Raw genomic sequence first — 70,440 nt, forward strand, 5'->3', positions numbered from 1 at the left:
CATTTGGGGACGCAGTGTCAGTCATGATGAACAAAACGTCAAACGTCTAGGAATAACAGAAATGCACGAGATCCACATGGAGAGTGTTCGTTGCGCAGCCCTGCCGAGGACCCGACAGGACAGGACACTGCGAGACTGCTAACACTGGAGGGAAGCAGGTGTGGGGGCTCAAGACCATGCTCCTGCCTGGACTTCCTGAGGGAGGATGTGGAGAGGGGAGTCTCAAGAGGAGGACAAAACAAATGGACTTTATGTAAGTTTATTAATCTCCGTATAGTAATTAACGCAGTAATTGGTGGCAGTTTGCTAAGCTACAGGTTTTAGGAAACAGAGGGCAGGAAGACAAGATAGAACAGGGAGTCTTCCTATCAACTGTGCACGCAGCGTGGCTGGCAAAGCAGGAAGGGCGCAGCAAAGCCCGGGGGAACGCAAAGGGCCGGGGCCTGTGCTGCTCACACACAGAAGGAACATTCCAGGCAAGCGATCCCGGCTCTCAACCCAACATCCTGCTCCCACCCGTGCACCTTCCAGAGAGCATAGCAGCCCCGATCGATCGTGACGTGCTCGGCATTCCGAGTATTCCTGAGGAGATCCAGAATATTTATTGCTTTGTGTTTTCAAGCAGTTGAAAAAGGGTCATTCAATAACAAAATTTCTCTTCAAAAACATGGTGTGTCCAGGTAAAATGAAGCATAGCTGTATTGGACAAGTTTTCTGTGATTTCCGAAATCACAGGAGACTCTAAGGATCACTAACACCGAGAACATGGCTTCTACGTAAAACCTTGTGAGGAAGGGAGCTCCTGGGGTGCTCTAGATGCCCCCCGCCACCCACTGAGCAGCATCTGGGGGCCAGAGTGACCAGTCTGCTCCTTTGCCTGCTCCTGCGGTCCCCCCACTTTGCGGAGGTGGTGGCCACTCAGGCAGCACTGTCCCAGGGCAGGAGGGGACCTCCGCTGTGTGTCCATCAGAGCTTCATTGAGCGGCCAAGATTTAACAGCCTCCTGGATGGAGATTCCTTTTAAATATCTGGCAATACATGGTACATTGTTATTACTGCCATTCATCCCTGTGGACCTTTCAAGCACATCTAGAGTAAGGAATTGTTTCAAGATATTGTTTTTGCAATATTGAGGGTACTTTAAAAAAATGCCTTATGACATCCTAGTTCCACCTAGAAGGAAGAATAATCATCTTAAACCAGAGACTACTGATGTCCATGGCAATCAGCATAATGGGGCTCCCCACTGCACTGGGGACCTCTAAGAAATCTTTCAGTGGGGGACAGAGCAGCTTACCCCTTATGAGTGCACCGAGCACCCCACCCTGCAGTGGAGTCACCTGGGGAGCCAGGTGACTTTCAAAGTTCCAGATGCCTTTTCTCCAGGACTTGGCTGGGCCTCCTGGGTCTCTCCTTCCTCACTCCGAGTTCTCTGCCCCACAGTGAGAACCTGTGCACTTTCCTGGGGCTGTGACCACACTGTGGGTGCCCCTGGCCCAGCAGGGTCCTGGCTTTATCAGGGGAGGGAGCAACATCGCCTTTGGCCTTGAACTCGTGGCTAGAACAGGTTGTACGAGGGGCAGTGAGATGTTTCAGTCCGCAGAGGCCACCAGAGATGGCTTGTAATCCTGGTCTTGCACACTTAGCTGCATGCAGTCAAAAGAGGAGACTCCAAAATCAGAGAAATGGTCAGCTGGAATGCCCCAGAGTTCCAGATTCTCAACCTAGTATGCAGCCTGATATATCAACTTGCATTTGAGTCTGATTAGTGTATTATTCAGTAGCTTACAAGTTCACTAAGAAAAAAATTCCTATGGCAAATCTTGAAAAAGGTGAAGTAGCAGGAAAATGACAGAGACAGGATTCATTTCCATAATCCTTAGAGAAATAGCATGGAATGTTTCAAGTCCAACATCATTCCACTGACAATGAACTTAAAACAAAAATGGGATTATAATTTTTCTGAATTTTGGGTAATCTTCAAATTTCTCAAGGTACCACCTAAAAGAAGACAAAAGAAGAACACTAAGAAAAAAAATAATTTTGTTGCCTAAACATTTAACAGATACTGACAAAAGGGAAAACGCATTTCATTGTGCAGGAATACGGAGACTTCTTAAAAAGGAATACTAAAAACTTTGGCATTTCGGACACCTGTAGTTGGATTTTGTCTCTATCATGTATCATTAAATATGTCTGATTCTAAAGCATGATTCATAAAAAGCAACCCACGTAATTCACCTTGATGTTGGCAAGGAAAGTTAGGGACATGTGGTGAAGCTGATGAGCACAGCGGAGAGCCATCTCTCCAGTCCCCAGGGGGGAGCTCAGGAGGTGAGTCTTGAGCATCTTCTCCTTCTGGTGACTCTGACGGTTTTCCACAGCCTCCCAGAGAGAGCCGCGGCCCAGCCCCAGTCTGTGGAATAGGCACCCAGCTGTGTACAGGGTGTTCTCAGATCTGGGAAGACACAGTGGGGCCCTGCGCTCAGAATGACAGGTACTTTCGGTTTTGATATTGATGACATCAATGAGGCACCTCATTCATTTTGGGGTGGTGCCTGGTTGGGAGGGCGGCAGCTAGGTAGATGGAGTGAAAACTTAAAAAAGAACTTGATGAGATGGAGAAATAGGCAGAAAAAAAGGAGTTTCTGTTAGCACAAAGGATACCCAAGAGAAAAATCATGCTAGAACATGACTCTGTGCAAGAATGTGTGACAAAAGCAAAGTGACAGGGATTCAGCAAAATCTGATGGTTTCCACTAAGTCTCACACCATGGTGAGTTACCTGTGAACAGGTAACTAGGCCTATCAGACCACCAGGTGCGTGTGCACGCACGGTCCTGTACACCCGCAAAGGCATGCATTGAGAAGTTGCTCCGTGGACCTCTGCATCAAGCATCACTTGTTACATGAGGCCACCAGTGATAGCTCTTCTCTTCCAGACTGTGACAGGAGCGCCCATGTCAGAAGGTGGCTGCCAAAAGAGGAGCACGAGCTATGGGAGAGGATGTGATACACAATTCCTCTCTGGTTCCAGAAGGTTCTCGAAGGCCTGCATTACCCTCTGCCTGGGTACTCCCCCCCCCCCCCCCCGCAAATTCATGTGCTAAAAACCTAATGCCAGTGGTAGATTAGGAGGTCAGGGCTCTGGGAGGTGATTAGGTCATCAGGGCGGAGCCTTCAGGAATGGGATCAGTGTCCTGATGAGGGAGGTTCCCGAGAGCTCTGTGGCCCTTCATCATGTGCAGGCACCGCAGGAGGGTCCCATCCTCAGCCCAGAGGGGGCCTTCACCAGAGCTCGACCAGACTGGCACCCTGACCTTGGACTTCTGGCCTCTCCACCTGCCAGGAATAAATGTCTATTGGCTCTAAGCACCCCCGTCCCCCAATATATGGTGTTTTTCTTACAGCCGCCTGAACGGACTCAGCCGGCTAGGACGTAGGACCTGGACAGTGAGCAGGCTTCTCAGAGAACCAGGCACTGCACACGGAAGGAGATGACAGCTTCTAGTCAGTAAAAACAGGACAGCAATGCCCATGCTCGCCTATGAGACAGTCAGAGGGAGGGCTGGGCAGCACGGCTGGAAGAACTATGATGTCAGAACCATTATTAGGGTGCCTGGGTGGCTCAGATGGTTGAACATCTGCTGTTAGCTTGGGTCATGATCCCGGGGTCCTGGGAGTGAGCCCCATGTCAGGCTCCCCACTCACTTGGCAGGGGAGCCTGCTTTCCCCTCTCCCTCAGCTTGTGCTCTCTCAAATAAATAAAAATTGAAAAAAAAAAAAAAAGGAACCGTTCTTAGCTTGGACTCTGCTCACTCAATAAAGGGAGGTTTGTCAAATACGTTAAATTCATATCAAAGAAGCTATTCTATAGGAATAAAATTTGCTTTGTTAACATGATTCGACTTTTCACATTCTTTTACATCACTGAGATTTGTGAATCCAGCTCAAGAAATCACACCTTAAAATTTATAAATATGTGTGTATATATATGTTTGTAAATATTTTTAAAAGGCAAGCAGTGTATGATTTTTCTTACTATTCTATCCCTAGAACCAAAGCTGTCACTTCCGTGATACTGACCAGAGCGGGATACAAATTTTTTGTCCTGATTTTATTACTGTGGAGCCCGAGCAAAGCTTGAGAGTAAGATAACCCCTCACTGAGGGATGCCCACTTCGGGGCATCGGCTTACACTACATTGAAGAGAATTCTTCATATTCTTTAAGCATCAATCCTCTTTCTGGCTCGCCAGCAGCCTAAGTACCCCATGCTCCTGTCCTGGAAGCCTTCCTCTGGTGGACACAGAAAACCCATTCCGAGCGCTCCGGGACCGTGCTCTCCATGGCTAAGTCTGGGGATGGGGGCCGTGAGAACAAGGAAGTCCTTCACAAACATGTTCTGCTGCGACCTTATCTGTGCAGGTCATTACGCCATCTGTCATTGTGTCCTGAAGACGTACAGACTTCATTTTTCTAAGTGACATTACACTTACTAGGTAAATGCTGCAATAATTGATTTCCACAGAGCCCCCTGCCCCAGGCTCTCCTCAGTGGCTGGCCTTCCACCTGCAGGCTTTTGCTGTGAACAAGCAGGCACCTGCCCTCAGAGCACCACGTCACCAGGCACTGTGGGAGCGTGTCCCAGCCACGCAAGCGCGGCTGCTCAAGGCTGGCAGTGGGGGAGAGGAGTACGGAAACATTCTTCTTTCCCATTCCTTGACATTTTGCCCTCAAACCACAGAATCTGTTAGCAACTTGGTACAGTTGACCCAATGTCTCCAACCTAGTGCTTAATTATCAGTATAACTCTCTATGAATTTAAATATTTCACATCCAATTATAAACTCAGTGTAATCAGATATTGCTTTGAGAACCTCTTAATAAATACAGGGATTGGAACAGCCCCCTGGATTGTTTTCTTTTAGTTTAATTAGCTGGGCTCACTTGATTATTTAAAAAAAAAAAAAAAAAAAGGACAGCTTTTGTCCTCAGCTTGTAAATCCAACATTTCTGAGCATACTTCCACTAAACTGAATTCATTAGTTTTTCAGCAATTAAAATTGGTTTTGTACTGATATCAATATAAATAGCAAATGAATGCAAAAGAATCCTTCCACCTCATGAAGCTTTCTGCAAAGAATACCTTTGGGTTTTCATTAACAGAGATTTTTCATTTGAAAAATGAAATTATTTATTTCTATTTCTATATATTTCCTATTCAAATGTTGAGAGAGATTTTCCCGTTTTCATTTGAGAAAACATATTTACCACTGACATGGCAGGCTCTGGTTCAATCTTCCTCTGATATAACTTCTTAGAGTATCAGTAACATCTCATTTTTTCTATTATTAGAAACCAGCCAATGTTCCTTTTTACTATCTAATGTAACTAATGTAGAAGAATGGTATGTTCTCCAGGGGCAATGTCAGCCATGAGAAGGTGGTCTGGGGGTGGGGGGGCTGCCTGGAGAGGAGGAGGGGGGAGGGAGGAATGGAGGAGGGGGAGAGGAGGAGGGAGGGGGAGGAGGAAGGATGGGAAGATGGGGAGGAAGAAAGGAGGGAAGGGATGGGGAAGGAGAGGAGGATAGAAGGGAGGGGAGGAGGGGTGAGGAGAGGAGAGGAGGAAGGGGTGGAGGGGCGATGGAGGGAGAGGAGGAGAAAAAAGAGGAGGAGGCAGAGGGGAGAGGCTGGGAGGGAGGAGGACAAAGGGGAGGAGGGGTCCTCAGGGAACACAGCATATTAGACTGTGCCAAGATTCACTAAGTTGTCATCATCACTATTATTTTCCTACAAAGTGCTTTGTTCACACCCAAAAAGATGCATCCTAGAACAGCATGGGATGTGGGGACGTCCTGGTGTGGCACCACCTGGCCAAGGAGGAAAACGGAGGGCTTCAGGACTCACACACATGGCCTTTCTCGTGAATTAAGGCCCAGGCCATTCTGAAAGGCTAAAAGACTGGGGCTTCTGGAACACAGGACCACACGCCAGGGCACTTCCAACAGCAGGAGTTTATTCCCTCCCAGCTCTGAGGGCCAAAGGTCTGACGTTGAGGTGCCGGCAGGACCATGCTCCCTCCCAAGTTCTCAAGGAGGATCCTCATCTGCCTCTTGCAGCTTCTGGCAGCTGTGGCAGACCCTGGGTGTGTGGCACGTTGCTGCGGGCTCTGCCTATGTCCTCACATGGCCGTCTCGTGTGTGTGTGTTCACATGGCCTCTTCCCTGTGCATGTGGGCCATTTCCCTACTTATAAAGTCACCAGTCCTCCCGGCTCAGGGGCCTGCCCTCCTCCATCATGACCTGACCCTGCAAATGACATCTGTGATGACCCCTATGGCGAATAAGGTCACATTCTCGGGGTTAGGACTGCAGCATAGTCTCTGGGCAGGCATGGAGTGGGGGACACAAGTGAGCCCATCATATCAAATTGTCCCATATCCTGCCAGTGTTGGTGCCGTAACCCCTTTCCTGAGCCTTCCCTGGCATGTGCCTTTCCCTATGTCTTTCCTCAGCAGTAAGGTCCTGGCCCTAAGATCCCCTGCTGCCTGGCACCTCAAAATGTGGAGGGCTGGAGGGTGCTTCTCCTAGGATCTCAGTAACTCTCAGGCTTTTGGCATAACATCTACAAACATTAGCTAGACAGACATTCCAGCTCAGCCCATTCTCTTTGTTGTCTCTGGTTATAATCCTCTGCATCTTTAAATATGTGGTGAGCCTGGAAAGAAGGAACCTTCTTTGGTTCCTCTGAAGAGTCTGTATCTTCCCACTATGCCACGACATCAGTCAGTTCTTCTGTGGGCTTCTTCCCTCTGCTTGCCTCCCAAGAGACAGCAGACGTTGGAGAGTCTGACAATGTTCCACATCTGCACATGCCTCCTACCATGTCAGTGGCATCAGAGATCTTCATGAAATGTGTTTGGGGGAATGAAGCCAGGGAAGCAGGGCAGCGCCCTTCCCAGCGCAGGGACACAAGCAATCAATGTGGCCTCCAGCAAGAACTGCCTGTGCCATTTCCATCATCGTTGTGGCATCGGGGGACACCTGAGATTGCCCCCTCCTCAGAAGCCTTAGACTTGGTTCCCTGCACCTCAGTCCCTTCATGTGTTGGGCTGGGAAGGGCTCCCTGGGCTCTCTGCAGCTTTGACAGCTGGGATTGCTTTTAATGAGTGTATGTCGGTCAGGTGGATCACAGGCCCTTTTGGGGATCTGATAAAGGCTGAGGCCCTGCACTTTGGAAAACAATGTAATTTTGAGGGTGTACAGAGCCCAGAGCCTGACAGCAAGTGCAGGGTTGCAGGTTGCAGGGCACCTGCGTGCAGGGGCTGTGGCTGAGCCGGGCTCCTCCACGTGCAGTGCTCCTCCAGACCCAGTGGCTGGCGGTTGGCATTCTGTGCTGCAGACCATGTGTTCCTGCTCAGACCACGAGTCCCCTGCTGGACATTTCACTTGATTATCAGCTTCAGCAGCATGCTCAAAGGGGCTCAGTCATACTGAGCAAATGATGACGCAGACATGTACCTGACAATTCTTTTATTTTTTTTTTATTTTTATTTTTTTTGTACCTGACAATTCTTAAAAGCAGGTTATCCTTTGGGCATTCACAGGGTTTTGGACTTGGTTAGCTGAAGCAAGGTATACCCTGGGATTCAGCAGCTTGGACGAATGTGAACGTTTCAAATATCACACCTGAAAATTGTTATAATAAGACCAGAGGACATATTCAACTTGCTAGAAGTGTTTGAGAACTTACCGGTGATGCTGCTGTGCCCGGGTGAGTAAAATGCAGAAGGTGAAGAGAGCGAAGGCCCCACCTTGAATGGACCAGCTGGCCAGGCCGTAGCCACACCACTCAACCACCTCCCCAAAGTAGTTGGCTGCTGTTACATATTCAAATAAGCCTCCTGCAAGAAAACACAGGCAAGTGGTGCATTTCCTACAGAATGATGCCCTGCAAAACACTGACCCCCAAGATGGCCATGCGTGCTTACCTGGAAAACCGTTACAGAATTGTAAGCAAGGAGACACACCCACCATTACTAGTGTTACCATCTCTCATCACAATTTCTGGTAGTAACTACACCCATACCTCAATACCTAGACTGTTCATCTGAATATAAAATACTACAGTCTTCATGTACTTAAAGTAGGTCATTTTACTAGTCAGGGAATCACACTGATGGAACCTAAGTAAAGACAGAGAACACAGAGTAACAATTAAGGCACCGGCCTAATTGAATGGACCCATACTAGAGCCCTGGACCTAAAATGGAAGAAAATAATAGTTTTCGAGGACAGATTCATTCCTTCAGCCATCCATTTTCACAGATCTTTCCAAGTGTGCATTTCAGGCCAGGCCCTGCCCTACACACTGGGGGTGTGCCGTGGACAGACCACACTCCCTCCCGAGACACTAAACCCCAGTGTAACACAAGGGGAAGGCACAGAGCACGGCACATGGTGGGGAGTGCTGCGGGGCAGCGCGGTGAGAGGGGCCCAAGAGTCAGGCTAGGGGCGGAGGGAGGTCTGGTTGTGGCCCGTGGCTGGGAAGGGGCCTCCCTGACAGGTGAGGTTTGCGGTTGCAGTGGGGGCTGGGGCGCTCTAGGCAGCAAAGGTTTAGGCCAGAGAGCATAGTGGCAGGCTCCAAGCACCGCCTGATGTCCATAGTTTAAGTAACTTGAGATCTGTAGGGTTTTTTCATCATTTGTTTGTTGTGTTCTTTTCCACCTTGTATGGTTTCCAGGAAGATAGAGATTCCAAACCAGGCCAGGCCATGTGATTTCCAGTTCCACTGATGTTTTAGTTTTACCTACTGAGTTTACATTTTTGTTGTTGTTTTTTAGTTTCAGAAGCTGTCTTGCTTTCTATCTTATAGCTATTTAGTTCTTTTTTCTTTTCTTTTTTTTTTTTTAAAGATTTTATTTATTTATTCATGAGAGACACAGAGAAAGAGAGAGAGAGAGGCAGACTCACAGGCAGAGGGAGAAGCAGGCTCCATGCAGGGAGCCCAATGTGGGACTTGATCCCGGGACTCCAGGGTCACGCCCTGGGCCGAAGGCAGGTGCTAAACCGCTGAGCCACCCAGGGATCCCCTATTTAGTTCTTTCTATAGCATATTACTCCTTTTCTTATATTTTAAATCCCTTTTAATTATTTACACAATTAGCTATTCACTTCATGATCTGCTTCTATTAACTCTAAGATCTGGAATCTCTCCAGTGTAATTAGCTCTTACTTGAGGCACCTTATGTCCTCAAAGGTTTTGTGGCTCTACTTTCTGTTGGGCTCTCTGAGGCCTGAGTTGAAGGCAGGTCCTCTTGGGGATCTGGGCTTGTGTAAGCTGGATGTGTGAGGGCACCACCTCCCCAGGACCACATGGATCCTAACTTGTAGCTTGAGGTTTTTGGACCATCCACATTTGGTGCACATTCGGGCTAGAAACCTGCATGCAGGCAGCTAGTGGTTACAGACTCTCAAGAGTTGGGCCCTAGATTCAAGCACTCAACCAGGATGTTATGGCTTCCTTCCTTGAGACCACAAGGATGCATTTTTAAAGATTAAAAAAAAAATTACCCAACATTTTAAACTGTTTTCAGACAGAGGACCAGTTGTCTGTTCTTGCTACTGCTCAAAATGAGGTATTGGGCACCCCTCATAAACTGTAAATTCCTCCTCCTATTCTCTTTCCAAACACAGATATAACTAGTTTCTTTTTCACTTAATAAGCATTCCATTAGCCAGCATCGGCTCTTTTATCATTCTGTTAAAACAATAATCCTAGTGATTGCTATCAGTAACTGTGACTCACATGGAAAACTTGAGCCTAATACTACAAGCTAGTTACTGGATTCGGCAAAACATCCAGGCCTCATGCGAAGCAATTTGGAATCAAGTCTCCATTTTTCAGTACATACCCCTGGGAATCTTATATCCAGTCTCCCCCGGTTTTCGGAGATTCCTCAGAATATGGTCTGAATGGATGTTTATCAGCATACCGATTAACCACAAGCAGAAACCTAAAGGAAAGACAATCCATAGGAGTATTATGGTCACTAAACTATGAAATCCACAAACCCAAGCCTGAGTGAACAGGTATTACTGTAATCTGTCCTATTATCATTATTAGTAAGCCGTGTTGGCCACAGTTGACAGTAAAAATCATTATAATAAATATTATGCTTCATTTAGAAAGTTAAGTGCTACCCTCAGGTCTGCTAAATAGGGCTTTGTTTTTCTAATAAGACCAATAAATCATGCGGTCTGTTCAGAATACTCTGACCTGATGACTGGCATGCTTGCAAATACTACTTAGGACCGTGGCACGGGCTCCCTTTCAGGAAGAGGCAGCACCACTATCTGTGGGTCGGCCCACGGGAGGAGGTGAAGCCCCGGTGGTGCCGCACCACGTCGGGCTAGCAGTGCACAGGCCCCAGCAGTGGTAGCTCCTGGGGGCTCATCCTGGCACTTTTCCCTTCTTTCTTTTAAGCCCTTTTGGCACAAGTTCACCACACCCACAGCTTCACCCACCACTACTTTTCTGCTCTCTCCCCATTTGCATTCCTGGGTCTGCTCCTCTGCTTCGACTCTCAACAGAATTTCCTACTGCTGGCTATGTGACTTTCCCTAGATATCCTGTAACATCCCAGATGTTTCCTCTCCTGTACTTATAAGTCTTTGGAAATCTTTTTAACACTTAAAGGGAGATTTACCACAGGAATTAATTTCAACAAGAAAAGGTAAAATGCCCAAATAGAGTTTTATAAAAGGACTAACTTGATTTGATTAAATTGCCAACAATTTGATCATCCTGTGATATTAGAAAATCACAGAAAATATTAGAAAACTAGCAGTCTGATATTAGAAAATTAGCAGATGCTGCTTATTGGTGGCACTTGATTCACTATCAAAGAAACACATACGTGGAGTAATGCTGTCATCACTGATTCCTCAGTCACCCAGTGGCAGGGAATCATCTTCCGGCTACAACGGGGACATAGGATGCATTCTGGCCCATAGCAAGGGTTTCAAGACCTCTTCCTTCTTCCTTCACCACCATAGACAGTTTTCTTTCTAAATGGTTCCTACCAAAGCTGGTAATATGTGTTTTTAAGTCACTTACTAGATCCATAAATGTACAGTTGATTCGAGACCTGTTTTGTATTTCGTTAGGTCACCTCCAGCTAATTTGGCCCCTGATGTGAAGTTCCAGAAAGAATCATGTTCTTGAAATGCCATTGTTTTCCTTATTTCTCTTCTAGGATACAAGCACCAGATTGGTAAGAAAACTAGTATTTGTGCTCATCTAAGCTAAACATGTAATTCTGGTTTTGGGATCTTAAAGTCTTTGTATAAAATCTTTTAGATTAACCACTGTTACTGCTCTGGAAAACTTTTTGTTAGGATGTTATTATTACTACTTGCTTAGCTCTTCTCGGTAAGTAGCATAAATGTAATTAGTTATTCAAGTTACTTAGTGTTTGTCTCCTTACAAAAACTATAAATTCTATGAAATATAAGTACAACACCAAAAAAGTAACCTCGGTGTTTCCCTGTTGGGATTTTCTTCCACTTTTGATTCCATCTGCTTACTTGTAGAGAAGATTAGAGGTCTGTATACAATTTAGTGCTGCCTATAATTTTAGATCAGCTTCGAAGACATCTGCAGGGGATGGGGTCTACCTGCAGAGCTGCTTCAAATGACATTTAAATCCATATACCAAAAGGATTCTTTGTTTTGTTGTTGTTCATCAAAAGTATCCAAACAATTCACCATAGAAATGATTTGTGGGAGAGACTCAAACATGTAATGCCTATGTCCTTTAGTTAAAAATTGATTCCCCTTTCCCTCAGCTGCCTCCTCTTGGGGAGCCAGCATGGGTGCAATGGTTGCAGCCCTGGCTCTGCTATTTACTCAGGTCAGACCTGGGACTGGGTGTTTAGCCATCAGGCCTTCCTTGCTCATGTGTAGGGTTCCTAATTTCTGCCTTGTCAGGAACTTGGAGTGCCAGAAGGCATGTGTTCGGCTCCCAGCAGAGGACGTGGCCTTCTCCACAGGGCCAACACAGCCTGCTCTTTCTCCTTCTCCTGCTGGTTGGGGTGGAAGAAAATCAGGTAGCCAAAAAGCAGGTAAGGGGACACCTGGGTGGCTTAGTGGTTGAGCATCTGCCTTCGGCTCAGGGTGTCATCCCAGGGTCCTGGGATTGAGTCCCGCATCAGGCTCCCTGCCTGGAGCCTGCTTCTCCCTCTGCCTGTGTCTCTGCCTCTCTCCCTCTGTGTGTCTCTCATGAATAAATAAATAAAATCTTAAAAAAAAAAAAGTGGGTAAGTCAAGAAGGTATTTGGGGGCACGGCACCAACAAAATAACTTGGGTCTGGCATTTGGTGGGGAGGCACAGGCTTGGGGGAGCCAGCACGGCTCCTGGGACTCTCATCATCCCCCACCTGGTGGCTGAGGGGGCATGTGGCCCACTGCTACAATGCCCAGGTATGATGAGCAAGGATATTGCCCTGGGAACAGAATTTTAATTCGTGGACAAAAATAACGACCAAGAAATGTGAACATGCCTTGCCAACAACAAAATTCTCCTCCAGCGCTAGGCCCTCCATGATCACACCTTCGCGCACAGAGTGACATTGAATGACATGGGAGGCCATGTTACAGCGCTAAAGAGAAGAGCCACAGGACATTCAGAAACTTAGAAGAAACTTGCTCATCAACAAGAGCCTCAAGATGATGTATTTTTTAACACTCTCGCATATGTTTTTGACTGCTGATGTTTTATTTTCATTTTGCTCAGAACTTACAAGGCTATAATCAGAACTTGGTAAGAGTTGAAAAAATAAACACCTGACACACCTAAAAGTTTGTTCAAGTTAACATAATCAGAAAACTCTAACTGCCTTGTTGGAAGGTGACCCAGTTTGACTGTTTCTCACGTTCCAGAAGGCACTGTGGGAGGCTTAATGACGGTCTAGATTACACGGCCAATTAGCGCTGGAGCTCCTCAATCTTCATCTGCTGCTCACTCTGCTGGAGCCTGTGGCTATTTTTAGGTTTGCTTTAGGAACAGGTATTTGTGCTTTCCATGCCAAGCTGGCGTGAATGCCGGGCACCTGCATCCTCTGTGGCTGCTGGGGCCACACTCAGCCTCCCCACTGCTAGGTCAAGGATCACTGCAGATTCCTTTCTCTCAAGAAGTGTGTGCTTTTTACCAAGAAACCGCTGGAACACAAAAACCCAAGTTCTGATCAGAATGACAGAGTGCTTCCCTGGGGGGCCACTCACCTACTAGAAACCGGGGATCCGTGACCCAGTCGTCAGTGTACACGGCGTACTGGCTCAAGTATCTGCTCTGCAAGTAGCCATTGTAGACACAAAACATGAACGCCAATACACACGTGTACAGGGGCATCGGCTTTCCTCCTCGGATCAGAAATGGGAAAATCAAGGACCTTAGGAAACATGAAACAGAAACAGATTTCAATAAAACAGGCCAACGATAAGGAATGTCATTTTAGCAACAATTCTAAGTCCTGAGTTTTTTTGTCTTGTTTCCTGGTGCAAAAACCATTCTCAGCAATGCACATACTGATATACTCTGCTCAAAGTAGAATTTCTAGATAAGGAATTAACCATGTTTCAGTAACGTTCACCACGGGGCACAAATTCAGGATTGTAATTATATGGATCATGAGACAGACACACAGAGAGAAAGCCGAAGGCTTCAAGAGGCTCTCAACATTTGCGTTATCCTCCCTCACTCTCATCTGAGCTACACGACATGGGGGACACCATCCTTCATCGACAGCACAGTGGCTATATTTGCTGTGCACTCGCCACCCCACTGGTGGCACCTAGAGACACCTACCTGGGGGACACCATGACACATGCTGGACGCAACACAAGACGGATGCAGGGTGGGTAAGCAATCTGTTCATGGTCACAGAGCTAGTGAGTGGCTGAGCTTCGGTGTAAACCCGGGGAGGTCAAGGTCACATTCTTCTGTTCCAGCACACCAGTGAAAGTTTAGGGCAAGAACATATAAGGACAAGAAAGTGACTCCTTAGGAAGAAAGGAGGATGCAATACTGTAGTCTGAATTTCCTCTGTAAGGTCAGTGTGTAACACACCGCGAGAGGGCTATCACTACAAATCCCTGGACTTAAAGGGGATGGTAAGGAGCTACCCTCTACAGATTCTTGCCCATAAATGTGACTGTTTGGACATCACAGGCAAAAGCCTTAAAAGACACAGGTCACCAAAAACAGCCCAGGAAGAAACCGACAACTTGAATAGCCCTTTACTAATGAAAGAACTTGTGCGACTTGTGACGTTCTGAAGCAGCCACGAGAGTCAGGGGACTCTGTGCAGCTAGTCACCACAGGGCACAAACTCGGCTAGTGCCATAGAGGGCACTAGCTGCACAGAGGCACAGGGACATTTAAGGGGACGCCAGCGTTCTGCATCCTGATTATGGTGACGGGTACACCCTGTACATAATCATCAGAACTGACCAAAGCACAGAATTAAAACAAGTGACTTCTATCCTATGTGAATTATATCTTAAAACGGGGAAAACATAAGAGCTTATTGTTTGTTTCCATTCTGACAGTCTACTCCAGGGCAAAAACAGAGCTGATTCTTAGCAGTCATAGTAAGAGCCTGAGAGCATAAGGCGTCCTGGCTATGCATCCTCAAGGCATTCTCCTGCAACATGCCCACTCAGGTCCTGGACAGAACATTCTGGTGATCAAAGGCAGTCTTCGAGGTTCTCATCTTGTTCAGATTTCTCCCTGCATCGTGGAAGCACAGTTCACACCTGACAGAGTCGGGACAGTCAGCTGGCGTCGGGGATACATGGCAAATGCCTATGCCACAGGAGGCAGGTGTGGTTCTGACTAGGATAAGTGTGTGTGTGTGTGTGTGTGTGTTGGACCAGTGTGGCTGCTTTTAAAAACAGGTGGAGATTCTGATTCACTCTGATCCACCACTCTGGTTACAGTGCTTTTTTCCTCACCCTGTTCCTTGGCCAGGAGAGCCAGAAGGATGCAGAAGACAGAACAGTTCTCATTGTATCCCTGAAAGTCGAGGAAGCAGCCTTGTTGCTGAAGGTGGCTTAGCAGACTGATTCTCTGGCCAGGGGAAGGCAGAAAAGGGCCAGAGGATGAAGGATTTAGAGAAATATTTCCTGATGGTTTATGGTCTCAGGGGATTTTCTAGGGGGGCAAGGTATAGGACAAAGCCAACAGAGGGTTAGAATTCTGAGCGTGAAGAACTATGGAAAAAAGATCAGGAAGTAAGAACCGTGAGAGATGCCAAGGCTGGACACGATCAGGGGTGTCTGGGTGGCTCCATCGGTGAAGCATCTGCCTTCAGCTGAGGTCAGGATCCCAGGGTCCTGGGATTCAGTTCCACATCCGGCTTCCTGGGGGGTCTGCTTCTCCCTCTCCCTTTCCCCTCTGTGATCTCTCTCACTCTTGCTCTTTCTAAAATACGTAAAATCTTAAAAAAAAAAAAAAAGCTGGACTTGGTTAGAAAGATGCCTGTGAAAGCATAGAGTGCTCAGCTCCCGAGAGCCTGAAACTGGTGACCTGAACAAAACCCATGTAAAATTCAGCACCAGGTATTAGGGATGCAGGGTTACAAAGGGGAAAGAACAAAGTGTCGAAGCTTACATATAGAATCTATACTGAAAGATAAAGGTGTGGGAAGGCTTCTGGGTGATATGTCACAAATGTCTACATGATAGATGAATGAAGTGTCACAGAAGCAACTCTGAGCGAACAGTCTGCAAATGTGGTAGGCATTTCCCTTCAGCATATGCAAAAAAGCTGTAGGCTTTCCAAATGAGAATGATGCATGGCAAACTTCTGATTCATTTTTCCCAATTCTGTTTTGGGTTCAGGGTTGGATTGTGAACATCTGGCAAATGGTGGCTAGCACCTTACAGATGTGAAACCCAAACCTGTCTCGTGTTGTATTCACATCCCCCTCCTCATCTGTCACAAATGTTCCATGCCTATGATAGCAACAGGAGTCAGGATCAGATGTCAGCAAATACAGCCCCTGAGCCAAGTCCAGTTCACCACCTGTTTGCATACAGCCTGTGAATGGAGAACGGTGTTTACATTTTCAAATGGGAGGGGTAAGAATTTCATTTCAGGACACATGAAAATTACATGAAATGCAAATTTCAGTGTCCATTAACACAGTTTTGTAACACGGCCATGGTCATTTGTTTGTGTACGTTCTGTGGCTGCTCATGAGCTATGGCTCCAGACCAGGCAGGTGCGACACGACGCGTGGTGTGGTGGTGGTCTCATGGGTCTGTGTCCCTGCGCGGAGCGCTGCACATCACTGGGAAGCAGCATTCTGAGTGCATGTCACTCTACTATTCATCTTTATTCTCTTATCAGTGCACACCTGTTCCATGAAGACAAGGATAGTGGGCTCGTCATGCTCTGGAGAAACAGTGGAGTGTGGCTAATTGAGTTACCATGTCAGATGGCAAAGCTGTCCTGGCATGGAGTGACACCTTGGCTTGGCCGGAAGACTACACTAGAGGTTGACATTACCAGACTAAACGGTCACTGTGACATTGTCCTTGACCCACAGGAAAGCGATGGTCAGAAGAAATTGGGAATTTAAAACAGAATCTAGTTACAGAATTTTACAAACGAAGTGAGAACAAGGCTAGAGCTGCTGGAAGTTAACAAGTGGCGCCTTCTGTTACCAAGCGAGGAAAGCCACAGCCCAATGCTGACCTCACTGAAGCAAAGAAACACATCCAGATGATAGAACTTGTTTAACACAATTCACCTTTTGGTGAGGACAGGCTGCTTGAGGAGTCGGGATGCCAGAAGCGAGGTCAGTGAACAGTTAAAAAGCAAGGCCGAAGTTTAAGTGAGCAGTCTTTGTGGTTCCTGGGAAGTCTTGGATGTTGCTGACACTACTCAGTTGTGGGAGCCAAGGCCGAGTCTGAAGTGACCAAGGGATCTGGCTCTAAGTGGTCCCCATGCAACAACCAATGGTGACAGCATTTCCATGGACATTGAGGAAACACTAGTTCAAACAACCTGAAGTGGGATCTGCTAAGATGTTGTAACCACTGGCAGTAAAAACAAACACATGGCAGATTTACAAAGCTTGTGAAAATGTAAGGCGCTTAAAGTTATTCAGCAGATACTTTGCCAAAAATGCCAAACCAAATGAAACCAAAACCAATCTATAGCATGTGACTGAACCAGGTTTCAACAGTGAACTTGACGTTTCTTCCATAGACTTAATTAATCACGATTTTGAGTTCAGAGCCAAGACTGACATTTTTCTTTATGAGAAAAACTGCCCTCAACCACTATTATTGAATTTTGAAGGGCTCTGAAAATTAGCATTTGCTGAAGACTAGGTTTCTCAGTAAATTCAACCTAAAATTATAAGGCAAAGTATCACCTGTGTGCAAAATATACACTTGCATGAGTCACCAACTGATGTCGTCTGAACCACAAGTCATGGCAAACTGCTTCCCGGGCTTTCCATGCTGTTAAAATTAAAAGCAGCAGTGAGATCTCCATTCTCACATAAATCTGCAACAGATACGATGTCTGAGCTCCAAGTGGAGTTCCACCAGTGGTTTTTGAACATTTCAAAACCTATTTAACTGTCATTGAGGAGCTGCCACCTGGCAACTGGAAGACATTCATCTACATTGTCGTGACAGACTAAAGTATCAACAGAAAAATTGAATAGAATTCCATAAATGCCTTCCAAGCAATGAATATGTTAAATTACAATCAGAAACTTGTGGATTGAAATCAAAATTTGGCAGTACCAATGCAAGTGAAAAGACATTTTCAAGGAGAAAATCTCAGACCGCCTGGGTGGCTCAGTCAGTAAAGTGTCTGCCTTCGGCTCGGGTCCTGATGATCTCAGGTCTTGGGATCAAGCCCCATGTGGGGCTCCCTACTCAGCAAGGAGGCTGCTTCTCCCTTTCCCTCTTGCTCGTGCTCACTCTCTCCAAAATACAATCTTTAAAAATAATAATAATAAAACAGAACATCTGATTGCCCATCAAGCATTAAGGGGTGAACATTTACTGTGGATGTTGATCATGGAGAATGGTAATACTGAAGTCCAATTAAGGGAATGTTATCCCCACCAAAGAAAGAATTCTACTCTTCTTGTTAACACCTGTTACAGAAACTACTCTAAGGTTATTAGGCTTTGAATCTTCTCAATAGAAATCTTACAAAATATCTCTTTCACAACATCCCTTATTTTGTCCCTTGGCCCACAACACTTAGGAAAAGCACTATCTGGCCCTTTCCAAAAACAGTTTTGACCCTTGACCTAGATTAAGATAGGAGTCACACTCTGGAAACCTTGCTCTGACTTTCTTAGAAAATGCTTTTGCTCAAGGCCCCAGTACTTGGATTGCAGACAGCCTCTTTGGTCTGGGGTCACAGTCTGTGAGGTGGGGACTCAGCTGCCAAATGGATAGAGGGTCCTACTGTTCCACTCCAGTGTGTGCCCTGGGGGAGCCTGGAAAAGACATGTAGAGAGGACCCGGGAGAAGGATCACTTCTCTCTGGTCTCACATGAACGTCAGAAAGGGGGAAGGACTGGAAATAGGGCCTTATAAAAGCTGGTGCACACCTCTTCTGTTCCTCTCTTATCTCTGCCCTTGAAGGGACAGCAGTGACCTTGACGTCCACAGGCCTGGCCATAAAACCACTGAGGTCAGGAGAGTAAGCTGCCTCAGGCAATGCTGCCTATGCCTGCAGACCTTGAGGAGGGAGATAACATCTTCTTCCTCCAGCCTCTGCCAGGACTGGGACCAACAATCCTGGTTCTGGCATCTTCAAACCAAATGGCCAGATGTGACACACCTCCCAGAGGGGAGCACTCTGCTCCCTCTTGCTATTTTTTAGTTTGTCTTTCTCTTTTTAGGTTATCTCTTGTGTCTTTACTTCTTTTCCTTGGAAATCCATGCAGCATTTGTTAGAAGGGGTTTCCTTTGAATTGGGCCAATTAGGAACCAAAATGGGAGGGGAGACTAGGCATGACTTTTATCTGAGTCTTCATCTAGACTCTAGCAGGCTAAGGGCAACCCAAGGATTGTAGTGGACCACAGGCAGCTTATCAGAGTGAAGGATCCACTTCAGGATGTGGGGCCAGGCTCTGTGAGGAAGGTAGACACACCTGCTGAACCTACACAGTGCTTGCCCTGACCAAGCTCAGGGACCCAGGCCATCTCAGTTTGCACGAGTATTCAAAAGCCTTTTGCACATGGTGCCTCATCTACCCTGAGGAGCATCCTTCCCCATAGGAACTGTACTTTATTTAGGTAATACGTTATATAACTCTATGTTCTGTTCCTGTAATGAGCTAAAGGACATGAAAACAGTCAGGTCCCAGGGAGCTACAAAGAGATTCTGTTTTCTACCCCAACAGAATGTGGGATTGAATTTGACACTTTGTTCTTGACCATGTTACAATATCCCATTTATTTTCCTTCTGATCTGCATAAAGAAACAGTACTTACTTTTCACCAAATTGTTATTACCCATGGAAACTTGCACATCTCTGTGGCTGTGGGACACCTTTGATGAGGGGCTGACCTCAGAGCTTTCAGAACTGAATCTCTGTGGAGCTTCGATGGCTGGGCAGCGGCTGGCTGCCTCCTGCCTGGGTGTTTACAAGCTTGAGCAGAGCAAAATACAAGTGTTTCTCACAGTTCCTGATGAAATGTTTCTAGGAATTCCTAATCCTATACAACGTGTTTTTTTGTTTGTTTTTTTAAGCACTTCACAACTGTTACTATTAACCTATTTAACAGATTGGACCAGAGGCTCAGAGGAACAAGGTGACTTGGGCGACTGATGTAGATACTCAGAAGTGGCAGCTCTAAGACATTACCTTCCCAGCTGTTCCATTGACCACATCATGAGGACGCAGGTAGAACCAGGACTGCACCTGGGCTGACCTTGCCTGGTCACTCTGTGGCACATGAAATAGTCTCTAGATGACATTTTTGTTAAGTGTTTCTAGTGAGCCAGAATGATACTTTGGTTATTATACTGAGTAACAAAGTGGGATAACAAGATTTTATGTGTTTATATATGTGTGTATCCTCATTGCTTAGAAAAAATTATTCAAAACCTACTAAAAACAATGAAAGGCATGGGGAAAAGATATATCAAAATACTGTCAGTATTCTAAGTGATGCAATTATAAGTAGTTTTAATTTCTTCCTTGAATTCCTCTGCATTTTCAAAGTTTTCTACAAGGAGCATATACTTCAACTACAGGATCATTTGCATGCAATACCCTGCGTGTATGGTAAGCCCTGATGACCCCTGATACATTTGGAACAGACCAGATGAATGAAAGAGAGAAATTCAGTTTCCTAGGCTGAAGATGGGCAATCGTTGTTGGAAGGGCTCAGAGAGAATCAGGCAAAATTAATAAACAAGCGAACACACAGAGTATTCACAGGGAAGTTTGAGTTTTAAGGAAAAACAAAAGTATTTTCTTGCAGGATCCCAAGTATAATCACCTTGGGAGGGGCGTGGATTGCCAAAATGAACAAAGGTCGCCAACGCTAGCCCTATGTGACTGTCCTTGCTGCAAAGCGGTGGCCAGGGCTCCGAGCCTCTCACCTTCCTGAGCAGTGTATTGGGAGTGCTTTCTTGGACTATTCAAGCCAGAGAGGTTGATGTTGTATGAAACCCTACTAATTGTTCAATAACGTTCATGCCCATCTGCTGGATGTGGTCTGCTCCAACAGAGAAAGACCTGAGTCTCTCCCTAACAGAGACCCACACTTGGGCAACACCTTGGAATAATGATCTTTAAAACATTTAAAGTACGATTTTCAGGTTTTGGAATCCCCAGGCACAGATTCCACACCTGTATAATTAACAAACTCAACTACAAGAATAATCTCTTAAGATGTTTTCCCAACAAACTGGAATGATAACATCCAGTTATTTCGCAATGAGAAACCGCGTGTTCACTCAGCAAATGATTTGACTCCCAAAATGAAAGCAACTGGACATTGTGTCCCAGGTACAATGAAACATCCAATTTGGTGATTTGGCAGCAAATCTAACAGTAGGCTTAATTATTTTTAAATGCTTAAAACTGAAAGTGGTTGATATAATTTTAATACTTATAGGACTTTACAACATTTTGACATCTTTGAAATCTACAGTACTTCCAAGATGTGGATCAGTTCCTGTTTTGTTTCTTCCTTCTGTAACACACTTCTGCAACGAATGCCACAGATCCCTGTAGAGCCACACACTTATGTTGTGTGCGCTTTTAAGGTGAGGTTACGAATGCAATGAATATTTCACTGTCATTCTATACTTCTGCATAAACTTTTTTTCCCCCCAAATTATTTGAATACACAAGGCAAGGGCCAACGGTTTAGTGTATGCTTCACCTTCTCTAGCTCCCTGGTGTGTTTTAATATTACACATGCCATATGCCACATTTAAAAGTGAGGCTGGGCTAGGGTCAGGCTCTCCCCACGGGGCCACCAGAACAGAGCAGGAGTCGTCATGAATTGTGGGTGTGATCCTTTGAGGATCATAATCAGGAGCAACAGAATTGAGATCCTGCAGGCTCAAGGATCCGGCCAAGAATGAAGTTTGGGAGGAGGGTGTTAGGAAGAGGAGGCTTTGTGGGCATTTGAAAGTCTGCACTCTGGGGGCCATGCAGCACTCCCCCTCTGCCTCAGGGTAAAGTGGTCACTGGGGCTAGGGTGGTAATCCTCGTCCTGCACTCAAGTGGGACTTTGTAACATTGTTAAATGGATAAGCAAACGAATAAACCCCGCCACTCATTCCCTAATTTGCCACGTGGGAAGAGAAAAATTCATGAGCAAAGGCAGCCCAAGCTCAGAGAATACTGAAAAAACCTGCTTGGCAGGAGAAAAAGCAGACTCAGGTCTGAGTCTAGAGGCCCATTTGGAGGGACTCTGACAAATGCAGAGCCACTCTGCACTGATACTGGGGACCACAGGAAACCGCTGCCAACAGCTAGCATGCACTTGCCTGCGGGAGTTCAGATCTGCTCCACGCACTGTAATACAAAAGGTGGCGGGAGAAGACACCACCCGAGCCCTCAAGAAGCCCTGTAATCAGCATGAGATCAAAGTACAGAAAGGATTCAGGCAAACACTGTAACTAATAAAGGCTGTGGGAAGATTATGTTATTTGTCAGGGATTAAAAATGTTCCTATAAATGTCCTTTGCCACCCATGGGGCCCTGGGATGTTCTTCCCTATAGCTACTCCCTCTTCCCTTCCAGGAGGACGTATTTCTGACTCTTCTGCCCCCCCCCAAAAAAAAAAATTCCTGTAATTTTTTGTCCTGCATTCAGCACTCCTTAAAGGAGTATCTTTATTTTTTAAAGATTTTTATTTCTGAGAGAGAGAGAGAGAGAGAGAGAGAGAGAGAGAGAGAGAACGAGAGAGAACACACGTTGCACGCACGCAGCAGGGAGGGTCAAATGGAGAGGAAGACAGAAACTCAAGCTGACTCTGCGTTAAGCTTAGGATTCCCATACAGGGCTTGATCCCACGACCCTGAGATCATGACCTGAGCCGAAACCCAAAAGTTGGATGCTTAACTGACTGTGCTACCTAGGCATCCTGGGAGTGCTTGTCTCTACATCCCCAATAATGAGTACAGTGCCAGGTATGCAAATCAATATTCAGAAATGTGTGCCGAATGAGACATAAAATGCACAGATTGTCCCTCTTCTGTAAGCAAAAGCCCCTTCCCATTGACTGTGAAGCACCCCTACCTGGCTTTGGTCCTCACTACTTCAGACAGCTAGAACTCCCCTAGGGCACGGCCCTGCCTCACTCCTGGGTAACCTCGAAGCTTATCATAGGGCCCCTGCAGACAAGTCCTGGTTCTGTAAAGAACCATGCCTTTGGCCTTGTCAGCGTCTCCCTAGCACATCCCCTGGTGTGAGTCTGTCCTGCCACCAGCCCGACTGAGGCTTGCATTCACATAGTCTCCTGTGTCACCTGCAGGACCCTGGACAAACGGTAAGGCTGCACAAATGCTGACTGGGCTGGCTGGATGCTAACATGCTGTTTGAGCTTCTGTTCTCCCCAAAGGGCTCCAATGACGGTTTAATAAATTAGCTGCTTGGGTAGAATGGAAAATGTTTATCTTTTCTATTTGGAAAATGTAAATGTCCCAAACCACACAGGCTAAATGTGCTGTCACATGTACAACTTGAAACAGAATAGCCCAGCAAGTTGAAAAGCTACACCTGACCTAGCAAATCCTCTGGAGTAGTTTCTAAAGCCACTGCTCTCGGAATCAGAGGTTTCAGTCCCAACATCCTCTTGTCCGATAGCCTTGGGTAAAATACCTGAATTCTGTGTCTCAGTGGCCTGATACAGTCAAGTTCCAGTACTCGACAGGTGTCTGTGGCCTCACAGAATGCTGCATTCATCCAGCCTCACACTACAGTAAGTGGATAAACAATTAAACACAATGTTTTAAGTTAAAAAGCTCAACTCAAGCTTTCAAAGCTCTGTAAACCTTTCCCTTTACAAATTTCCAATGCCACATCTTCAGAAGTATCTTACTGGCACTTGAGACTGGCAGCAGTGTGCCTGAGCAATACATGGAGTACATATATGGCTATGCCCACCTGCGTGACAATATGGGACTGTCTTGTTAATTGTCTATGAAGCATTTGCATTTGTCAGCACGGTGCGCACATTATACGGAGTTGCCTTTATTTAAATGCATGCCAATAGCATGGGCTGGCACCATCACTGCACCTGTTCCATTGACGGGGAAACCTGCTTAATAATATATCCCACGCCCCTAGTGATATAGTTGTGGTAACACCCAGTAGTCTGACTCCAGAGCTTACTTGTGGCCATTAGAGAAACAGAGAGAAGCAGGTTCCAGCACATTTTTGGAGACATGAACACCAATATGAAAATTCTGACATTCAAATTGCAGTAACGCTAAACCACATTACAAAAAAACAAGCAGCCTGCCAACAATTTTGCTCACTGGAATAATCTTGAAGTCAGGAACATAGGACGTGGAAAACCTTTGTTGAACATCTGTTCCTGTTTAAAGTGTCTACAAACTGCTCCAGCTGATTCTGTATCTCTCTCTTTTTTTTTTAAAGATTTATTTTAGAGAGAGAGTGCAGGTAGACGCAGGAGTGGAGAGGGAAGAATCAACACTGAGCAGGGAGCCCGACTCAGGGCTCGATCCCACGACTCTGAGATCACGACCTGAGCCAGAACCAAGAAGACGCAGACACTGAAGCAACAGAGACACCTAGGCGCCCGACCCTATCTCCAGCATCCTCGGCACTTGAGCAGACCCTTGCCCTCCATGCTAACCCTCTCTCTACTTGTCCTTTGGGTTCTTTGCTTCTCGTGGCTCAGCTCCAGTTTCATTCCAGTCAATGCAGTTCCAGCTTCTAAAACACCTGGAGTCCTCACGCACCAACTATAGCGGCAACAAGCCCTGAGTTATTTTAGGAATCTTAAAGTCTTTAAAGTAGTTTCTACCCTTCCACATTTCAGGTGATCAACTTTGAGGCATTGAGAGTTCTCACAGACAAGGATTTTAAATGATCTCTGTAAAAAGGTGAATTTAACCAGCACTTCTGACAACTTCTGAGGTTTTGGTCATCCAAGTGTATGATGTTCTCTTTCCTTTTTGGATACCCTTCAGTGGTCCCAAAGCAAGATCACGTTTTTACCAAACGAGGGTTATAGATATGCTTTTCTTCCTTCCATTGGTCATTTGGATTTTCCGTGGCCATATCCCTGAAGTGCTTGGCATAGACATTTTGAGTAAATGCTGGAGGGCCAAAAGCTAAAAACCAGTATTCAGCTGAGCTCAAAAGCAAATGCCACCATTGTAAAGCAACATTCCAGGGATACAAGAATAAACCTACAATTTTAAGTCAAAAACACGTCATCATTTATTTTTTTTAAGTCAAACATTCTGGTCAGATTTGAACAGCTTGCAGGTTCTGATGCAGGAAAATGACTCTGGTGATCACTGCATGCCCACTGTCCTGAAGTCGTTAGGATAGGAAAATGTTTTTCTAGCTGCTGTAGTAGGCATGACATTCCTGAGCGAGCTAACCTGCACATCATCAAGCGTCTTCCTCCCTCCCAGTAGCCAGGTTCTACACTTACCTCCTTTATCAGCCCCGCGGACCCTGCCCGCCCTCTCTAACCACCTGTCTCTGTCCTCATCCCCACCCCCACGTTCCCGAACTAAGTGTATTAAGCTGCCCCGGGGGAGGATGAGGACGGTGCCCGTTATAGGGCAAGGGCGGCACAGGCGGAGACGTCATTAGGACCGGGCGCGAGGGAGGGCGCGCGGAGGCTGCCACTGGGAAAGGTCGGGAGGCAGGGTGCAGGGGCAGGGGCAGGCGCGGTTTGAGGAGGGAGGACGGTGGAGGCGGCGCCTCGGCGGGGCGCAGGGGGCGGGCAGGGTCCGCGGGGCGCAGGGGGCGCAGGGGGCGGGCAGGGTCCGCGGGGCGCAGGGGGCGGGCAGGGTCCGCGGGGCGCAGGGGGCGCAGGGGGCGGGCAGGGTCCGCGGGGCGCAGGGGGCGCAGGGGGCGGGCAGGGTCCGCGGGGCGCAGGGGGCGCAGGGGGCGGGCAGGGTCCGCGGGGCGCAGGGGGCGCAGCGGACGGGCAGGGGCCGCGAGGCGCAGGGGGCGGGCAGGGTCCGCGGTGTGCAGGGGGCGCAGGGGACGGGCAGGGTCCGCGGGGCGCAGGGGGCGGGCAGGGTCCGCGGGGCGCAGGGGACGGGCAGGGTCCGCGGGGCGCAGGGGGCGGGCAGGGTCCGCGGGGCGCAGGGGGCGCAGGGGGCGGGCAGGGTCCGCGGGGCGGGGCGGGGCGGCGCCAGGCGCCGGCCGTTACCGTTGCGCGTAGTGCAGGAGGAACATGGCCAGGAGGATGCGGTTGGGCGCGCGGCGGAGGCGCTCGGCCGCGGTGCGGGCGCACACCCACAGCGGCACGGCCAGCGAGGGCAGCTCCTGCAGCGCCCAGGCGGCCCGCGCCGGCACCCCGAAGGCGGCGCCCGGCGACACGTAGCGCCCGTAGGACGAGGCCGCCTGCCGGAGCAGCAGGGAGCCCAGGAAGCCCAGCGCGCACTGCAGGTAGGCGAGGGCGTCCAGCGGGAAGACCTCGGCCGGCTCCATGGCGGGGACGCGCTGGCACGCCCCATGGCCCCGCGGCCGCGGCGGGCCACTTATAGGGCGGCGGCGGCCGGGGGGCGGGGGGCGGGGGCCGCGGTTACCTGAGGCGGGCGCGGGCGCGGGCGTCCAGGCGCCGGTCGCACCCCGGCCCTCCCCGGACGCCCCGACGCGCGTGCGCTCCGCTCCCGCCGGTCGGATTGGACGCGGGCGGGCGCCGAGGGGGGCGGGGGCGGGCCCAGTTCCCGCGGCCGAAGCCCCGCCCCCTCGCCGGTCTGCGCACGCGCGGCCGCGGGCTGTCCGCGGAGCTGCCGGAGTCCGCGCGGGCGACCTCGGGGCTGCTCTCCGGGGGCCCCCGTCCCTCTCGGGCGCCGCCCGCGCTTCCCCTCGCTCGCTCGCTGCTCCCCGAGAGCACGGGCCGCGGCGCCTTGGGCGTCTTCCCCGCGGCGCCCGCGGGCCCCGGAACGGCGCAGGCGCGGAGCCGGGGTCCTCGCGCCAGCCCGGAAGTCCGCTGCGCGGGCCGTGGCGGGGAGCTGGGTGCGGGCGGCGTGCGCGGCCGCGTGGGCCATGGGGCGGCGGGCGCGGGGCCGGCGGCTCCAGCAGCAGCAGCAGCAGCAGCAGCAGCAGCAGCGGCCGCAGCGCGCGGAGGACGGCGCCGAGGGCGGCGGCAAGCGCCCGGAGGGGGTAGGAGCCGGGGCGCGCGGGCGGGCGGGGGCCCCGTCGGCGAGCCGGCCCCCGCGGCGCCGCTGCCCTGGGTGGACGCGCGTCTCGTTCCGCAGGCCTGGGAAGGCGGCTATCCCGAGATCGTCAAGGAGAACAAGCTCTTCGAGCACTACTACCAGGAGCTCAAGATCGTGCCCGAGGGCGAGTGGGAGCAGTTCATGGGAGCGCTCAGGGAGCCCCTCCCGGCCACTTTGCGAATCACTGGCTACAAAAGGTAGGGGGTCGTGCGCTGGCTTGGCTGCCTGTCGAGCCGCCCTCGGTTCGCGGCCAGGGCGCTCCCGCACCCGCCCTGCCCCCGACCACTGCTCCCCGGCGCCGCGCCGTGGATTCCAGGGTCTGGAAGCGGGAGGGCGGAGCGCAGGGGTCGCACGCAGTAAGCCGGGGTGTGCAGGGCGGGAGACCGCAACGCGGGAGGGTGCCATCTGGGCAAGGGTGGCCCCTGGGCATTGGAGAGCCGAGGGTGCCCCTCCCCCGGGGACACCTGAGAATTGATGTCATCACACAGTTTGTGCGAAACCCCAGTTCTCTGTCCCTTCAAATCTTTGTGGTACCATCTCTCCCAGGTGAGTTGCAAGTAAATATGAGCTGTGGGAATATTTGGGAGGGAAGGAATGCAGCACTCCCGTAACGGTGAAACAATGACGGTCGTTTAAACTTGGAAGGGGTAGAGGAAGAAAACAGGGATGAAAGAGGCGCGCTTTCAGTGCAAAGGGGGTTTTGTTTTAAGACACGTGTCACCTTGGGTTCACACAGGATAAAATGTATCGTATTAGCCATCCAGATGGGATCAAAACTTACTTATTTTTTAATAGCCACGCAAAGGAGATTCTTCACTGCCTGAAGAACAAGTATTTCAAGGAACTGGAGGACCTGGAGGTGGATGGTCAGAAAGTTGAAGTTCCACAGCCCCTGAGTTGGTAGGTCAGACAAGCCTTCATCCTGTGGGAGGATTTTAGTCTTTGTCAAATGACAACCTGTTTTCTTGGCAACGTGTTTGCTGCTACTGAGAGAGAATCTGAATCGACTTTACGGACATCCGTGCATTCTTTTACTCAGTGCTTTTCCCCTGTATTTTACATCAGTGTGCAGCATTTCATGCGTGATTTGTGGCTCCCTAAGGGTCAGTTGGTTCTGTTAGTTTTTCCAAGTCCATCAGCCTGTTGCCTTCTATGATAGTACCGCTTGTGTCCATTTCCATTTCAACCCCTTGTTTCCTCTCGTCCAAACTCTTGCCCTGTGGCTCTCCTACGTTCAGCAAAAAGAGGCTCAACCTCACAAAGGTTGCCACAGACAGGTTTCAGCTGATTCTCTATTGCCTTTTTTTTTTTTTTAATGTTTTATTTATTTTTGAGAGTAAGAGAGCACGTGTGTGCACAAGGAGTGGAGTGGGAAGAAGAGGGACAGGGAAAGAATCAACGCTGAGCAGGAAGCCTGACACGGGCCCGATCCCACGACTCTGAGATCACAACCTGAGCCAGAACCAAGACGCAGACACTGAAGCAACAGAGACACCTAGGCGCCCCTGACCCTATCTCCAGCATCCTCGGCACTTGAGCAGACTCTTGCCCTCCATGCTAACCCTCTCTCTACTTGTCCTTTGGGTTCTTTGCTTCTCGTGGCTCAGCTCCAGTTTCATTCCAGTCAATGCAGTTCCAGCTTCTAAAACACCTGGAGTCCTCACGCACCAACTATAGCGGCAACAAGCCCTGGGTTATTTTAGGAATATTAAAGTCTTTAAAGTAGTTTCTACCCTTCCACGTTTCAGGTGATCAACTTTGAGGCATTGAGAGTTCTCGCAGACAAGGATTTTAAATGATCTCTGTAAAAAGGTGAATTTAACCAGCACTTCTGACAACTTCTGAGGTTTTGCTCATCCAAGTGTATAAGGTCCCAAAGCAAGATCACGTTTTTACCAAATGAGGGTTATAGATACGCTTTTCTTCCTTCCATTGGTCATTTGGATTTTCCGTGGCCATATCCCTGAAGTGCTTGGCATAGACATTTTGAGTAAATGCTGGAGGGCCAAAAGCTAAAATCAGTATTCAGCTGAGCTCAAAAGCAAATGCCACCATTGTAAAGCAACATTCCAGGGATACAAGAATAAACCTACAATTTTAAGTCAATAACATGTCATCTTTTTTTTTTTTTAAGTCAAACATTCTGGTCAGATTTGAACAGCTTGCAGGTTCTGATACAGGAAAATGACTCTGGTGATCACTGCATGCCCACTGTCCTGAAGTCGTTAGGAAAGGAAAATGTTTTTCTAGCTGCTGTAGGTATGACATTGCTGATTGAGCTAACCTGCACATTACCAAGCGTCTTCCTCTCTCCCAGTAGCCAGGTTCTACACTTACCTCCTCTCTAGTGCCTTGGTTTGGAGATTTAACCGATGGTACTGGTGTTTGAAGCAGAGGCCACCTGACACTTTGAAAAGAAGTGGGTTTTAGGTTGCCTTTGTGCACATTTCTAATAGTCTTGCGTGTGTTGGCTGCTACATATAATTACTGAAAGCCTTTGGTCCTTCCTTAAACATGCATAGAAACATAGCTTTTCAGATGAGGAAGTCTGGTGGGCAGTAGGAGGAGCTGAAAAGCATGCATCCTATAGGCTTAAAGAGGTGCCTCTGGGTGGGTCATTGTGCAGGTTCCAACAGATCCATGACAATTAGGCTTGCCATTTTTCTCCCTCTCTGCAAACTGCAGTTAAACTCTAGCCTTGCAACATTTAATAGATGGTTTCCATCTTGATTATTGAACAGTAGCAATGGGTCCAGGAATAGGCAATTCTTCAACACCTGAGAAACATCCCAGGGGTTGTCTGGTTGAAGAACAAATGGGAATCACTCTCTGATAACCACCAGGAATCACTCTCTGATAACCACTGGTGATGCTTTTCATGTTTTGTTGGCTATAATCTGAGCACACAGCTGAAGGGTGTGAACAACATACTGTGTTATTTATGTTCCTGATATCCAGCTTTTCCGTTATCCGGGACCATTGCATGACAAATTTTACTGTACAAACATTCAGTCAGATTTGCTTGTCTGTGTGAGCTGCCCATGAGTCTCTTGGCAAGCAAGCAGAGAAGAAACTTACCAAGACTTCTGGTGGTTTTCTGTAAATAAATCAAATGATATTCTCTACATTTTGGTATGTAGTGGAATTAAATTTAGGAAAGTGTCTTTGAAAACCATGTTTTCTGGAAGGAATATTAAGTGCAGGACTCATAGCTTTGGCAGATTTTGTTTGTTCGTTTTTGTGGACTCAGACCTGTAAGGTATTATACCAGAGCGTTCTTATAAAAGTGTTATTTTGATGATCAGTTGTTGAGAATAACTTGTTATTCTGTTCATGTTCTTTTTATGTATGGGTTGAGAGATGACTTATAATGAATATTGTATATTTTTACAGATAATTTTTTCTCTGTTAAGAATTTTTGAGGTATAAAGATGACACTGGTTTTTTTAACTCATCCTGAGAAGACATGCTAAGTTTCCAAGTAGGACTTTAAAGACTCAGGAGCTAAATTTGAATTATACACCTAGAAATTCAAATTTAATTCTTTAAGGTATCTTATTTGATGTTAAAAGCTACAAAGATGTTTGTTGTTCCAAAACCATGGTTCCTAAAGCTGTACGAGATGTATACTTTTTTATTTTAATCATTAGTTTTTGTATTTAATTATTTGAAGGTTAAGTATTTTTTTTGAAAGATTAATAGCTTTGACAATTTAATTACGTGCAGTGGAATTTTCATCTTAATAAATTTACATTTTTTTAACGGAAATTTAATCTAAAAAGTACATGAGGAAATATTTGCGCAGGTTGTATTTAGACTGCTTATCTTTATTTGAAAATGAAAATTCAGCTATTAATGATTAATAACTGAATTGAACAAATTCATGGTTGAATGCATGTGGCATTCAGATGAGTGAATAAATGATGTTTTGGTGATCTGGTAAGGTGGTAACTTGCATAATTCACGGTCATTAATCTCATACAGTTCAGGGTTACAAGAAATTACGTGAAAGTCATTGATCACATACAGTTCAAGGTTGCAAGAAATTTCATAGAAGTAGGTGTTTGTCTCCCCAGTCTTGCAAAGTTTGCACTGAAATAGCAGATTTTCCACAAGACTATAGGAAAGGGCAAATCTGAGTGTATTCCTACAATTTTACCTCTGAGGAGGCCAAAGGGAATATTTGAAAACTAAACTTTTTTAATTGCTTGCTAAGTGTGATTGTGTTTTGGGTTTTAGATTTTTGAAGCAAGTTAAATATTGTAGAAGGAACCAGGCATAGGGAATAGAGCAAAGTGCTGGGATAGCTGGAGGGCGGTCAGGAACAGGTTTAGGCAGTTTCATCTTCATTATTTGGTAGAAAGTACTTCCCAGATTTCTCTCAATATCATTGATGGTCAAGTAGTGTCTTAAAATCTCAAGGCCTGAGTTTGTTTGTTTCAAATAGTTACTCTGTTTCAAAGCAGTCAAATGTATTGTTTTGCAACTGTTCTGATTGGATTTTCAAGGCTGTGGCCTTAGCTACAATTTGACGCTTGGAAATAGTGTGATCCTGCATTGTTAAGTTGAGCTGGTTATTCACCTGAGACTGAAGTAAGTATTAAAACTGCAGTGAGACTTAACCACAGTGAGTTGGAAGTAGTGCGTAGCTTGGTGCCAGGTTGGGTGAGCATGGCTCTGGCATAGCAGTGTGCTGACTGGAGCAGTTGGAGCTCAGGGATCATGTGTGAGCCAGGTTTCCTAATCAGTGGTGTCATCATTACAGAAAGTTTAAGTACAGAAATGGCAGGAGATGCTTCTTCATTCTTAGGTCCATTAAATAATGATATAGGAGTACAAGTCAGTGCGGCAGTGATCCTAGGGTTTGGTTTTGTTTTGTTTTTTTTTTTTTTTTTGATGTGTAAAATGTTTCAGTACGTCATTGGGCTATTTTTTTTTTTAGATGTAGTGAAAAATATTGTAAAAAAGATTGCAATTAAATGTCAAATGTTCTGGTAGTTCTTCAGCTGTAATTTTGATTGTGATCTGCAATTTTTAAATTTCTTAGGTCTTTTTTTTTTTTTAAGATTTATTTTTTTGAGACACACGCACAATGTGGGGAGAGGGGCAGAGGGAGAGAGAATCTCAAGTAGACTCCTCGCTGAGCACAGAGCCCAACATGGGGCTTGATCCCAGGACCCTGAGATCATAACCCGAGCTGAAATCAAGAGTCGGCTGCATAACTGACTTCTTTTCTGATGGCCTCTGTACCATCATTAGCATACATGGTGAAGACCAGAGGAGTCTGCACTTTCTCATCTGTTCTTGAACATCATCATTGCAATTTCATAGTAATAATCATACTAGATCTCTTGAGCTGCCTGGCTCTCGTGTTTTTCCCCGGGCCATGATGCAGTTAGAACCATGATGCTTATGTCCCAGTGACGTCATGCGGTGCTGGCCGTCTGTACATAAGAGGATCGTGCATGTGGGGAAGTAGAACAGACGCGAGTGTCTCATTGACGCTCATTGGTATACGATCTGTAAAAGCCAGAAATTGTCAAGAGTACTTTTATGTATATAATCCATTGATGCTTTACCTTCTTTTTGGTCAGGTATCCTGAAGAACTTGCCTGGCACACAAATTTGAGTCGAAAAATCTTGAGAAAGTCTCCACAACTGGAGAAGTTTCACCAGTTTCTGGTTAGCGAAACCGAGTCTGTGAGTAGATTTTTTTAGACTTGTTGGTTCTCCTAAAGCTCTCATTTAAACACATGGTGGTTAATTTAAGCTATTTAGTATTATGGTTTTATTTTATCCATAAGTGTCACCGGAAGCGATTTGGTAGATAGGGTGTACAGAAAAGTGTTTGTCACTCTTATTTCTGATGACTCCTACAGCTGTGCTCTTCTTTGGTGCATCCGTTATGGGATTTGGGGAGAATCTCAGACACTCTTGTGCCCTTGACGTCTTGTTTCCTTGCTCCTCCTGGGTTTGGTGACTGCAGTGCTAGGGTGTCGTTCAGGAGATGGCCACTTGATCTCTCTTCTCATCATTTCTGTTCTTCCCTTGCTCCTGTCTCTGCTTCACCTTTGTTGCGAAAAACCCATGAAGCCTGAATTTAACAACTTTGGTTTTCCATGGCACCGCATCCTCCCGGCTGTCTTTGCCATCCCAAATTCCTTGGTTTGGCTCAGGCACTGAACTTGCTACTTTAGGCTCAAACCTTCCCCTTAAAGTAGTGGTTCCCTCCTGCTCCCTGTGATTAAGTGGACACCCGTGCATTTCTTGGTCTTCTTTTTGGTCTTCTGGAATTGTCACTCGCATATTCAGAATCCGAGATCCTCTCTTTCTGTTCTTGAGTGTCCTTTTACCAGTCCTGGAAAGCTTTGTGTTTGCCCAAGTGATGCTTATTTTATTTCTTTTCATTCTGAGTTTCCAGGGGTGCTCTCAGGATCCCTGTGCTTCCCCCACAGCTACCCTGGAGGCCCTCTGCCCCAACCCCATCTGACCTCTGCTGCACCCACAGCTCTCTCCTACCAGGGCCGCAGTAGGGCTCTTGCCACTTTGGTGACTTGGTAAACAGGGCTTCTGCTCGCCAGGCTTTCCATCCCTCCCACCCCAGCCCACTCCACTCCCGGCCTGGAAGGAAAAACCCAGCTAGGTGCTGCTGCATTCCTGATTCTGTCCCTGGGTCAGTATAAGAGGGGATTCTCTGGCTCCAATTCCCGTCCAAATAAAAGGTCAGGTGAGAGGGACAAAGTAAGGGCAACTCAGGTTTGCTCTGGATGAGCAGAGGGTTTGTGGGTAGCCTCTGCAGAACTGGGGTCACGTGGAGGGAAGGGCTGGGAGGGTGGGGTTGCTAGCCTGGGCCACAGGGAGCCAGTGCAGGGTTTTGATGGAACGTCGGCAGGGTGAGATGCCCTCTGAGGGCTGCAGAGCCCCTTCAGTACTTGTGTATGAAGTGAGTGACTGCTAGCTTGTCTAGCCAGGTGCTCTGTCCTCATACCACTCGGATGCTTTGATTGAAAACTTGGGGTGGAGGATCATGAGTAACCTGCTTGGAATGCGTGTGCCTGGTGAGTTGATGGAAGTGAACAGACTTCTTGTGGGTCAGACAGCCCTGAGGTGCAACTCCACAGGTTCGTCTGGGAGTCTGTGTTCAGGTTTGGACAGCTGCGCAAGGGTGAGGTGCGCGGCGGCTGCCTGGCTGGCCTTCAGGCTCAGGGGAGCCATGCTGTCATGGGGCCGAAGTCTCCTGGCAGCCGACGTCCTGCTGCTTTTTAACTGATCATGATTTCGGAGGCATTCAGTCTGGGGGCTTGAACCAGAGGAGTGAATGAGGCCAGTGCTGGCTCCATCCACATGTGTGAGCAGTCACATGTGTCCACAGCGGCCCCCGGCCTGCTGGCAGGGACCTAGGGGGGCTGCTGGCCAAGTGGGAGTTGGGGGAGACAGAGCGGTGCTTGGGATTCTCACCCCTGTGCAGGGCAGCTCTTGTGAGTAGAAAGCAGACAGTGGCTTTTCCTGCAACAGACGAGGACTAAGAGCTTACTGTTCAAGCAGAGAGGGAGAGCCTTGCTGGCAGCGGCTTTCTGTTCTGTGCCTGCGGGGATTTTCTTCCTGCTGCCGAGGGGGTGTCACTGGCAGCGTCCACCTCCGAGACTGCTCATCCACCTTTCGTTCTTTCTCAAGAGGGCAAGTTGGGACTGCAGAAGCTTACACTCCCCTTTCTTTTGTAAAGTTCAGTATTATTAAACATGCATTTCTAGTGTTCTAGCAGTAAGTTTTGCCGTTAATGGTCATTCTTCCTTAGCCTTTAGATAGCAGCCGTTAACTCACTAGTATAAAAACCTGTCTCATTTCCATACCATTCTGTGTGATAGTATTAACTGATGGCATGTGTGATGATTATGTGGTCTTTTTCTGTTGCATATGAAATAATGCCTAGTATTGAAATTTTCAGCCTTTTTAAATATTCTTTTTTTTTTTTTGAATTTTATCTTCTAAGGGAAATATCAGTCGTCAAGAAGCCGTTAGCATGATTCCACCACTGTTACTCAATGCTCACCCTCACCATAAGGTATTGTGTATTAAAAGAAAGTGGCTTTGTTTGCTGACACCTTTTTTCTTAATATAATTCTTGTTTTTTTGCCCTTTTTTTCTTCTGTTTATTTTTGATAGAGAATGCTATGTATTTTATTTTAGGCTCGCTTATTTATTTATTTATTTATTTATTTATTTATTTATGTCTTAAATTTTACAACCCATAATTATTTTCTTCTTTAAAGTTCACTCACTAAATGTATTTAGTACACAGATGAACTGCAGTGGTCTTGCCACTCAGTCAGATTGAAAATCATGATGAACGCATCCTGAGAACTTGTTACATGCTGAGTATTGCTTTGTGCTCTTCCCCTGAATTCATTCATTGTGTTATCCACATGTCCCTGTGAGGGTAGATGCTGTCACTCACTGTCTCATTTTTCCAGATGGGGAAAAGGAGGCAAAGAAAAATTGGAACCATCAGCTTAGCATTCCAGGGCCAGCAAGTGGCTGGGCTGAGATTTGAGTCCTCATGGTGTTCTGTCCCTTAGCAGGCTGCTTACAGGGCTGCCTGCAGTGAGTGTCCTTGCCCGTCCATCCCCTGAGCGTAGGGCTCCCATTGGATCCCAGTGCCATTCTGTTCCTCTGCAGAGTATCTTCCTCCTGAGATCCCTGGCAGCTAAATAGATAACGTTGAGGATTCATTCCATAAAGCAATGTATTTAAGTCTTAGAAATCAAAATACTAGAATTACTCCTATAGTTGTTTTAAATTAAGTTAGAATGTTTGATTTCTCAAAAACATCAAACATTTCTTGCTTTTTAATAGATCTTAGATATGTGTGCAGCACCTGGATCAAAGACCACACAGTTAATTGAAATGTTACATGCCGACATGAATGTGCCTTTCCCAGGTAGGCATTGGACTGCCCTGTGGAGGGTCAGAATGCCACTTTGTGGAGTGTAGATGAGGGAGAGAGGGTAACCTTGCCTGTAGGTTGGGTCTCAGAGCCTTCTGTGACAAGCAGATTGGTCTCTGAGAGTAGGACTGGATATTTCACATACCACTGTGACTAGTTCCCAAACCCACGGGTTTGTACCTGAAGGTGGGGGTGGGGGAGGGTGGCTTCACTTTAGAATTAAGTGTGTGTTCTGTGAAAGCAAGTAGTGTTTCTTTTTTCTTGCTGTTTAGCCATAAGTAGGTAAGTTTCTGTTTGAATATTGAGTGGTAACATTGTCATAGTGGGTTTTTGTGTTGGTTCTTTTTTTCTGATTCCTCACTGCCCATGTGAGAGGCAGTAGAGTGTAATTATGAGCTGCTGTCAGGCTCATCAGCTTCAAATCCCAGCACGGTAGGTGATGGTATTGGATGTCTGTGTGAAATGGGTGTCAGCCCTGGACTTGGGGGTGTTCTGAGCTGATAAAGTGCTCAGACCATGGCAGCGATCACAGGGTTACTAGTGCTCCTTCAAAGAATCCTGTCTGCGGTGTTACTCTTTCAGCATTTTATCTGCTTCTCTCTCCTTCTTCCTTGTTAAGCCACCTGCCCTCTTCCTGTATGAGTTCAGCTTTGTTTGTTCAAAGTGTTCTTTCCTGTGACATAACTATTAGAAAGGCTTCTTTATTCTGTTTTTAATTATTTTCTACAAATTAGTAGTAAAGAGCCTCTTTCTATTATCAATGTTTTACACTTCCTATTTTTAGAACAATCTTGATTCTATAGTGTTATGAGGCACATGTGCCTTTTTGCTAGTGGTGGAACCAGAAATGAGAAAATGTGGCACCCGGGTCTCAGCCAGGGGTTCAGACCAGACTGCCAGGCAACCTTCAGGAACCCCACCCCAGAAACCGGATTCGCGGGGTTTAGAATAGGAGGCCCAGCACACACATGCAGTATTTTAAACACTTGTAAGTGGATTCTATTGTTTTCTATACCTTTTTTCCTCCCCTATTGCCATTTTTTTAAAAAGATTTTTTAAAAAATGTATTCATTTGAGACACAGCATGAGCAGGGGAGTGAGGTAGAAGGAGAGGGAGAAGCAGACTCCCCCCTGAGCCAGGAGCCCAATGTGGGGCTTGATCCCAGGACCCTGAGATCATGACCTGAGCCAAAGGGAGATGCTTAACCACCTGAGCCACCCAGGTGCCCCCCTCATTCTCTATTTTGTTATTAAAAATAATAGAAAAGATGTTTTTGGCTTAATTGTTACAAAGTGAATAATTCAATGATTGGAAAAAATCTTGCCATTTTGTTTTTTGTGATCATAAAAATCTATGCTGAGCCACCTTTTTGGACTACTTAGCTTCTTCTGGCAAATCTTATGCTTCGGTCTTGAGTTTGGTGGATTGCTGCTTCTCACCTGCCAACCAGGAGCTTATATATTTCAGGAAATTATTCTACTTATGCTACATTTCACCTGACGCTATAACCTTATGTTCTCAGAGGGGTTTGTCATCGCAAATGACGTGGACAACAAGCGTTGCTATCTGCTCGTTCATCAGGCCAAAAGGCTGAGCAGCCCCTGCATCATGGTGGTCAACCACGATGCATCCAGCATACCTAGACTCCAAATAGATGTGAATGGGAGGAAAGAGATTCTCTTCTATGATCGCATCTTATGTGACGTCCCTTGCAGGTATTTATGCTATTAAGAGGCCAGAGAACCTAAAATCCACCAAGGAAGTCAAATCAAATATAGACTAGAAGGACCTTGCACATGAACACACCCAGATACGTACACGTCCTTCTCCTGGCAGCTGGTATCAAGACAGAGACCTTGTGAACCTAAGTTAGCAGACAGACGCTCAGAGTGTCAGTGCCACCCAGTGCAGTAGAGCTAGGGAATGGAGCGAAGAGGCAAAGCTGGGCCGGCTTTGTAGTCTTCACAAAGGTAAAGAAAATCCCTGCGAGGTTAATAGCATTGTAAGCTCTGCTGTGGTCGGTCTCAGGAGCTGATCATGAGGATTGATCTGTTCATCCAGAGCGAGCCCACTCCTAAATTCACTCGTCATGGAGTGATACGTGATCCTATTTGGTTTTCCTGACTAGTCTTCTATTATTCAGCGCAGTGCAGTGTAGGAGTTCAGACCTTTGAGAGACTCATGCCTGTATTTATTGTTTTTGTACATACATTTCTTCAAATTTTATGTATTGTTAGATTTTTAGAGTTTGCCCATAAAAGAATTTTATGGCATAACTGAGTAACTGAGTTTTTCCAAAAAGAAAAGGATAAAACTGCAGACCTCTCCTCTCTTAAGTTCTCAGAGGCAGCAACGTAGGCTGTGGTCACCTTGTGAGCACATGAATTTGTCAATGCTGGAGCACGGAAACCATCACAAAACTCTATTGGCTCGGAATGTGATGGTTACATAAGATGGCTGCTAACATGCTCCACCTTGTTTAAACCATAGCAGATTGCCTGCCTGTGGCAGGATGCGTTATGAGAGCTGTAAGTCGGAAGAATGAATCGGATTTCACTTTAAAATTCCTGCAAGAAGGCCCTGTGAAATACTGAAAATGGGTCATGAGCCACAGTTATGTGACTTTTCCTTTGGATCAGATGTTTTCCCATTCCTGTGTTCTTTTGATCCAAAAGCCAGAACTCACTTCTCGTGTCATCCTGGAGAATGCAGGGACCTTCTGAGCACCGAGTTGTAAGCTGAGGAAATCCTAAACATTGTGGTAGAATTTCAAGCCACTGCTGTACTGGCAAGGAATGTCATTTGAAAACCATTACGTCTCTTAGAACATTTTCATCCTGCAAGCCCCTTCCCCTCAAGACAGATAACTAGACCACCAAGGGAGATTAAACACCGAGAAAGCCAGATCCAGAAATCACCCAGGAAAAAGTGGGTAGATAAAGTTAGGTGTGGAAGAAAGATGAATCGATCAAGTCTGTATTACAACATTTACATGAAAACAATTTGTATTAAAGGTAGAAAATCAAAAGTGTTTGATGCATAGAAAAGTCTTGATGAAATTAAATTGGCTTAATTGAATTTGCTGTGGAAAATCCCTTATGAGTGTGTTTGTCATTATTCACATAAATCTGATTAAAATGCGATTGTTGATTAACCAAGTTGTTATGTAAGAGAATCCAAGTGTCTTGATGGTTGTGTGTTCTGGGTCTGAAAATTAGTTTTGCTAGTATTTCTCTCAAATGAAAGCAATCTGATACTTCCTTAAGTCTTGAATGAGAATATCTGTTCAAATCCGTTTTTTCTTACCTAATTGAAACCTAAAGTATAATTTAAAAAATTTAGTGTCATTAATGTCTCTAAAGCAGAAATAGAAAGTTGACTGTGGTTTGTGAGAATTTAGATGGGGGTTCTTTTTTTTTTTAAATTTTATTTATAAGAGATGCAGAGAGACCTCAGCAGAGGGAGAAGCAGGCTCCATGTGGGGAGCCTGATGTGGGACTGAATCCCAGGACCCGGGGATCACGACCTGAGCGAAGGTGGACGCTCAACCACCGAGCCACCCAGGCATCCCTTTAGATGGGGTTCTAATTGGCGTTTATAATAATAAAAAATACCCATTTTGTAATTTAGCTTGGATATTACGTATTTGTTAAACTGTGATCGGTCTCCCTGAACAGAGTTTTAAGTTCTTAAATATCTTCCTTTCTAGCGGAGATGGCACTATGAGAAAAAACATCGATGTCTGGAAGAAGTGGACAACCTTGAATAGCTTGCAGCTGCATGGGTGAGTTTGGTTACACCTGGCAGGCAGTCCCACCACAGCAGGGCAGGGTTACCCTGAGTGTAGTGACAGTGTCCGGAGTGTGAGTTGACTGACCATAAGCACCAGTAAATGGTCGCTTTGAGAGAGTTTGCATATGAATCAGAGGTAGTAGTTTTCAGAACTTCTTCAAGAGTGGGTAAACTGAAGACTGTATGCATTTCAGGTACACATTTATTAAAACTGTCTTTAGGACAATTTCCTATAACATTTCAAGACCTCTGTTTTCCATGAAATGACCACTTACCTTTTACTGTCCTACTCAGCTTTCTTCTCTCTTCTCTGTTTTTCTGTGTTATTTTGCTTAACATTTTGATGTTAATCAAAACTGATTAATCAGTAAAGATACTGATTGTCTTTAAAGACAATTTGGAAAATTCTTTTTTTTTTTTTAAGATTTTATTTATTTATGAGAGATGCAGAGAGAGAGAGAGAGAGAGAGAGAGGCAGAGACACAGGCAGAGGAAGAAGCAGACTCTATGCAGGGAGCCTGACGTGTGACTTGATCCTGGGTCTCCAGGATCACACCCTGGGCTGAAGGCGGCACTAAACCACTGAGCCACCAGGGCTGCCCCAATTTGGAAAATTCTTAAAAGTAGAAGGAAAAGAAGGTCTCATAATTCAAAGATAACTTCTGTGATGTTTAGTACACTGTAGCATTTTTCTGTGCATATGGATGTTAACGTGCCAGTCTCTGTATGCTCTACAGAGCTGTGTATTGTTTTCTTCATTTAATGTTAGAATTACACACTCCCAATTGTAGAACTGTGAGTGGTGTATAGTGTACTAATGAATATTCACCATAAATAACTCCAGCAGATTTTGTTTCTCTGTTAAGTACGTTTTAGCTTTTTTTGTGTGTGTGTGAAATAGATGTTAGGATTAGAAGGTACTAAGGCACATAAGCTGTTCATACAAAAGTCAGATATTTGTGCAGGGATGGAGGGTTCTTGTTCTTACTGGTGTAACTCACATAATATACCGATTTGAGTCATCAGTCAGCTTTGTGCTCTGGTCATTGGCATGTTGGGAAGAGTAAACAGATTGTTTATGTAGATAGACACTGTTTTGGTTAACACAGAACACCTTATGTGGGTTTGTGCTAACTTCGTATGGAGCTTTAAAGAGTTCTTTTTATGGGAATAGCTTATTTTGTTTTTGATGTCTGTCATAAAAATGTGATGAATATGTGATGCGAGGAGTGCCTGTGCGGTGTGTGCTGCGTGGATAGGTTTGGTCTCAGGGTGACCTAGCGTCTGCCTCTCAGCTTACAGCTGCGGATCGCAACGCGGGGCGCCGAGCAGCTGGTGGAGGGCGGCAGGATGGTGTATTCTACTTGTTCACTAAACCCCATCGAAGATGAAGCAGTTATAGCATCTTTGCTGGAAAAGAGTGATGGTAAGCATGTGGAGTGCATTAAGTATGTGATTTTCAAAGACCTTGTTTATTGCTATAGCGTATATTCACGCAGACCACTTCCCGGGCCTTTGCTTGTGTGATAAGCCTATAAACCCTGAAGTGAGATACCCTGACTTAAAAACATGCCTTTATAACGGATTTATCACACTTAAGGAATTATGAGGATTGCCTCTTTTGTGTCTCTTAAGTTCGAAAGATTAGGTCAGTCCTCATAATGGTTTTTTGCAAAAATCTTAGTTGTGGTAAAACACTTGAAGTTGACCATTGTAACTGTTCCTAACTGTGCATCTTGGTCATGTTAAGAACACTCACACGGTTGTATAGCCAATCTGCAGAGCTCCTCGTCTTGCAAAACTGCAGTTACAGGCCTCTTACCCAACTCCGCGTTTCCCGACCCCATGGTCCTCTTCTGTGAGTGTGATCACTCTAGGGATCTCGTGGGTGGAATCAGGATTGTCTTCTTGTGACTGGCTGATGTCACTGCACACCGTCCTCAAGGTTCATTAGTGTCGTAGCCCATGTGGGCTTCTCATTCTTTCTGCCAGAAAGGCTAAGGACGTCCCCCTGTGTGCATACTGCATTCTGTCCAGGGCCCCTGGGCTTGTTTGCCGCTTCAGCTGTTGTGGAAAGTGCTGCTCTGATGTGGCTGTGCAGTTAGCTCCTCGACACCCTGCTGTCCAGTTTCTAGGCTGTGGATCTTGTCGATCTTGCTGGATGATAGAATTCTGTGGTTCGTTTTTGAGGTTGGACCACACTGTTTTTCACAGCAGACATTCCTGGCAGCAGTGCCTAAGGGTTCTGACTTCTCCACATCCTGGCTGGCTCAGCTCTTACTCCTTTCTGCTTTTCGATAGTAGCCATCCGAATGGGAGTGAGGTCTCAGTACACTCTTGTATACGAAAAACTGGGCAGGCAGATGATATGAAATGTTTTTGAACAACAGTTTCCATAATGGTTTGATGTAAAATACTTCTTCTGTAAGTTCTTACTGGTACTTTACCTTTTCCCCTCATATTTGTCTTAAAGCTAATAAAGAGGGATTTTAAACCGTGATTTCTAGAATAGACTGTTTCCAAATTGCCTCCACATGTGTGTATGAAGGAAGTTGGAGCATAAATACTGAGACAGGTATCCACAGCTGCCTCAGCTTCCAGTTCTCTCAGTGGCAGTGGCTGACTGGCCTGTGCTGTGTAGTCTACCCTGTAGTTCTCCCCTTCGGAGTCCTTGAGATCCGAATTCACTATGTTGTGTTTATTTTGTTTGGCTGTACTTACCTGTGAATTCTGAATGTCGTTCTTTGCAGGGACATAGTCTCCATGGCAGGTAGTAGTGATGTGATCGTGGGTGTCCCTCTGCTGGGACAGGTGGCCTTCCATTCTCAGTTTTGTGGGGCAGCCATCTCTTTGCATGTGGTGGTTTCAGACCGCAGGGTAGACTCCAGCTCCTTGGTCTGTCAGAGGCACCGTGTGTAGGTGGGGCTGCATGGAAGAATTGTCCTTCGCTGAGCCTTGCACTTGACAGTGACTGAGGATTTGGGAAGGGTGCGGCCCACCCTGAGGGAGCTGAGACTTGGCTGTAGACAGGGCGGCCGACAGGCATTGGGTCTGCACACACTAGACCAGCATCGGCATCTCCTGACCTGCATGCTGGTCGGGAGTCACTGCTGAGCCCTGCCTGGCCAGGGCATGGAGGACAGAGCCAGGTGCTGCCCACCTGCGCTGTTATCCCTGTTTGCTTTTAAAAATAAGAATGTTCAGGTAGACTAGTAGGAATCAGGACAGTGCTTTAATCAGAGGTTTCTTATGATAACACCTCTGCCATGAGGACTTTTGCTTTGTTTTATAATCGTCTACGTGTTTCATAGCTTCCGTGGAGCTTTGTTGGCTTTCCCTCTTCTTAGAGGCTGTCCAGTCTCTGTCCATGATCTGTGGCCACAAGGGGTCTCCGTGATGGCCCCATCTTACAGCTTCTTACGATGTTGTTACTGTAGACAGGATGTTATTAAAGCTGGACCGTTGCCCTTTTGGGCTTAGTTAGGAGACTAACTCAGGCCTGAAACAGAATGATTTAAAATTTTCACAGTTTGCTTTAAATGTTACTTTTAGGTTCTGGGGTGTTTGCTTACAGGCATGAAGACCCATGTTGTCTGACTGATGTGTGTGTCTTGAAGTCCGGCGCTGGCCGAATGCTCGGAGTCCTAGCTTTGGGGCACATTTCCGTAGGGGGATAAAGTGGTGTTTTAAGTCACGTTCTGCACTGTCACTCGCTCTGAGTAACTTACAGTGAGTTTATGAGCACAGCTGTTTTCCCAGCCAGGCTTAGGCCATTTCTGTCCTCCCCTCCCCGCCGCCCCTGCCCCAGAAACCACTCCTGTCCTTTCTCTCTGTATGGACTTGCCCTTCCTGGGCTTGCCATGTAAATAAAACCACATGCTGTGTGATCCTTTGCATCTGCTTTCATTCACTGGGCACAACATGGGGGGATTTTTTTGTTGTTGTTGTACGTAGGTGCTTTGGAACTTGCTGATGTGTCTTCTGAGTTGCCAGGGCTGAAGTGGATGCCCGGAATCACCCATTGGAAGGTAATCTTGCTATGAGGACTCTGACTCATAAGAGCAGGTACATCTTGTCAGGATGGTCTGAATCATGCATTTTAAAGTGTCTATATTGGAGTAACTTCAGTAAATACTACTTTTGGTTGTACTGTGAGTTTTGGGTGAGAGGTAATTTCAGAATAATACGGAATGGCAAATGGTATGATTATACAAATATTTTTCTCTGGCAACAGAAACGTTTCCCTACCTTTATTCTCTAATTAGAAATCAGCTTTGTGTATTCTCATCCCCATCAGTCTAGCTCTGTTGTGTTTTTATTACTGGCTGGGATTCAAGCTTCGTTTCCAGTATAAACAATTCACTACTCAGTTTTAAACCAGACACAATCTGAGGCTTGTTAAAAAACAAAAACAAACCTGCATGGAAAATACTTTTACAAAATGATTATTCTATCTAATGGAATACAAGAGCATCTACCTCATTTTTCTCTTCCCACATAGTCTCAGCTTTGAAGAACAATGAGAGTTGCCACTTATCATGTTTGAGAACATTTATGTTAGCACTCTGATCTTTTCATTAGATAGTGCGGTGATTTGGAGTTCTGCTGTCTCCTTTTGCAGGTAATGACGAAAGATGGACAGTGGTTTGCAGAATGGGAAGATGTTCCTCACAGCAGACACACCCAGATCCGGCCCACCATGTTCCCACCAAAGGACCCAGAAAAGTTACAGGCGATGCACCTTGAACGTTGGTGAGTTTGTGGGGCTTGCAGAGGTTTGGAAAGGTGGGGAGTTTGGGCCCTGTGGCATTCCTGCAAGGCCTGGGCCATACTTTAGATATGTGAATTTGCCAGCAAGAAAGAAGTTCTCGTTTCCTGTTAGCTGCTGGCATTAAGCATTTGTAAGCACGCAAGTGGTGAGGACCTAAATGCTTGTACTTAGGATGCTACCTTAAATGTCTACACAGCTGACGCTGGCTGTCTGCCAGTAAGGGTTGTGTGAACACTGACCAGAGACGTGACTTTTCTGTCACAGATCATCTTTGCAGTTTTTTTTCTGAAAAGAATATATTTTGAATCAGGTAAAAAGTATGCGTTGTGGTTTGTTTTTGTTTTTGTTGCAGTCTTAGGATATTACCACATCATCAGAATACTGGAGGGTTCTTTGTGGCAGTATTAGTGAAAAAGTCTTCAATGCCATGGAATAAACGTCCACCAAAGGTAAGTGTCTTCTGAAATAATGTGGCTTATCATGTGAGCTTTCTGTGCATTCTAGGCAGAAGTTGAAAGTGGTCAGTGGAGCATTTTTTGTACGTGGAAAGCTGCAGAGCATACGCGTGTGTGTGGCAGGGGCAGGGATTCATTTAAATTTTGAGTTTTCCAAAAAGCAGCAATGTCCTTAAAAGGATAGATCTATGGAAAAGGCAGGATTGGGGATTATGTTCTTTTTGCCTCTTAAGTCCAGTTGTTAAATAAACATTGAGAAGACATAATGACTCTTAAGCGGCTCAGGGTCATAGTCCCAAGCTGGCTGCTGTGCTCTGTTCCCTGGGGGTTGGTTCAGTTGAGCCCATTGCAGATTGACAGGACTCTGCCAGCCTCAAGCCAGCCTGTCTCCCAGCCGGCTGTGGGGGGCAGTGATAGAGACTGTCCAGGCCAGGCTGGTAAGGAGACCGAGAAGGCCTGAGCTGTCCTAAGGAATCAGCTGCCTCCTGCGTTGTTGTTGGAGGCCCTGAAACAGGTTGAGTAAGAGGGCAGCCTTTTGAGTCTTGCCCTGTAATGTCTGCTGTCCTCTTTATCAACATGACATTTATTTTGCTAGTTCATATCTCAGCCTTCTATAATGTTGGAACATGGCTGAAATCACACTCTGAAGGTCAGTGTTTCACATGAATGCTTACAAAGGAGGACAAATAATGCTTAGACTTTGGAGGGGCAGAAAGGAAAAGTTCCTGGGATATGCCTAGTGCATGTTAATGTTTGAGTGGCCAGCCTCACATCAGGGCTTCCGACAGGTGCTGTGCTGCTTGCTTGAGGCTAGAGAGTGTTTCACTCCTGATGTTCTCGAATCTCCTGGGTCCCAGACTCCAGAGTCAGGAGCTCTGAGCAGTGCTGTCCCAGACAGGGAGCACCAGCTACATGTGTAACTTCCATGGTCTAGCAGTCCCTTTAAAAAGTGCACACAAGGGTGCCTGGGGGGCTCAGTTGGTTAAGCATTGGCTTTCAGCTCAGGTCGTGATCTTGGGGTCCTGGGATTGAGTCCTGCATCAGGCCTTCTCCCTCTCCTCCCACTGCTCATGTTTGCTCACTTGTGTTAGTGCAAATAAATAAATAAAAGCTTTAAATAACAAAAATAGAAGTACAAAGAAAAAAGTAAAATTAATTTTAATGATGTTCTATTGAGTTAAGTGTACTTATAATTTTATTTTGTTGTAGTCACATAAGAAGCTATTAAGTTATTTGTGCTTTCATACTGAGGTTTTAGAATCGTGTGAATTCAGTCTGAGATTCCTCTTCCTTGTGCTGGTCTCTGTGGATGCAGTGAGAAAACACACACGGCTCTGGGTAGAGCGCGTTGTGCCCTCACCGCTCACTGTAGCAGCCTCAGGCCTTGTGGACGTTTCTGTCCTGGGACCATGTCCAGAGACAAGTGTCAGGCTTTCCCTTGAGTCCTGCCGCTCCATGCAGTGTGGGACTGTGTAGGACGGCGGGGCATCACTTGCTCCTATAGTGAGCCTCCTCCCCTTTTCTTTTATTATTCTGGGTCCTTATTCCTTCCACTGAGGGGTGGTGGGAAAGGGGCACTTGAGATGCCTGGGAAGGACAAGGAGGCATTTCCAGGAGCTGGAGGGGGGTGGGCAGGGCCTTTGGGTGGCTGTTTTCTCTTTTTTCTTTTTTCTCTTTTCGTTTTTTACTTTTGAATGAAATGTATTTTCTGGGAGGCAGTGTTGCCTAGCATGGATTGCTTTAGAGTCCCGCCAGCTCGTCTACTTCAGAGCTCCTTGGGGAGCGTGTTTCACTTTCCTGTGTTCGGGTGTCCTAATTTGTAAGCTTACTTCATAGGGACTGGAAATCACCACTGTCACCAGTGCTGCGACTTGTTAGGATACACTTTAAATAATTGTTTATAAATATTTTGTATAAAATGCACATTAAGCAGTTTTGATAAGTCAGCCATTTGGCTCGTTCTCAAAGCCAGGTTGATACGGGTTGTCCCAGTTCCGCATGCCGCAGTTGTTTCGATGTCCCTGGAGGCACACTGTATCCCGTGCCTGAGGGCCTGTATCCAGGTGCCCCAGGACGATTGCACCGGCCTTCCCGGTCTGCAGTTACTTACACACGTGTCCTGACCCTGCCTGCTGTTCCAGGGATGGTCTTTGGCCTGTTTATAGCCGTCAGCCTGCCTGACACAGAGCAGGTGCACGGTAGCATTTTTGAATGAAGATGAGCTGGCTGTGTTGTCGGCCTTTACTGGGAAATTACGTGTACGTGCTCTTTACGGGATTAAGATAGAATCCTTTTTAACTTCAGAAGAAAAGGCACCCATGACTTCTGCTTATAACGGCAAATGGATTAAGATACTTCCCAACAACTCTGTCTTCTGTATATGAAACACTAGAGAAGTAGGATGGTTTTTGTGTCGTGAGCCCTGGTTTTCTTGGGGTGGGGTAAAGAGGGTCGTGCTTGGAGTGAAAACGCGCTCATCTCCCGGTACAGCTGCAGGCGGAGTCGGCGGAGCCCAGAGAGCCTGTGCGGGCCAGCCCTGTGCACCCCACAGGAGGAACGGCTGCGGACCCCGCTGAGCCGGGAAGTAAAGCCGTCAGTGGGATGGAGGACACAGACACAACAGGAAGGCCTGAGAATATAGACGACAGCGGAAGTAAGAGAGACGGAGTGTGTGGGTAAGAGAAGGGGTTCCGTCTGCACCTCCGAGTCCTCGCGTTCACCCGCAGGGGCTGCCGGGGCCGTCCCCGCTGCATGGGGTGCCACTGTTTGTGGACGGGGGTTGGGTGCGTGCAGAGCACTGGCGGGAGGAGAGAGCTGCTGTGGGCGGGTAGCCTGAGGACTGATGACTGAGTGCTGCTTGTCTGAGTCCCTCCTCAGGCCGCCTCCATCTAAGAAAATGAAGTTGTTTGGATTTAAAGAAGATCCGTTTGTGTTTATTCCTGAAGATGACCCGTTATTTCCACCTATCCAGTAAGGACTAATTCAGCCTTGTAATTCTTGATACACATGTGCAATTGGTCACATTTGGCCACATATTTTTATTTAGTTCCCTATGGCATGTTTTTTCTCTTGTAACTGCTTGGAAGAGCCAGTGACACTTTAGAGAGCGTGTTCACCAAGCGCTTTGGTGTTCGGTGAGCAGCCAGAGTGGGGGTGGGGTCGGGGGCTGTGTTGTGGCCCTGAATGTCAGGTACCCAGAGGAGCTTCCAGATCAGTGGCTGGAGCCGCCCTGCCCAGATCCTGTGAGAAGTGGAGACCTGGTCTGGGTGGGAGGTACCCTAACTAGAACTCCGTGAAACAGAGGAGAGGTGCTTAGGATTATGGGCTCCAATGCAGCTCTTCCTGCTTAGTTAATCTCAGTTCACATTGACCACAATGGGCACCTGGCTGCCTTGTGGATGATGAATCCCCCACAGAGGTTTGTAAGATTCCGTTAGAACCTTTGTCACTTGGCTTAGGTGTCCTCAGGTCATTGGAGTTGCAGGTGAGAGCAAGAAGTTGTACTTATCAGTGAAGGTCCCAGATCTAGTTGTACTGCAAGAAAAACTGGCCCAGGGTTTTGGGCAAACTGTTGAGTGTGGGTGGTGGGTGAGCAGGGCCCCCTGAGCCACAGATGAGACACCAAACTCTGTTGGGGGAGGGGCCTATGCCAGAGGCCACTTTGTCATGCTTGAACCAGACTTGTAAGCAGCTTGGTCTTATCTGTAGGAAGTTTTATGCGTTGGATCCTTCATTCCCAAAGATGAATTTGTTAACTAGAACTACAGAAGGGAAGAAAAGGCAGCTGTACATGGTGTCTAAGGAGCTGAGGAACGTGCTGGTAAACAACAGCGAGCGGATGAAGGTGCGCACAGTGCAGCCCAGGTTGCTGGGGTGGGGGTCTGGCCTAGCTCCTGCATGGACTGGCTCTGGTGTTGGCTCTGCGTGCACACAGCAGGTAGTTGGGGTGGCGGGGCCCGGGTTCTCTTGGTTTATGTTGTGGTGATGATTGGTGGACATCAGCCACATGAAACCAGTGCCATCAGAGCATCAGTGAGGCCGCCAGCACCCCTACTTTAAGTCAGACAACTTCTAAAGTGTCTCCGGTTCTTCCCTTCAGCACCTGCTTACAGCTCTGCCTCCTGTGGTAGAAGGGGATTATTTTAGTTTTTTGGCCTTCGTTTATGTGTTCCACCTGTAGGTTATAAACACTGGGATAAAAGTGTGGTGTCGGAATAACAGCGGTGAAGAGTTCGATTGTGCTTTTCGTCTGGCACAGGAGGTAATTGGGAACATGGAGTTGGTAGCCCCAGCCTCGAGTTTACGTGTAGCAGCCAGTGGTGGTAACCCCACAGGTGCAGTTGCTGCGAGACTGGGCTGGTGCCTGCCAGCCTCCGGACTCTGAGCAGGAGTGTGTCTGCTTTCACACCCCTGCAGGGGTGCCCCCCTTTGTGGGCCTGCCGGGAGGGGAGGGTTGGAAGGGCACCAAAGGGCACCAGGGGCAGCGGGCCTTGTTCACACTCATCATGGTGGCCTCTCTTCCCTCAGGGAATATACACGCTGTATCCATTTATCAATTCAAGAATTATCACTGTGTCGATGGAAGATGTTAAAATTCTGTTAACCCAGGAAAATCCGTTTTTTAGAAAACTTAGCAGTGAGACATACAGCCAAGCCAAGGACTTGGGTAAGCAGTTGGACTCGCATAGAGGCCTGGCTTGTCCTCATAAAGACAAGGCGGAGCTGTTCAAGCTCGTTAGAGCTTTTTTTCTACTACTGTCAGCTTCCAGAGGGCTTTGTGGAGACAGCGTCCAATCTCAGCATACCTGGGGCTAGAGGCCCCCCTCAGGTTGTCCTGCTCCCGCAGGCCATGGTGAGGGCCCTTGCTGCACCAGCCGACAGGTGTGGGGCCCTGGCTGTCCCTCGAGCCTGAGCCCCGAGCGCCCGCCACCAGGGAAGGAGGGCATATCCTGGTGCTCCAGCTTGTCCTCATCCATCACAAGGGCAGGACGCTAACCAGCATGGGCTGTTTGGCATTTCAGCAGGTGGGTTGCAGCAGGATGCAGGCGTTGCCAGCTTCTCCCGTGGCTTGACCAGTCCACCAAAATAGATCCTTGGTCACATCGTTGTTTTGGTATTTTATGAACTTCCACTTCAGGGTGTTCTGGTGGTATTTTCACCTAAAAAAAAAAAAAAAAAATTCACCAAGGATTCTAATTTTGATTTTCTTTTTGTTCTTTGTTATTTTTTTAATGAGATTATATTCAGTTATTTGACACAGAGAGAGGGAGATGTAGGCTCCCCACTAAGCAGGGAGCCTGATGTGGGGCTCGATTCCCCAGGACCCCGGGGTCATGACCCGAATTGAAGGTAGATGCTTAACTGATGGGCCCCCCAGACACCTGTCTTCTTGGTTATTTATTATAACTTTGCCCACGGCTTCTGGCTCAGTTTGCACAGAAATTGAGCAAATCAAGTTACTGCAGTTATGTATTTTATGTTTGCAACTGAAGGATATAAATCATTTGCTGGGTGGAATCTGTCTCCTGGTGTCCCGAGCAGAAACCGCATTTAAAATGGAGATTATTTTAAAGGATAAAGGGACTGTTTGTACTTGTTTTCTTCTTCTCCTTAATCCCACATTTAGATGATCATGGTGTACTTTTTGATAATTTTTATGTGTGTTCTGTGCTGTTTCTGGAAGTTGGAGCAATTATTTGCCTAATCTTGAATGTGAGCATTAACCAGTAGTTAATCCCTGTCTCCCTGCTGCGGAGAGAGACTGTCTGAGTAGTTTCACCTAAATCCCTGAGTGGTCTGACTCCGTCATCTGCCAGATTGTCTGGATGGTCCCACTTGGTGCTCGGCTTGCTGGTGGTTCTGTGTTTCTAGAAAGAAAGTCCTCTTTTCCCCACTGGGATCCTTGAGACTGAGAGTGCAGATTATTTGCTGCTCTCTCTGCAACCTGGACACACAAACGGTGTGGACAACTGGCAGGCTTCGCCAACACATGTCTGTTTCTCTTCCAGCCAAGGGGAGCATCGTCCTTAAGTACGAGCCGGACCCTACGTAAGTGTGGGTGCTCCTGCCGGTGGGGGCGCTGTGGGTGGTTGTGGGAGCCTTCTATGAGCATTCTCCTAAAGGCAATGGAGAAGTGCTAGGACAAATGTTACTGTGTATTACCGTGAAAGTACTTTTATTACAGGAGCATTCAGCTCAGACCAAACAAATTTTCATTTAGAGAATAAAATGTCTAGTACCTGTACATTTAGAGAATTTAGTACATTTAGAGTACATTTAGAGAATAAAATGTCTCTGTGCCTGAGAAATCTGGTTCTGATTTCCATCCTGAACAGAAGGAATGTAAAGGGGAAATAGTCAAGACAGGTGGGGTCTTTCCGTCTCTGCCGAGGGTTCAGCCTAGGTCTGTGGGTTCCCTGTTAGGCATCGGGCAGTGTAATCTAGGGCAGGTGTGGGGGTGCACCACTGCCTGATCACTGTCCCGTGGTGTTCACAAGGATCACGCAGCCCTTGGGAGTCTGTTGAGAGTTAGCCCCGATGGTCCGCGCTGCCCAGAAGCAGGGTGAAGAGCTCAGGTGGCATGGGCTCCCACAGGGCTGCGTCTGGAGGTAGGGCAGATGGGGTGAGCTGTGGGTGGCAAAGGCGCAGGAGTGCTCGGGGACGGCTTCTGGGCTTGAGCTGTGCAGGTGTCATCCAGTCAAGGGGAAGGACGGGAGAACAGACATGCTGAATTTGGAAATGCTGGGATAGGCCGCAGGAGACCTGGGCAGGCTGCCGTGCAGAAGTTTCAGGAGTTGAAAGGCAGTTCCAGGTGTGGTTCTTTGGGCCGATGTTGATGCGTCGCCACGGGCTTAATGCTTGGAGCTCCGAAGGGCAGTGTAGAAGGGAACCAGGACTTGCAGGCTCTCCTGGCAGTATTGGGGGGTCCAGGTCCATGAGATGGGAGCAGCAAGGGAGGGGGCAGGAGTAGGAGAGACAGGTGGTGTCCCGCGTGCGAGCCGCGCTGTAAAGATGTAGACCGTGCTTGCCAGGTGTCTGTGGCACGCAACAGTGGACGGGGCATCGAGCACAAGTGGCCGGGTTGGAGAAGGTGTAAGTCAAGGAGGCTTCAGCCCACTTCTCTACTCGTGGAGGAAAACCCAAGAAAAGGAAAACGGGCTCTGGGTGTGCCGGGAACAAGGGGCAGTGTCAGAACCGTTAAGACCAGGACCCAGAAACGGGTTTGAGAGGTATGGAACCATGTGCTCTTCCACAAACTGACACACAAACTGACGCCGGCGCCTGGTGCAGAGGTGGCTGCAGAGCCCTTAGGTAGAGACTGAAGGTGGGAGTCGGGACTCTTATCATTTTTCCCCTTAGCGAGTTTTCTCCGCGTGCTGTCCAGGCTTTCCCCAGGGAAAGTGGAAGGGTGCTGAGGACTTTCCCTCTCCTTGTCATGGCTTATTTCTCTCCCTGGTTCAGCCCCTTCTCTTTCCTGTTGTGTGCGTTTTTAAGTATAATCGGAACCCTCCTACACATCACGGAGTGTGGGATGTAGGGTTCATTGAACAGGGCTCTTGGAGCCAAAACGATAGACCAGTGGCAGACCTGGAAGGAAACAATGATTTGCAAGGCCCTTGGTAAGGGGCACATGAGTCACATGGTAACTGCTGGCCGTCTCGGCCAAGAAAGGGGGCTTGCTGCCGCCTGGTGAGCAGGTGGGCACGTCTGTGGCAGGATGGAGCAGGCTCAGGGAGGCGGGGGTGCTTTGGGCCCTGAGAACACTGCACGCTGGAAACGGGAGGCATGGGGTCCTGGGGCCTGTCCTGTGATGTGTGATGTGGCGGGGGGTTAACTGAGAAGAGTTGGGGTCACCCAGCCGGCAGGAGGGAAAGCATTGAGTGGCAACAGTGTGGGCGGTCTGGCTCCCCGTCCAGCTCTGCAGACATGAGGCCTCACAGGTTGGTCTCCTGTGGAGATGGAAGTATTTGGAAATTCTGATGTTGAAAGTGTGTGTGAATTCTGGATTTGGGGGTTATTCCTTTAGAGCTTTGAGAAGGAAAAACTGGCCAACATGAACATGTTGAGAGTGTTTAGGACGTGAAGCAGGGGCTGATCTTCCTTTGAGAAAACCTTCCGCAGGATCGCAGGCTAGAACGGCTCCCAGGGCTCGGGGCATATTGTTTTTGGAAAGGTTGCCTGTTAATACCTGCTTTGGTGTGTCAGGAGGATGCTTGATACTCACGCTCGGCCACTTCATTTGTAGGAAACCAGACACCCTCCAGTGCCCCATCGTGCTGTGTGGATGGCGGGGAAAGGCCTCCATTCGGACTTTTGTGCCCAAGAATGAACGGCTTCATTATCTCAGGATGATGGGGCTGGAGGTGTTGGCAGAAAAGAAGAAGGAGGGGACTTCTCTGGCACAGGAGAGTACGGGCAGCTCTGGGCCGCCAGAGGACGAGGTGAGTGCTGAACCCGGAGCAGACCCAGCAGCCAATGTGGACGCCAGCGCAGATGCCACTGTGGACACCCCCTCGGACGCCCCTTTGGACACCAGCACGAGTTCCTCAGGCTCTGCCCCGACGGAGACCTCCCTGCCCCGGTGAGGCCATCCTGCACCGATAAGGATGCCCCGGCAGCACCTATGCACACAGGCTGCAGGGGCCTCCACCTCTGTGTCCAAAGCCAGACCCAGAACTTCTCATCTGTGTGAAGTACAGATTTTTGAAGACTGGAGAGGATAGAATGATCGCAGTACTGCTTTTATATATATTTTTTAGCTTGTTAGAAGTTGCTCATTTTCCTGTTTCTTTGGCAAAGCTGGGTCCCTTGTGCCTGTGGCTGGTGATAGACCATCACTGTTACAGTCTTATTCCTGTCAAGACACACAGCTGCCCTGGCGGGAAGTTTCAGGTCCCTTTTACTATGGCTATGTTGGTTTTATGGTCCCGTGTTTCTTTTAATTATTATTTATAGAAAGAATCTATAACTCATGGGTCTCGTAGACTGCCAGGACTATGGAGTTGCACATTCACAGTGCACAGTACTGTGGTCTCAGATGACTTCTGTGCCTTTGTAACAAAAGGTGAAATAAACTTTTTCTCAGAGTAAGAGCTGTCTTATGATACTAATTGTGGGGGTTTTATGTGCTTTTGCTGATGGAGTGCTTTGCAATTCTGGTTTTTAAATGAGGTTGGGGTCCCTGGAACAGATAAATAAATTATTAATGACAATGTGTAGGACTTGTTTTACTCTTTGTGAGGCGGAAGGAACAAACTTAGTTTTGGGTAAAGGGACGTGTTGGAGTTCCAGCATTCTCAGCTAGTAAAAAGAATCTTTGACGCAGAGGGTGGTCAAGTAGTGGTTTGGGGGCCACAGAACCTGAAGCAGTGGCGCGTGTGGTCAGCGGCCAGGCCCTCTGTGTCCGCTCGGACGGGTGACGAACGGTCCTCAGTCAGGCTTCTGAGATCATGTCGCTTCTGGGGGGTGCGGGTCAGTGACTTTGTGGACTGCTTTGTGTCCTCGTGATCGACACGGGTGTGATAAGAATACGTGAGAGGTGCCGCTCCGTTCCTGTCGCTAAGACGTAGGCCATGGCCCCATGCATGTGTTCTGCCTCCTCGGTGTGAGTTTCATGTCATCAGCACGGGGTCTGCCTGCCTTGTTTCTCTGCTGAAAAGGTCAGTGTTTCTTCAGGACTCCACTACACCTGTTCTTATCACACTTGACCAGCGTGAGCATCTCTTGGCGGTTCTTCCCTGAACTGGTTTCCACCACGGTAGTCGCACTCATGTCTCGCTGCCACTGCTGCCTTACTAAATGGTACCCTATGTTACTGCTCCTCCCTCTTATTTTCTGCATGCTCGTTCATGTCCTGTGGACTCCAGGACTCCCATTTCAGTCTGTTATCCATTTCAGTCTGTTATCCATGCTCTTGCCCACATTGTCCAGACACGGCTGATGGCAGCTGCTTCTGCTCAGACCTTGTGTCCTTCCATGTGCACCCATCGCCGACATTCTGGTGCAGTGAGACATGCCAGTCCTAGAGTCACTCCTGGAGCCCCAGCTCCCTTGAACGGAGCACGGGGGGTTAGAAAGTAGGATCTGGAATTAGGGGTCTGCATTGCTGTGGAGGAGTCGTGTCTCACCAGACAGAACTAGGAATCGAATGTGTCTCTGGATCCACACATTGTACATGCAAACACGTGCGTGTTACCTGTGAATGGTTTAAACCTGTCCCACCAATACATCTGATTCCAGCGCCGCCCTGGGTTCCTCTGTCACCTGTCCGTCTGTATCACCCTCCTTCTACTCACTTCCTGAGGACCGTCACTGATCAAGGCCAGTATGACTTTCACACCGGCTAAAGGGGAAGGGAAACCCTTAGTTCTCCTGGAGGATCTCCTCCAGAGCCGCCTCAGAGTAGGGATCTCTGGCCCTACGTTGCAGAGATTCGACTGCGTACGCTGGTGTGGACTCTCAGCCCCACACCGTTCTAATGTGTGGCCAGGTCAAGGGACCTGCTTTAAATAACTAGCCCAGGAAACAGTGTGATGCCCTATGGCAAGTGACCACCATTGGTGTTTTCTCTGCAGTGAACATGGCCAACATTTGTGTAGTCCAGGTGCTATACAAACATTTAGTGCCATACATGAGAAAATGCTCTGCATCACTTGCCATCAGGGAAATACAAATCAAAACCACAATGAGATACCACCTCACACCAGTGAGAATGGGGAAAATTAACAAGGCAGGAAACAACAAATGTTGGAGAGGATGCGGAGAAAGGGGAACCCTCTTGCACTGTTGGTGGGAATGTGCACTGGTGCAGCCACTCTGGAAAACTGTGTGGAGGTTCCTCAAAGAGTTAAAAATAGACCTGCCCTACGACCCAGCAATTGCACTGCTGGGGATTTACCCCAAAGATACAGATGCAGTGAAACGCCGGGACACCTGCACCCCGATGTTTCTAGCAGCAATGTCCACAATAGCCAAACTGTGGAAGGAGCCTCGGTGTCCATCGAAAGATGAATGGATAAAGAAGATGTGGTTTATGTATACAATGGAATATTACTCAGCCATTAGAAACGACAAATACCCACCATTTGCTTTGACATGGATGGAACTGGAGGGTATTATGCTGAGTGAAGTAAGTCCATCGGAGAAGGACAAACAGTGTATGTTCTCATTCATTTGGGGAATATGAATAATAGTGAAAGGGAATATAAGGGAAGGGAGAAGAAATGTGTGGGAGATATCAGAAAGGGACACAGAACATAAAGACTCCTAACTCTGGGAAACGAACTAGGGGTCGTGGAAGGGGAGGAGGGCGGGGGGTGGGGGTGAATGGGTGACGGGCACTGAGGGGGACACTTGACGGGATGAGCACTGGGTGTTATTCTGTATGTTGGTAAATTAAACACCAATAAAAATTAATTTATTAAAAAAAGAAAAACATTTAGTGCCATTGTAATCCGCGGGCGTGGTTAGGTGGCTGGGACCAGATGCCCAGGGCCGTCCACACTGTATCCTAATTACTCTGGCCTCATTGGGACAATAAACACCCTGTGTATTTGGGCAGATCTCTTCCCATTTCAACATGTAAGAAAACCGAGGCCTAAATAGCAGACGTCCGACAGGATGGTGCCTGGCCATCGCAGGTGCAACGTAAGTGATTTAGTTTTCAAGAGAAGCCACGCAGTAACTTCACAGGGAAAGTTTAATAGCATTGTTCTCGAATGGGGTTGGAGCGATGAGGGGCTGGCCAGTAAGAAGAGCTGCTAAGGAATATAGGAGTGACTGGAACAGCCCCAGGGAGACAGCACGTCCAGAGGCGCCTGCCCCCCCCCCCCCCCGCCCCGGGCTCTGTTGAGAGGGCTGTGACTGCCACTCACAGGATAGCACACAAGTTGCTGCTATTTGTATTAGCTGACCTTGCTAGAAAAGTGCCCTTCAAGGCTGCCAGGGGGAATCCCTTCCCACAGTGGCACTGTGCTACAAAGACAGGGGTGCTGGGGAAGGGTGCTGGCTGGGGTGTGCCGCTGGCCACTGTGCTGCGGAGTAGCCTGGGGCCCTGGGCACCACAGCCAAGCAACAAAGGCCTGCTTCCTACAGGGTATCTGGTGCCCCTACAGACAGGGCCACACAGCGCCAGCTGGCAGGAGTGCTTAGGGGCACAGAGCCCTGTGGATGGAGGGTAATGACTGGTGGTGCATGTGGAGGCCTGAGACCCTCTAGTGGTCAGGCTTAGACTCACCTGTGACTCGCTCCAGCAACCTGACCCGCAGAGGGGGTTGCTATTCCTCACCCTGCTTACAGATAAGAAAATTAAAGCAATGATGGTCACAGAGTGTGACAAAGCCAGGAGTCCCAGTTCTGAAAAAAGTCTTGGCCAACAGGAGCGGAGCCAGTTCAGTTGGATGTGAGGTCTCTGCCCCGGGATGCGCCCCCTTTCATGGGCGGGTACGTGACAGCAGCCACTTCCTCATCCTCTAGTCGAGATTTTAGCAGCTTCTCACAATGGCCAGACAGGAACGAAGCTACAGAGGAACAGAGGTCGTATTTGAGTATATGTCTTTTTAAGTTATTATTAAGGCTGTTTAAAGTCTCTTAAGCTTCTTTGTCAAATGTGAACTTGAACTTTTATCAAAGCAGGGAATAATTAGGGTCTGAGTTGAGGTATGAATTGAATCCACACATATAATTTCACTGCCTCCCAAACTTGAATAAAACTACAGTAAAGAGATTTTAACACCAACAGGGAAGGGGAGTGCAGACAGCGGGCAAGCAGGAGGAAAGGGGATCACGGAGAAGGAAGAGAACAAAACCCCATCTGCCATGAGAATATCTGAGAAGCTGTCCTGTGCCCCACAGAATTCTCACACTGGCGGGGCTCGCGAAGCAGTGCTCCAGGTGTCCCTCATCTGCATGGCTGTCTGCACACCCCCACCCCCTTCCCTCTGCTCCCAGAGTCTTCAGGGCAGCCAGACGGCGGTGTCCCAGCCGGGGATCATTGGAAGACGCTCTTCTGGAACCTGCCCAGCTCTAGAGAGGAGACTTCAAAACCGTGGCCTCCCTCTTGCAGCTCTCAAGGTAGGGCCTGTTGCATCCCTCTCCAAGAGAACAAGACGTTCAGCACGCTGCTTCCCATCCCGCATGCCGCGCAGCCCAGCACCTGACCAGGAGCAGACCACCACCAGGATCCGCGACATCTGACAATGGTTGCTGGTCTCGAGGACGGAGCAAAGCAAACAGGGAAAGGCAGATAGGAAGCCGCAGAGACTATAAAGGGAGTCGCAAAGTTTTTAAAAAGTCCCTGTTACTGAAAAATGAGCTAGGCAAAGCCTGATGGGACTGTTTAAAAACAAAAAAAAGAGTGCTGCTAACATGAACCAATTTTTTTTCCCTCCAATTTTAATTGACATTTTGGGAAGGGGCTCCCCCAGAAAGCAGGCACTGCCGATGGCAGATCTGGCTGCTGAAGGTTCTCATCCATAGAGCCACAAGCCCATATGTGCCTGGGCCACCTCTGGAGTGGACCCACTTGAGACCCTCTGTGCCCTTTGAACTTTGAAACGCCTATTGAGACGAATAAAATAAATTTCTTGAAAAGAATAGCAAATGTGCGTCACCTTGGCCCAGTACAACGGCAGAAAACCAGAAGGGCCCTGGTCCACGCCTGGAGGAGCTGTGGTGAGCCAAGTGAGCCGGAGCCCCCCGGTGGAGCCCCCCGTGTCCTGGGGTCTAGGGACCACCGGGAACAGTGACAGAGGCAGGGTGCAGGGAAGTGTGTTTATCCCGCTGCCATTTGTGTGAACAGAGAAACACGTACGTCCACATGTACTTCGGAAAAGCGTGTAGACTAACCGGGGAAGGGCACAGAAGAGGGTGACAGGATCTAGGTGGCCAAGGCCAAGGTTAACATGGAGCTTGTGAACGTTGGACCCATTCAGAAAATGAATGCAAGTGATACAGGAAGTGTGCGTGCACACCTGAGGCCAGAGGGCAGGATTCTTGATGGGCGTCCATCCCTTGATAGGCGTCCATGACCCACGGCTCATGCTTCACGTTAGTAAATGCAAGTCATCCTCTGTCTTCTCAGGAGACAGAGCTCCAGCTGCCCTCCTGCCCTTGCTCAGGGCATCTTGGCACATGGTGAGCAGCTGGGCATGGAGGGTAGGCTCCTGGCTCCTGGCCCCTGGAGGCAACGATCACATCGAATCCTGGCTCGGCCGTCCACCCCCTATGGTAGCAGCTTCCAGAACTGCCCCCCACTGATCCCTCCCCTGGTGCCTCTCTGTGGCTGCGGCTGGACCTACAGGGTGGCTCCCAAGGCAGAGAGTTGAAGATAAGTTTCTAGAGATGGTGACTTCTGTCTGTCTAGAACTCTCTCTCGCTGAGTCGGGAGTCCCAGGACCATCCCTAAGTCAATGGTTCCTGTGAGGATTGGGATTGTAATCACAGCCGTGATTATTACAGGGAGGGAGCTCAGACTCACAGAGGGAAGGGTGCACAGGGTGACGTCCAGAGGGAACCAGGCTCGAAGATGCAAAAGCCCTCTCCTGGGGGGTGTGGCGTAGCATGCCACCTGCTTCATCAGCAGGATGGGACAGTGTGAGTGACACGTCGTCTGCCAGGGAGGCTCCCAGGAGACTCTGTGCCCAGGCCACACAGGTTCATCCAAAGGTCTAGACCACAGGGGAAGCCGGTGTTCGGTGTATTGTTAGGGCACAGTGAACCCTCCTTATCAGTTGGGGGGGACACTCCCCAAATCCAAATTCCTAGATGCCAGCCAACAACCAGCCTCATTCGGGTGCCTCCCCGAGGACGGTGGTCTCAGCCCGGCTGCAGTAACCTTTCCCGGCATATTTCCCGGCGTATCTGTCACCCTGGCCCAGGCACTGGTGAAGCGAGCGCTGTGCTAGAGGGGCCCCTGGGTCCCACAACTCAGAACCCCACCAGCAGCTGCGTACGTGAGCTCAGAAGTGGGTCCTTCCCTAATGGAGTCTTTGTTTTTTGTAAGGTTGGGGTTTTTTTGGTTATTGTTGTAGAAGAGCTGACACAATTTTACACTAGTATCAGGTGTGCAACAGTGTGACTGGATGAGGTTAGAGGTTGTGCTGTGTTCACCACACGTTTAGCCACCATCTGTGCCCGTAGTTGAGTCTTAACAAGACGCCAGCCAAAGACCCACCTAAGTCACACCCAGATTCCTGTCCCCACAGAAGCTGAGACAAGAGATGTGTCAGCTGCTAAATTCTCCAGTGATTTGTGGTGCGGCCATAGAGGACAGGATATGGTCATACTGACTGTGTGACCCGGGGCACGTTTCTTAACATCACCGGGGCCTCCATTTCCTCATCTGTGAAATGGGCACAACAATGGGGGCTGCCAGGAACTGAATCCAGGGCTGTGTGGGGCACCCAGAACAGCACCTAGCAGCCCGGGTTTCAAAGCAGAGGTGGGGTTTTCAGGCTCAGGCGGAGAGAAGGCACTCGGTTCTTTCCGGAATTGGTAAAACCTTTTGATGAGGGGTGACAGATCATGTGGGTGAAGTGTGTATTGGCTTAAGCTGTGGGTTTTGCTCGCATGTCTGCTGCTGAGGTCCTCGCCTTGGCAGTGCAGCCAGTCGCCGAAGTGAGGCCCTTACAACCAAGCATCAGTGCGGGGTATTCGGGACGCTTTCCCTAAGCTGTCAGGGGCACACAGCCCAGCCCCTGGCCGCAGCAGCAAATAGGGCATCGCGCACCCCACCCAATTCCTGGCTTTCAACCATGCCTCCCATCCTCAACGCCAAATGTTAGCATCAACAATTATTTTCAATGAGTGGATGAAAACCTAATAAAAACTGCAACACACTGGCCCAGCATTCAAAGTATCCAAGTACCTGGGAAGTAGTGCAAATTTGTGTTCTGATGTGATTTTTTTTTTTTTATAAGATTCATTGTCGGTGTCTGGAGGAGGACTGTACTTCTTAAAAATAAAAATAAATACCCATGGTTTGATTTTCCAGGTGGACTTTAGTTGCGAAAAATAGCATTTCCCAATAATGGAATTTCTAAGTAGCTCAACCAGTTTTAAACAGTGACAACCAAGGCAGTACAAAGCGCCCAGAGCCCATACTGAAGGGACCTGTCCAGTACCGGCGTGTGGATATGCTTTATCTTTTTTCTCCTAAAGATTTTATTTATTTATCATAAGAGACACAGAGAGAAAGGCAGAGACACAGGCAGAGGGAGAAGCAGGCCGATGTGGGACTCGATCCCAGGACCCCAGGATCACGACCTGAGCTGAAGGCAGACGCTCAACCCCTGAGCCACCCAGGTGCCCCCAGATACACTTAATAACCCATCATCTCTCACTGATTGCACTGGACCCATTTAACGTTTTTGTGGGGCTCTTTGAACTTATTAAACAAACCAATCTTTGCAGAAGCAGAGACCTAAAGTGTAAGTCATAATAGTGCAGGGTCTTGTCCCATGGGGAGTGCAGGAATCAGGTCCGGGTGGGTGAGGGACTGGCCTGTGTGGGAGGGAGGCCACAGTTTTCCTGAGGCCCGTGAAGCAATGTTTCTTTTTGTAGGTTCCCCTGGAGACAGACTCTAGGCTGGAGATTTGCACGTGGGAAATTTGGCTCAGTCCTTTGGGGTTGGGTCCACACACGGAGGCAAGCGCTGGCATCTGCCTGCCGGTGAGATGCTTGTCAGCATGGCAGGAAGGCAGAGGCCCCACGCCTTCCTAACCGCTAGAGGGGAAGCATCCCCAAAATTATATCTGTCCAACTAAGGAAAAGGGAGGAAGGGGAAAAGACAGAAATGAGGAAACATAATAAACACAAAACACAAATAGCTCAAAAACATGGAAACGGGACTGACGATGCTCATGGGAGATGCAGGTGGGGTTTTTGCTTTTTGTTGTTTTAAATTTTAATTGTGTTTTGAAGAGTTCAATATGCAGAGAGTTCAGTATTTGAGGTTCCAGTCAGCGAGCCACCTCCAGGCCTCCTCCTCCTCCACCAGGCCGCCAGTGAGCGGTTTGTCCGTCCTTCCAGGTATCCCACGCAGGTACAGGGACTGTTAGCTCCCCTATCACACAAATGCTGACGTGTATGCTGAACGTTCAGCTTCCAGCGGTTGTTTTCATGTGATACAACAGCTTAGAGACCACTTCCCATCACTACATCCAGAGCTGCCTTCTTCCATGAGATGCAGAGGAGCCCTTAAGCCAGACCCCGGGAATGGGTGCTGGGCTCGATTCCAGGTTTTTGCTACTACCCAAAGCCTGTGGTGAATAAACTGTGCCTTTCATTTCAAGTATTGCCCAGGCACGTGGATGAGAATAAATTAGAGAGGGAGACAAACTATGAGAGACTCCTAACTCTGGGAAACGAACAAAGGGCTGTGGAAGGGGAGGTGGGCGGGGGGATGGGATGACTGGATGACGGGCACTGAGGGGAGCACTTGATGGGATGAGCACTGGGTGTTATACTATATGTTGGCAAATTGAATTTAAACAAAAAAAAGTAATGAATTCCTAGAAGTACTACTTTCTGGTCAAGGAGTATGTGCATCTTAAATTATGGTAAGTATTAGGTGTGCCCATATTAACAGCAAATAAAATGAAATTCATGATAAGACACATTAAGTGGGAAAAACAGATACTTTATAGATTTTATTGTTCTAACATGTAGAACATGTTTTGTAAGAATATACAACTTTTAACCTTAAAGCATTTTACAACAAAATATCGAAAAAGGAGAAAATATTATCAGTAGAAGAAATGAAAAGACCTACAATTATATCAAGAAATTTTAATAACAGCTTCCATCAGAAATAGACAAAATAGGATAAAAGGGTCTAAGTTGTCAATGAGCAAGTGCGTGTAAGCACAGAGTCAGAGAACAACACATCTTCAAGGTGATCAATAATTCAAAAGCTTCTGGAAAAACCAATGAAATAGATCTTTGGTACCCAATCAGGGAAGACAAAGACAGGGAGGGAGAAGGCCACTCCAACTACCGAAGGACCCATGCTTGCGAGAACGCCGCATTGCCGTTCATGCCGGTGACCTGAAAACCTAGCTGAAATGAAAATTCCCCGGGAAAGCATAAGTTATCAGCCTTCTTTTAAGGGCAGGAGAAAAACCTGGGTGGGAGGGAGACACAGTCCGTTGGAGGTGTCCCCACCTCCAGCCCCCTGTCCCCCCAAAGCAGGCCCAGGGCCCAGGAAGTCTTCAGGCCAGCTTTGCTGCATTTTTCAGGAAACACCCATGTCCTCTGTTAAATTCATTTGATAGAAACAGAACGTTTCTCCCATTATTCCAGGTGGGCACACCCAGGGCCCTGCACGGACACGGATGCCACGCAGGGAAGGCTGTCTGCCAACAGTCACCACCGCTCAGATGAGAATACCTGAGCATTCGTGAAACAGAACAGATGCGCAGAACAGGTTCAGCGTGATGTTTTCATAGAGTAAGAGGAATTAAACACTTTATAGAACTGCACAGTCTATTCCATGTGTTGTAGATAGTACTCATTACATACCTGCGTTACAAAATACATGATCTATGAATTTCTATATTGTGATATAATTATGTAGGAATCATAAAGAGTAGTAAGAGGTCAAGGAGAAAAATTGAAATCTCGATTTACTAAAATTCGTGACTCATTCCTTATTTTAAAAAATAGCAACAAGCTAAGAATGGATGGGAACTTATTTAACTTGATAAAGGATATTTATCAGAAATCCTACATCAAACAACCTATACTGGACAGTAAAATACTAGAAACAGGAACCAGCTCGTCCACACTGAAAATCCTCCTCAGTGTGAGGAGATCAAGAAAAGAAATCAGGTTTAGTAGGAAGAAGGCTGAGACTAATCCTGCCATTACTTGCAGGTCGGACAACTATCCATGCGTGAAAATCCAAAAGACTAAATAGGGAACATATAAAAACTCATAATAGTTCAGTAATTTGATAGAGATGAAAGATATAAAGATTTTGACAGAGCAGCACATTGGGAGAGAATATTCACCATATATTTATATCTATATAGTAGGTACCACATCGTGTCCATACCATATGTAAATAGCTCCCACAAATCAATAAGAAAACAGATGAGCAGTTTAGAAGTAGCCAAAGGATATAAACAGGTAATTTGCAGAAGAAGACATAGAGTAGATAGCCCCACTCCTACTAAAAAATGAATAATGGTATCAAAAAATTCCATTTTTCACTCATCCAATTGACAAAAGTTTGAGGTGTAATAATATCCTGTGATGATGATGATGGGGAGATGGGCACTTTCCGTTTAGTGCTATCTCTTTGGAAGGTGGGCCATCCCTGTGCTTCTGGTTTGATTTCAGGGGAGGCCGTGTCGCTGACACCACCAGTCGCGCCATCGGGTCAAGTGAATGTCAGCGCGTGGGTCACGGTTGCGCTGGGACTTGGGTCCCAGGAGCTGCAAATAGCCAGGGGTTAGATGGATGAGGACTTTCCTCTGAGCAGCCTCATCCTCTTGGGGTGCTGAACAGCAGCCGACTGTAGGGAGGCTCTAGTTTCCGTCCTGCTGGCTGTGACACCTCTAGAGGTGACAATCGCCGTGGAGCTCTTCACTAGCGTGAGATCCACAGAGAATCCACACAGAGGCCGTCATGATGTTCTCAGGTGTCACCCAAAAGTCTGAGAGCTGAGGGGTTCCCCGGCTCTTCCCCCGGCTCCAGTTCTGGGTAGGGCTCCCGTGCTCACGTCAGCTCACCCTAAACCCGTGAAGCGGCGTGGGGACCTGTCCTCTGGCACGCTCTGCATCGGCTGGCTTCATTTGCTTCCTGTCAGCCTCCTGCCCTCTGGATGGCAAGTTCCATGAGGCCTGGCAAGTGGCCCATGCCCTGTGCCCTGTGGGCACCTGCCAGCATCTGTTGAGTGGGTGTTGCTGAGCATATCCCCAGCAGCAGGTGTCCTGTGTGATGGCAGCCTCTCGAGGGGGCCCCTGGATTTTCCGTCCTGGCCTTGTGAGGTGTCTCAGCCTCAGGGCTACAGTTGGGAAGGAAGCAAGTGGGGGAGTCACTGCTTTGCCTGCAGCTGGTCGCAGGATGCAGGGAGGGGCCTCAGACAAGCCCCCCCAGGGCCACCAGTCCCTGCTCACCGGTAGGAGCTGGCCCTGCCTGAGCAGGGCTGGTGAAGCGCCTACCTGGTGGGTGGTCACCTGCATCCCCCACTCGTCTCCTGGGCCAGCAAGTGCTGAGCGCCCATCACCTCTTTTCAGCAGAGAAACCTGCTCTGAGGTGGGGCTTGCCATCTGGCCCATTTAGGCTAAGGAAGCAGGAGGATGCTCGGGGTTGGGGGGGAGGGGCTGTCCCCTGCGCTAGGAGCAGACACTCCTTTCGGAGCCTTGTGGGGATGTGGTTTAAAACACATTCAGCTTATGAACGTGGAAGATGACACTAAAAACATTTAAAAGAAACAATTGCAGGAAGTGAAGCTCATTAGAATCATCTCGGCCCGTGGAGCTGTGTTAGAAGACTCCCCTCCCCGGGGCGCAGCCCACCTGTGCACAGACTGGGACTAAAGCCTGGGGCCCGGGGTAGGGGACACAGGCTAGGGCTTCATCCGAAAGGGATGCTGAGGGTCCAGAGCCACCCGGAGCTGTGGAACAAGAAGGGGAGCAGGGCTGGTGAGCATGCAGGCCTGGTGGGCTCGGGTGGGCTCGGGTGCCCCATGCCCACACCCATCACACACTTCGGGCTCTGGAGGGGTATGGAAGGGCTCTGGAGTGGAGCTGTCTGGCCCGCTGCAGGAGCTGCCACCCTAACTGAGCTGCCCTGGGTAAGGGCACAGGTGCAGAGGGACCAGGGTCCCCAGTCTCCAGAACAAACCCACGACTACCAACAGCTGCAGGAGGAAGTGCAGACCTCAGACCATGGAGACCTGCCTGCCGGTGGCCCCTGTGCTCCCCAACCCTGTGCTGAAACCTGTGCTGAGGCCCTGCTGGTTAAGGCGGCCTTGCCCATCCCCAGAGGGTCAGTGAGAGGACGACGGGGCAGCTCGGATCTTCAGTCCAGGTGGGCTGCTCTGGAGGAGGGCCCCGTGTACTCAGCAGCCTCCAGCTGGCCCAGGAGAGGGGGTGGCAGGAGCTGGCTGGGTCCGTGCTGGGAAGGTGGGTATGGTGTATGCTGTGGCTTCTTCCCCATGACCAGGGAGGGTGAGCCCGGGGAGGTGAGCTCCTTCTGCTCGTGGGGGCGCCCTGAGGAAGGCCTGGGCACGGGGCATGGGTGGGGTGGTAGGAGGTCACACAGGTAAGGGCCTTTCCAATGTCTTCATGTGGGGCTAAGGCCTGCCAGGTGGGGACCAGCTGCAGGCCATGGGGCCCCTGATGTACATGAATGCAAAGGTCAGACCAACAGGAGGTTATGATGCACTCTGGAAAATCTCCCTTCCCCACGGACCCCCACTCACTCACCTCCAGCCTCCCAACCCGGTTTCAGCTCTGACCAGCACTAAACAGGCTTCCTTCCGAGGCCTGCAGTCCCCTGACCTGGCTCATAGCACCCAGCTCTGCATGTGGGGGTGGTTTTGCCCTGCCTTAACCACAGCGGGGCCCAGGCCCCACCGTTGGAGTCCTGGGCCCCCGTGAGTAAGGGGGAGCCAAAGGTCACATGGATCTATTTGAGATTATGTACCAGATGGTTAGACAGCAGTACTCTGACCTAGAGACACTGGGAAGTGAATCGTCTCTTAGGGTGGATAACAAAAGACTTTATTTTATAGACAAGGAAAGAGAAACATGCCAGAAAATCAGCCACAACCACCCCCCGGTCCGGGAGCCTCTCTTAGACCAAAGTAAAGTAGGTGGTGGGTGGCCAGATTCCACGGAGCTGCAAGCAAGCAATCATTCATCCTCAGGATCAAAAAACAGCTGCAGTGTCGCCATTCTGTGCAGCCACTGTCCCTTCGCACCGCATGCTGTGGCTGTCAGGCCCGCAGGTGTCCCCCTCTGTGTTCTCCCCAAGGGCGTCACGGGGTGGGCACAGTGCCCCGCTCCTTCCTGAGCTCTCAATCCCGTGTTGTCACGAGTGTCGTTCTTCTAGGCAGAGCCACAGCCAGGACAAGCCTCTTCCTATTCCCCTGAAAGGATCAGCGGGAAAAGCGTTTCTCCTCTTTCCTCCCTGCTGTTGTATTTGTGCCTCTGAACTCTGGCCAAAGCCCACAATCCAAGGCCTTGCAGTATTGTCAATTCCATTGAATTTTGCCTAGAAACTGATTGTGGGAGCCACTCTGCTGCACTTCCCCTGGGTTCCTCAGTGAGGCTGGGCATGGGCGGAATTGGGGGCCCTGAGATGGGTTTGCTGTGCTCATTGGGCCATGTGGCCAGCTGGCTGTGTGGCTGCAGGTGACAGTAGTGTCCCCTCGGTTCTGTTGCTGTGAACACAGGGGCCTGGACACACTGATCTCTGACCTCCCTCCCGGCTTGGAAGATGGGTAGTCCACGGATAGATGGTGAGCAGTGCAAGTGCACTAGACCTTACATCGAGTGTAGTTTGTATATGTGCAGACGGGAATTTCAGGTCAGCTGTGTTTTGCAATGTTGGACTGGGGGGAGGCTTTTCAAAATATTACCCTGAACCTAGAAACGTGAAAAAAACTTCATGAATTCAACCACATAAAAATCTCCTCTATGAAAAAAAAAAAAAACTCTATGGGTCACGGGTGGCTCAGCGGTCGAGCATCTGCCTTTGGCTCAGGGTGTGACCCCAGGGTCCTGGGATCGAGTCCTTCCTCAGGCTCCCCAGAGGGAGCCTGCTTCTCCCTCTGCCTGTGCCTCTGCATCTCTGTCTCTCATGAATAAACAAAATCTTAAAAGAAGACAACTCCTCTATGGAAAAAAAAAACAAAACAAAAAGCACACAACGCTGTGTAAGATAGTCAGGAAGACAAATGGAAAGGCGTGTTCCAAATCAGAGGACCCATTTCTTTAATAAATAGGGGGCCTCAAGTCAAAAAGAAAGATAAATAGGCAAAATATATACATAGTCATGGCCAATAAGCACGTGGAGTAGGCTCAGTCTCGTGGGGGACTGCAAACTGAGGCGATGGGGTGCGTTTTTGCCTTTTTGTCTGCAACGCGGTATTGGCCAGGCGCCCTCACACATGGCTCCCGCTGCCGACTGGAGCTCTGCATGGCAGCTGGACAGTCGCTGTTGAATTTAAAATGCCCATGCCCTTCGCCTTGGGAATTCTGCTTCTGGGAACTCATCCAGCAGCTGTGTCAGTAAGTGCAAGGGTGCCTATGTCGGGTTTCACCCCCTGGCGAAGGAGGAGGCAAGGATCGCCAACCAGCAGCCAGTCGGGCATTGGTTAGGTAGCCGATCGTGTGTCCCCTGTAGAGTAAGAGGTCCCAGTTGCTGACAGAGTAAGACGGCCCTGTATTCCCGATGCAGGCATGTGTTTGTTTTTATTTGGGGTTGTCCTTTCTTACCCTCCATGTAGGAGGGATCTGTGTGGGGGAGGCGGGGAGTTACCTGGGTGCCCCTGTCTCTTGGACATCATCCAGAGTAAAGGGGAAGTGACAATGTGTCGCATGTGAGGTCCCATACCCATTATTCATTCTGTAGGCTGCTGTCCAGTCCTGCATCCACATTCCTCGGGCAGTTGTAGGGGCTGCTCCCAGCCTCAGTTTCTCCTCTGTAACAGCAGGGCTGGCAAGAGGCTAGAGGGGCTGAGACCTGGAAGCTTCTCGTGCGTTCTTACCTGGTGCTCTCTCACTTTGGGTGGGAGGCTGGAGGACAGGGTTCTCGTCCCCACAATTCACAGGATGGCTGAGGGGCCGTTGTGTGTATCCTGTGGCCTGGGGGCAGCTCGCACACCAGCGCTCCTGATGACGGGCAGCTCATGAAGGCGGGACCAATGCCTGCTCTGCTGGGAAGGTTAACGTTATTGTGTTCACACGGTCAGTCCCATGCGATGCCCTGGCTTGAGCTGTCCCCCCCACATCTAGTATTCTGTGCCGCTGTTTGTAGTCAAGGGGGTTACCCGGCATGGTGTGGGTGGGCCTCGTCCAATCAGTTGAAGGCCTTACGAGCCAAACTGAGGATTCCCTGAGAAAGAAGAGCTTCTGCCTCAAGACGGCGGCCTCAGCCCCTGCCCCTCTAGCCTGCCCTCCCTGCTGGCCTGCCCTATGGGTTCTACACGTGTCAGCCCCACGACCGCAGAAGCTGTTGCTTAAGTCTCTCTCCTGCCCTCCTCCCCTCCCTCTGCACCTCTGTGGGTCTCCCGCTGGTTTTCTTCCCCGGCTTCTCTGCCGGAACCGGGTTGTAGAGCCCTCCCAGACCACGAGCTTGCAGACCGCGTTAGCAACCCACGGTCAGCGTGTGTATTTCTGCTGTGTGTTCCCCCTCCGGATGCTTTTTGGAATCACTTAGGAGGTGAGACGCCCAGGGAGGGGACCGTGCTCCTCCTCAGAGTTCTGTGAATCTGAAGCCCACCGAGGACAGAGACTGGAGAGAAAGGAGACAGGAGCCTCGAGAAAGGCCAACGGGGCGAAAGAGATTGGCTTGAGAAGACACTTTCCTAACGTCGGATGCCTGAGATCTGTGAAAACCCAGCGCTGTCTGGGAACACTGTCGGGCTCTTCACCTTGACCAGCGCGTTTGAGGGACAGCACAGCTTTGCTTCCAGGAGCTCTGAGACCGCCTCTGCCCACAGCCAGGGTGGGGCCCGTCCCCCTGCTTCGCTGTGCGGGCACGTGGGGTCCCCGGGCCCTGAGCCCAGGTCTCTGAGTCCCAGCCCACAGCCCCCTCTGCGATCCAGGTCATTTTAGACACTTGGCTGGCTCTCCCTCGCAGTGGGGTCTTGCTGGATGCAACCCCTGTGGGCTGTTGTCCCCTTCAAATTAGGTTACGCAGGAGGATCATCATAGTCACTGCTCCTCAGAATAGCCTGGCTCCTCTGTGCTCTCCAGACCCCGACACAGCATCGTAGTCTGTGTCCCAGCACGCCTTTTTTGTTCTTAAAAAAAAAAATCATGCTGGTATTTGAGGACAACATGAACATCAGCCTGTAGACTCATCGTAATGTCGGTACTTTACTGAGTGTGGGTTTTCTCTCGAATGCAGCTTGATTTGCAGCATCTCTGATGCCTGGTAAACACAAGTGTGTCATCATGAGGTTCAAGTATAATTTCAAAAATTGCAAAACATGACTCAGAGACAAGGATACGGTGAGCATGGATCCCAGGACCCATGGACGACTCACTCAGCTCAGCGATGGGATGCAGGAGCAGCAGGTGGCCAAGTGGGTTCCTGGGCAATTGAGGAGCGGAGGTGATAGAGTCAATGGGACGGGAGATGCTTGAAAAAACTGGATCTGGATATTCCAAACTGGGTAACAGGCCACAGGGTGGTCAAGGTAGGGCCTTTGACGTCATCTTTTCTACCAGACGAATGTCACTGCAACTTATTAAGCTACCAGCCAGCATCTGGGAGTGCGGCTAGGATCAGGGCACAGGCACGTTTGTCCCGAGCACAGCAGGTAGCTGTTGGCAGGTGAGTTAAGC

The 70,440-nt window shown here is 48.4% G+C and overlaps 2 protein-coding genes across 2 annotated transcripts; one reads left to right on the forward strand and one right to left on the reverse strand.

Moving 5' to 3' along the window:
* Window positions 1-243: 243 nt before the first annotated feature.
* SRD5A1 (steroid 5 alpha-reductase 1) lies at window positions 244-26,302 on the reverse strand. The gene is made up of 5 exons (XM_055307804.1): window positions 25,937-26,302; window positions 13,286-13,452; window positions 9,915-10,016; window positions 7,754-7,904; window positions 244-2,001 (listed from the first exon to the last, which is right to left on the reverse strand). Exons 1-5 carry the CDS (start codon window positions 26,215-26,217, stop codon window positions 1,935-1,937), a joined length of 768 nt encoding a protein of 255 aa, XP_055163779.1. The 5' UTR covers window positions 26,218-26,302; the 3' UTR covers window positions 244-1,934.
* A 238-nt stretch (window positions 26,303-26,540) lies between these two features.
* On the forward strand, window positions 26,541-54,128 carry NSUN2 (NOP2/Sun RNA methyltransferase 2). Its single transcript, XM_055307806.1, has 19 exons — window positions 26,541-26,895; window positions 26,991-27,148; window positions 27,747-27,851; window positions 32,546-32,651; window positions 34,942-35,013; window positions 35,805-35,889; window positions 37,419-37,611; window positions 39,606-39,680; window positions 40,984-41,114; window positions 43,643-43,716; window positions 44,310-44,440; window positions 44,812-44,908; window positions 47,405-47,589; window positions 47,792-47,884; window positions 48,623-48,758; window positions 49,095-49,175; window positions 49,442-49,580; window positions 50,923-50,962; window positions 53,160-54,128. The coding sequence occupies exons 1-19, from the start codon at window positions 26,779-26,781 to the stop codon at window positions 53,497-53,499; spliced, it is 2,358 nt and encodes a 785-aa protein (XP_055163781.1). The 5' UTR covers window positions 26,541-26,778; the 3' UTR covers window positions 53,500-54,128.
* The last annotated feature ends 16,312 nt before the right edge of the window (window positions 54,129-70,440 follow it).

Source organism: Nyctereutes procyonoides, unplaced genomic scaffold, assembly GCF_905146905.1.
Source record: "Nyctereutes procyonoides isolate TBG_1078 unplaced genomic scaffold, NYPRO_anot_genome, whole genome shotgun sequence".
Taxonomy (NCBI): domain Eukaryota; kingdom Metazoa; phylum Chordata; class Mammalia; order Carnivora; family Canidae; genus Nyctereutes; species Nyctereutes procyonoides.

Coding starts and splice junctions, on each gene's coding strand:
- SRD5A1 (XM_055307804.1), bottom strand. CDS start 26,217: ATGGAGCCGGCCGAGGTCTTCCCGCTGGACGCCCTCGCCTACCTGCAG. Junction 13,453..25,936: donor CTCCTGCACTACGCGCAACG/GTAACGGCCGGC, acceptor ATGTTTCCTAAG/GTCCTTGATTTTCCCATTTC. Junction 7,905..9,914: donor TGGATATAAGATTCCCAGGG/GTATGTACTGAA, acceptor GTTTTCTTGCAG/GAGGCTTATTTGAATATGTA.
- NSUN2 (XM_055307806.1), top strand. CDS start 26,779: ATGGGGCGGCGGGCGCGGGGCCGGCGGCTCCAGCAGCAGCAGCAGCAG. Junction 27,852..32,545: donor GTTCCACAGCCCCTGAGTTG/GTAGGTCAGACA, acceptor CTTTTTGGTCAG/GTATCCTGAAGAACTTGCCT. Junction 32,652..34,941: donor TGGTTAGCGAAACCGAGTCT/GTGAGTAGATTT, acceptor TTATCTTCTAAG/GGAAATATCAGTCGTCAAGA.